General features: G+C 49.9%; 1 non-coding gene and 1 pseudogene across 1 annotated transcript; one reads left to right on the top strand and one right to left on the bottom strand.

Annotated features, from left to right (window-relative positions):
• Positions 1-49,871: 49,871 nt before the first annotated feature.
• On the top strand, positions 49,872-50,009 carry LOC119930261. The gene has a single exon (XR_005451743.1). It is a non-coding gene; the product is annotated as a small nucleolar RNA SNORA7 (small nucleolar RNA).
• Positions 50,010-68,924: 18,915 nt separating this feature from the next.
• LOC119929641 lies at positions 68,925-69,853 on the bottom strand (annotated as a pseudogene).
• Positions 69,854-72,089: the final 2,236 nt, after the last annotated feature.

Below are 72,089 nucleotides of genomic sequence, written 5' to 3'. Positions count from 1 at the left end.
CCCTCTAGAGACTGTAAGGTCATTATGGGCAGGTCTACCAACTCTGTTTATATTGACCTCTCCCCAGTTCTTTGTACAGTGTGCTTGCTGCACACACCAAGTGCTCAATAGAAGCAATGATGGATTTCTCCAGCAGACACTTCCTGGCTCACTAACTCTGAGAGCAGGTGACAGGAACTCTCTGTTGCTGCCAACACTAGCAACTCACCAGGGTTTGTGCTTCTGTTGTCTCAGCAGAGTAGTGAGCACTGGGAATGGGGGTTAATAGGAAGATGAGGAGGAGCAGCAGCGATTTTTTTTAGGTGGTATTTGTTTAGCACTTACTATGTGCAAGGCACCGTACGAAGCACTGGGGCAGATACAAGCTGGTCAGGTTGGACACAGTCTCTGTCCCACATGGGGCTCACAGTCTCAATCCCAATTTTACAGATGAGGGTACCGGGACACAGAGAAGTGGAGTGACTTGCCCGAGGTAACACGGCAGACAAGTGCATGCCAAGCACTGTACTAATGGGTGTGGTGGTCACAAGGTAATCGGGTTGGGTACAGACCCCATTCATAATAGTGCTCTTAAGTCTTAACCCCCATGCTACAGAGGAAGATTAGTCCTCATTCTCTTATTTCTCACTGAAACACTGGTTCCCTACTAGCAAGCTCACCAAAATCACATCATTGGTGAACTTTGCAATTATCAACCGGTGTTTCAATGGGAATGAGGTCATTTCCACCTGTGTAGTCCTTCCTAGCACTCAGAAAAGTGCTTGGCATATTGGAAGTGCTTATTCCTGTCATTGCCTCTCTTAATGTCTTCTCAAGAAAGACCATATCTGTCTTCACAGAAGGACTTTTATACAGTGAGCACTTGTATTTATGAATGTCTCTACAAAGAACCCTTCACTATGAAAAATATGGGGCTCACAGATGAGGGAACCGAGACACAGAAAGGTGAAGTGACATGCCTAAATTAACACAATGGGCAAGCAGCAGCACTGGGATTAGAATCCAGGTCCCTCTAACTCCCAGGCTCTGACTCTATCCATTAGGCCACGCTGCTTCTGTATTTCTTACACTGGCATTTTTCATATATTATAGAATGCCCTGGCTTGACCTATATGGAGTTTGATTCAATCTCTCCTACGGTGCTGGATTCAATCTTTTCTTGTCCCAAAGGTTTCCTGGGTTATCCATATGCGTGGTCTCAACACTCATCTGTTACAACTGTCTTTGATCTGTAATTCTACCTTCAGTCTACTATGAGTCCAAGTAGATTCTTCAGTGGGAGACTGAAATTTACTACTACTCCTTTCACATTTAGGAGGTCTTTGAAACCTTCCAGTTGTCCATTTCAAATTTAAGTGTAACCGGTGTTTCAAACCTATAGATTTATTCTTGCCATATTTTCTGCCAAGGTAACCGTGAGGACGATAGTGATGAGGCTAGTGATAATAATAATAACTGTAGCATCTGTTAAGCGCTTACAGTGTGCCAAGCACTGTTCTAAGCGCTGGGGTAGATACAAGCTAATCGGGTTGGACACGGTCCACATCCCACATGGGGCTCACGGCCCTAATGCCCATTTTACAGATGAGGGAACCGAGTCACAGAGAAGTGAAGCTATTTGCTCAAGGTCCCACAGCAGACATGTGGCAAGAGCTGGGATTAGAACCCATGACCTTCTGACTCCCAGGCCTGGGTTCTATCCACTTGGCCATGCTCTGAAAGTCCAACCCGAACAGCTCCAGGGGAACCAGTGCTCCCCTTGCCCCCAAAACGCAGCTCAGGACCCAGGGGTGGCATGTTCCCTGTGGTCTGTGGGCAGCCTGTGAGCTCTGAGCCCATGGTTGGGCCAACTGACCCAGAGCGGCTTGGCTTAAACCAAGAGGAATTTACATTTCCTCTTATCGGTCGATCACTGAGCGCTTATTACGTGGAGAGCACTGTACTATGGCCCTTCTCAGGGTCACGCCTAAAGAGTTTTCAGAACTTTACCGGTCTCTATTACCAGAGGGAGAGTCAAGCAGAGGCCTACCATTCCATTCCTAGCTTGGGCTGTGGCTAGCGAGTAGCAAGCAATCTGCTACAAGACAAAACTCACCTGTGCCGGGCAGCAGTGTCATGGGAGAGAGTTGAGGGCGGAGACTCAGGTTTACTGTGTGAAAGGCGGCAATGGTAAACCCCTTCCATATTTTTATGAAGAAAACTCTAGGGATATACTACCAGAATGATTGCAGATGGAAGAGGGGCGTTCTGGAAGAGACGTGTCCATGGTGTAGCTATGGGTCGGAGATGATGATGATGATGAAGATATTTATTAAGCCCTAACTATGGGCCAAGCATTGTTCTAGGCACTGAGGTAGATACAAGATAATGAGGCTGTCCCATGTGGGGCCCACAGTCTTCATCCCCATTTTACAGATGAGCTGAGGCAGAGAGAAGTTGAGTGACTTGCCTAAGGTCACACAGCAGACAAGTAACTCGACAGCTTAAGACAACTGTACTTTGGTTTGGGAGAGTACCTGGAGCCCTGCCCTGGTTCGTACCCTCTGCTCTGGGTGGGGCAGGGGCCCTCTGCCTCCCTGAATCACAACCCTGTGGAACACTCTCTCTGTGTCTCTTTCTCTGCCTCCCTCTCTTCTCTCTGTATCTGTATTGATCTCTTCTCTCTGTGTCTGTCTCTCTTCTCTCTCTCCCTTTCTCTCCCCCCCACGCCCCCACCCGCCGCCGCCCCGATCCCAGGGCTCTGCATCCTGGGGAGGGGACTGCTTTTGGTGCCAGCCCCATTGGTCAGGGGCTCTGGCTTGGTGGGACAACGAGACCGTCCCTGCCAATACAACTGCTACCTTCACATACCAGGCCAATGACTTCACCTCCTCCTCCTCCTCGTCCTCCTCCTCGTCCTCCTCCTCGTCCTCCTCCCTTGGCTTTCACGGGCTCCCCTATCCTGCCAGCTCTCTGACCAAGCTCCAGGCAAGGCACAGGTGGATTCCTCATGAACCAACCAGATGGAGCATGGGCTGGGCAACCCACCCTGCCCCCTTCTTACCCCCACCACAGCTTCTGCTCTCCCCAGTTCCCCAAGGTCTTCTGGGGGTCCGGCCAGCCAGAGCCCAGACCTGGGAATGAGAAGGACCTGGGTTTTAATCCCGACTCCACCACATGTCTGCTGTGGGACCTGGGGCAAGTTGCTTCACTTCTCTGGGAAATGGAGATTAAGAGTGTGAACCCCATGTGGGACGGGGACTGGACCCAACTTACTTAACTTGTGTCTACTCCAGCACTTAGAACAATGTTTGGCACATAGTTAAATGCTTAAGAAGTACCATCGTTATTGTTATTATTATTATTATTATCCTGAGAGAAGTTCAGGGTAGGGCACTCGGCTCTCTGGGAATCTCCCCTGATCCTCCCAGAACCCCACAGGGCCTGCATGGAAACCGTCCTTTCCCACATCCTTGAGAGCATGCAATTTCACCCCAGAAAGGTCCACATTTGGCTGGGAAGCTCATCTTGAGCTGGTCACTCCCAGCTAACCGGGCAAGGCACCTACCCCCATCCCTCTCAGGACTGCCAGAAACAGAAACGCCTGATTCATCTGAGTAAGAGAGACTTTGGGTCTGTAGCAGACTGGGAGTCTAAAAGTCATGGGTTCCAAACCTGGCTATGACACGTGTCTGCTGTGTGACCTTGGGCAAATCATTTGACTTCTCTGTGCCTCGGTTACCCCATCTGTAAAATGAGGATTGAGACCGTGAGTCCTACGTGGGACAGGGACTGCGTCCAACCTGATTGCCTTGTATCTACCCCAAGCTTAGTTCAGCACCTGGCACGTAGTAAGTGCTTCACAAATACCATAAAAAAAGCAAACCTGTTCTCCCTCCCTCTTAGACTGTGAGTCCAACATGGGTAGGGACCGTATCTGATCTGGCTGTCCATTATCTATCCCAGCACTTAGCACAGTGCTTGGCACACAGTAGTGGTAGTAATAATCATAGAATTTGTTAAGCGCTTACTGTGTGTAGAGCACTGAACTAAACACTAAACTAAACTAAGAGAAGCAGCGTGGCTCAGTGGAAAGAGTACGGGCTTTGGAGTCAGAGGTCGTGGGTTCAAATCCCAGCTCTGCCAATTGTCAGCTGTGTGACTTTGGGCAAGTCAGTTCACTTCTCTGGGCCTCAATTACCTCATCTGTAAAATGGGGATTAAGACTGTGAGCCCCCCGTGGGACAACCTGATCACCTTGTAACCTCCCCAGTGCTTTGCACATAGTAAGCGCTTAATAAATGCCATTATTATTATTATTATTATTAAACACTGAGAGAGAAGAGAACTAGTGGGTGGGAACTAGTCACAGTTCCTATGCCTTGGGTGGCTCACAATCTATAGTAAGCGCATATGAAATACCTCAGTTACTACAGGGGAAAATTTGAATTTTCCTTCTTCCCCTTAGACTTGGAGCCCTATAAGGACAGAGGCCTTTCCTTTCTAAGCCCTCCTTTCCTCTTCTCCCACTCCCGTCTGCGTCACCCTGACCTGCTTGCTTTATTCATCCTTCCCACCCTCCCCTTCCAGCCCCGGAGCACTTTTGTCCATATCAGTCATTTATTTATTTCTTTTACTGCCCGTCTCCCCTTCTCAACTGTAAGCTCGCTTTGGGCAGGGAATGTGTCTGTTGTTATGCTGTCCTCTCCCAAGCACTTAATACAGTGCGCTGCACACGGTAAGTGCTCAATAAATATGATGGACTGACTGACTGACTGCTGGGGATTGGATTTCCATCTGATTATGCCATGAGTACTACCTACCCCAGTGCCCAGTAGAGCACTTGGTGCTAAGTAAGTGCTTAACAAATATCATAGTGATCATGAACATACTGCACAAACGCAAGATTCCAAAGGGAAAAGGCCGGTGAAGGTGGCATTGGATCGGAGACCGTTTCTTCCCAATAGAGTCAATTAGAGACAGGGACGGTGGGTGGCTGGGGGCAGTTCATGACTCAGCTTTACGGACGAGACAACCCTCATGGCCTAGTGGATGGAGCATGGGCCTGGGAATCATAAGGCCATGGGTTCTAATCCCAGGTCCTCCACTTGCCTGCTGTGTGACCTTGGGCAGGTCACTTCACTTCTCTGGGCCTTAGTTACCTCATCTCTAAAATGGGGATCGAGCCTGTGAGCCCCACGTGGGACAGGAACTGAACCAGATGATCTTGTTTCTACCCCAGTGCCTAGTACAGTGCCTGGCACATAGTAAGCACTTAACAAATACTATTATTATTAGTAGTAGCATGAAGAATAGTAATAACAAACCACGATATTCAGTTTCTCATACAGAGAAACACTGAGCACAAAGGATCCTGCTTCTGTTAAACCCTCAACCCAGAGGCAGTGAGATCTCTGACACTATGGAAGCCCTCAGCCTAGGGTTCTTGAGAATTTCCTCCCGCGGGATGATCGGTCCAGTTGTTCAGGGCCCTTAAGGGGCCGGCCCGGCCCGGGTGTTCCCCAGCCAAACGGTCTTCCGCTGGGACTATCCCACTGCCTCCCTTCCCTTCAGAGGCCAGCGAGCAGCCAAGTAGGGGCTGAGAGCCGCCTGGGCATCCCTTGGGTTGGTTCCCTCGGCCTCGGTGGACTCAGTTGCCCTTACCCAGGAGGGCGAGCAGCAGCAGCCACGGGCATTTCCCCCCAGTCTTTCCACTCTGCTGCTGGTCGAGCATTACTTCCAGCTGCTTCTGGGCCAATAACAGTCCATTGTCTTCTGCTTTTAGAAGACATCTTGTCCTGACCCCGGCGTGGTGGGGGGGGGCGGGGGGGAGAGTGGGGGTAGAGTGTCAACATTTCGGTCTTCCCTTGGAGACAGTGTCCGGCTCACCTGTGATTCTGGGAAGCGAAATGCCTAAGGGCATTCGATGGAATCCGGTGGTTAGCGAGGAGTCAACTGCACACTTAGAGAGGCAGTGCTTTCCCCTGCTGAGAAGCCAGAAACTGGGCTTTGCAGTCACTTTCACCGGTTCTCTGCCCCTTTCCTTTTTATTTTTAGTTTTCACTGGTATTTGTTAGGCGCTTGCTCTGAGCCAGGCACTGAGGTAGATCCAAAGCTGATGGCTTACTATGCCAGGCACTGTACTAAGGTCTGGGGTAGATCCAAGCTAATCCGGTTGGACACAGTCCCCGACCCCCATGGGGCACACAGTCTTCATCCCCATTTTCCAGATGAGGGAAGTGAGGGCCAGAGAAGTGAGGTGACTTGCCCAAGGTCAAACGGCAGCAGACAAGTGGCAGTGCCAGGATTAGAACCCAAGTCCTTCTGACTCCCGGGCCCTTGGCGACTCCATTTGGAATGACACTCTCCGCATCTGGGCATTTCTAAACCAGCGTCACCCTGGCAAGCTGGACTTTTCGATTCCCAGAACCCCATCGGAGGAGGAGGGACAGAGTCATTTGACATTCCCCTGTCTCTGGCTCCTCAAGTTTTGACTCATCAATTGGAGTGCCAAGTTGAAATTTGGGCAAAATTGCGATTCAGAAATCCATGATCCAGCTTACAGTCTAGAGGACTTTATCCGCCCCCAACCTCAGCCCCATAGTACTTTTCTTTTTGAAATTGAATATTAGTAATTATTTCTTTACTTTGATGTCTGCCTCCCCCTTTAGATTGGAGGCACCTTGGGCAGGGAACGTGTCTGCTAATTCTGTCGTATGGTCCGCTCCCGAGGGCTCGGTGTGGTACTCAGCACAGGGTAAGCGCTCAATGAATTCCATTGATGGATCGATTGATTATGTGTATATCTGTAATTTACTTTAATGTCTGTCTCCACCTCTAGTCTGTAAACTCCTTGTGAGCAGGAAATGTGTCTACTAACTCGGTAGTTAGTAGCTACTCGGTAGCTACTACTAACTCGCTATTTGGTAGTTAGGAGCTACTAACTCCTCTCCCAAGAGCTTAGTATAGTGTTCTGCACAGTAAGCACTCAATAAATACAGTTGACTGACTGACTCCCTCTCTAGACTGTAAGGTGGTTGTGGGCAGGGAACGTGTCTACCAACTCTGTTATTGTGTACTCTCCCATGCGCTCAGCACAGTGCTCAGCACTCAATGAATACCATTGACTGTCGGACTGATCCCCTCTCTAGACTGTAAGGTGGTTGGGGGCAGGGAACGTGTTTACCAACTCTGTTGTATTGTACCTCCCCCACCCCAAGCGCTTAGCATAGTGCTCTGCACAGTGGGAGCGTTCAATGAAATTGATTGATGGATCAATTGATCCTTGTTGGATTCTGGAGGAACTGGCTGAGAGTGAGCCTTGTCGGCATTTCCCAAGCCTCGGGCGCCACCTGCCGGTAGGTCCTGGTTCTACCGTGCGAATCTCAACCCGACCTCCGGGGACATGAACTGTTCCCAGTGGTTTGGTCCGACCCAAACCCAACCCAAGCCAGGGGTCTCCTGGATAAGATTATTCTGTGCAGAATCCTCCCCTCCAAGGTCGTGGGAGAGGTGTCTAAATCGTTCTGTCAATGGAATGTATTGAGTACTTTCTATGTGCAGAGCACTGTGCTGAGCACTTGGGAAAGTACAATCCAACAGAATCAGCAGACACGTTCTCTGCCCATAATGAACTCACAGTCTAGTGTATGAGCTTACAATCTAGAATCAGAGGTGGCATTAATAATAACTAATATCTGCTCAACTAGGAATAATAATGATGGTATTTGTTAAGCGCTTACTATGTGCCAAGCACTGCGTAAGCAACTGCCTGGCCTAGTGGATGGAACACGGGCCTGGGAGTCAGACGGACCTGTGTTCTAGTTCCAGCTCTGCCACTGGTCTGTTGCGGGACCTTGGGGAAGTCACTTACCTTCTCTGTGCCTCAGTTACCTCATCTGTAATTTGGGGCCTGTGAACCCCATGTGGGACATGTACTGTGACCAACCTGGAAGTTTGAATCAACCCCAGTGTCAGGTCCTTCCGACTCCCAGGCCTGTGCTCTATCCACTAGACTACGCTGCTTCTGATAGAGAGATTTTTCTGGTGCTCAGGAGCCCAGCGAAAAAGAGCAGTATGCACCGGTGGGACTATTTCCCAAGCGCTTAGTACAGTGCTCTGCACATAGTAAGCGCTCAATAAATACGATTGATGATGATGATGATGATCTCATCTCATGTGACCCTGGGGGCATATTTTTGCCCAAAGAGACGAGCGTTGTTCTCTCTCCTCCTTCTTAACCAACCAATCTTCCCAAAAGTTGCTGCCCAAATACAGTTACCCACTTTCTGATTGCTCCCTGCCAAGCTGACCTGTCTCCCAGCCACACGATGCCCTCCCCTCAAAAGTCTCCATGTCACTGTGGCCCATGAAGCCCCCCCTCACTCCATCATGGGCACCCCCTCCCTTCATCCTCACCCTGTCTCCTGCCCTCTCCTGCCTCCTCCTCATCTCATGTCATCCCCATTTGATAGATGAGGGAACTGAGGCAGAGAAATGTAGTGACTTGCCCTAGGTCGCACAGCAGGCAAGTGGATAGCGCACGGACCTGGGAGTCAGAAGGACCTGGGTTGTAATCCCGGCTCGGCCACCTGTTGGCTGTTTTACCTTGGGCGAGTCACTTCACTACTCTGGGCCTCAGTTCCCTCATCTGTAAAATGGGGATTAAGACCGGGAGCCCCCCGTGGGACAGGGACTGCATTCAAGCCGATTTGCCTGTATCCACGCCAGCGCTTAGTGTGGTGCCTGGCCCATTGTAAGTGCTGAACAAATACCACCATATTTATTATTATTGTTATGGGGATCAAGACGATGAGCCCCTTGTGGGACAGGGAGCATGTCCAACCTTCGAAGGTGAGAAGGAGGTAGCGTAACTGGGAGAGGAGGAGCATGCTGACCTCTCAATTTTCCTGGGAGACGGGGGCAGTAGAAATAGAGGAGGCCCCCTTGGGGGAGGGCAGCAGGGCAGGAAGCGTCATCTGGAGGGTGCCAAACCTTGGTGATAATACTAACGATAACGGTGGTATTTGTTCAATGCTTACTTTGTGCCAGGCGCTGTACTAAGCACTGGGGTAGATACAAGCTAACTGGGGGTTGGACACAGTCCCTGCCCCACATAGGGCTCACTGTCTCAATTCCCGTTTTCCAGATGAGGGAACCGAGGCCCAGATAAGTGAAGTGACTTGCCCAAGGTCACCCAGCAGACAAGTGGAACCCTGGTCCTTCTGATTCCCAGGCCTGCGCTCTAGCCACTAGGCCATGCTGCTTCCCAGTAGAAGCAGTAGTATTGATTAGGCACTTACTGTGTGCCAAGCACTGGGAGGCGGTGTGACCCCATGGATAGAGCACGGGCCTGGGTTCTAATCCCAGTTCCACTGTTTGCCTGCTTTGTGACCTTGGGCCAGTCACTGAGCCTCAGTTTCCTCAACTGCTAAACAATAATAATTATAATAGTCACAATAGCTGTGGCATTTGTTAAGCGTTTACTATGTGCCAGATGCTGTACCTAAGCACTGGAGCAGAGGCAGGCAAATAGGATTGGATGCAGTCCGTGTCCCACACGTGAGGCTCACGGTCTTAATCCCTATTTTACGGGGGAGGGAACTGAGGCCAAGAGAAGTGAAATGACTTGCCCAGGGTCACCCAGCAGACAAGTGGCAGAGCTAGGATTAGGATCCAGTCCTTCTGACTTCCAGGCCCGTGCTGCAAAATGGGGATTCAGTGCTTGTTCGCCCTCCTACTTGCCTGACACATAGAAATCTCTTAACGAATGAGGTCAAAATAGCACCGTGCCAAGCACTGGAAATAAATGCCCGAATGAGATGACAGTCCCTGACCCCCCAGGGGGCGCCGGTGACAGACAGCTTGGGACCCATGAAAAATAAAAACCCAGGGGCCAGAGAAGGGAGGGCAGAGATGACTGCAGCAAGAGTAACAGGGGGCGTGGCTACAGGAGAAGAGTTTCAGGTTCCCCCCAGCTCAGAGTCCACAGTCACTACGCCCACAGCAGCCACCTCGGCAGCCGCCGCAACTGCTGGAGCAACTTCATCCACGGGAGCAACTCCACTTAAAAAGATTACAAGAATTCCTCCCACACTTTACTTCCCTGAAGAAAATGATCTGCTAGAAAATGTCCTGGGATCATCTTCCATATTACTTGCTACTTACCTCCCATCCTACCTTGCCTCGCTGCTCTTCGGCTACAACCCACCCTGCACACTTGGTTGCTCTAATGCCAACCTTCTCAGTGGACCTCGTTCTCACCTACCTCACCACTGACCTTCCTCCACGTCCTGCCTCTGGCCTGGGACGCCCTCCCTCTTTCATATCTGATATGATCAGGGAATCCAATCTGATATTGTAAGAGAATCATAAAACATGTTTTTTTTTTTAGTACTTGGTACTTGTTAGTCAACCGTATTTATTGAGCGCCTACTGTGTGCAGAGCCCTGTGTTAAGCCCTTTGGAGAGTACAACATAACGATAAACAGGCACATTCCCTGTCCCCAACGAGCTTACAGTCTAGTTAAGGACTTCCTATGTGTCAAGCACAGAACTCGGTGCTGAGGTAGATGCAAGCTAGCCAGGTTAGGCGAGGTTCATCCCACAGGGGGTTCACGGTCTTAAATCCCCATTTTACAGATGAGGGAAATGAGGGCCAGAGAAGTAAAGGGACTTGCCCAAGTTCACACTCTGGATGCTTTGTCCCAATGAAGTGTCATCAAAACCTGAGCCTGCAAACCTTCCCAGTTGATGAGGAATCTGGCCAGAGAGAGAACCTTCTGGGTGGGTTGATTCCTACCCAGAAGTCCAGTCCAGATCACGGAAGACCGGTCAGTTAGACCTTTCCTCAGCTGGCCACAGTGAGGGAGGACGACTCACACGGATTCCCCAAATATTGGCAGACTGATCTTCGAACACTGTGAAATTCCCGATGATTTCAAAGAAGCTCGCAGAAAGAACCTGGGCCTTGGAGTCAGAGGGCCTGGATTCTAATTCTGGCCTCTGCCACTTGATTGCTGTGTGACCTTGGGTAAGTCACTTCACTACTCTGGGCCTCCATTTCCTCAACTGCAAAACTGGGATTCGATACCTGTTCTCTCTCCTACTTAGACCGTGAGACCCAAGAGATACAGGGACTTTGCGTCTGCTCCCATTTCCTTCTCAACTTGCAGGAGCACTATCAGACCACTCATGCCACGGAGTGCTTTTAGGGGGAATCCAGGCACTAGGATCACCTCAACTATCTCAGAGCCGGTGAGAAGGAATTACACTTTTCTCTCTCTTCTGCTCAGCGACAATGATTCCCCTGGCTCGTGGACTCCCAAGCCTAGTGCCTTTACCATCTCCTCTGGACTTTTAACTCCTGCCTTAAACTTCCAGTGCCCCCAACTCCCTCCTTATCACCGAGGCAACTGTCAGTGCTTAATACCATGCGGTGCACTTTGAAAGTATGTACTAAATACTCCTCCTACTATCAAAGACTAGTGACCCTGAAGCTACTGGACTTACCCTGACCCCAAATCTTCCCACCCACCCCACATCCACCCTCATCCCTCACGGAGAAACAGCGTGGCGTAGTGGAAAGAGCCCGGGCTTGGGAGTCAGAGTTCGTGGGTTCTAATCCCAGCTCCGCCGCTTGTCTGCTGTGTGATTTTGGGCAAGTCACTTGACTTCCCTGTGCCTCAGTTCCCTCATCTGTAAAATGGGGACTAAGACTGTGAGCCCCACGTGGGACAACCCGATAACCTTGTATCTACCCCAGTGCTTAGAACAATGCCATCACATAGTAAGCACTTAGCAAATGCCATTATTATCATTACCGTTATTATTATTATTATTATCCTTCCCAGCTACCTCACATCTGCCTAATTTAGAAGTCCAACCCCTCAAACTTTGCCTTAGATGGCTCTGCCGACACACCACCCGGACACTTGCATCCACTTTTCTTCTAGTTAAGGACTGGTTGGCATCTTCAACCAGTTCCTCTGTGCCGATTCAATTCCTTCCCCACTGCTTTCAAATATGCCCCAAACTTCCCCTAGTTTTAAACAACAACAAGAAAACCCCCTGCCCTGTACTCCACAGTCCCATCCGCTGCTCACTCCACCCCCTTCTTACTATTCTTGCCCCAAACCCTAGAGTGGGTCATTTATAACAGCTCCCTCTGCTTCCTTTTCCATCACCTCCTCAATCCCTGAAATATCGAGCTCCACTCCTTTGAAAGGACAAATCACCTGCTCCCGCTCAGCCTGCCCCTCCCTCTCCTCCTCCTCCTTCCTCTCCTCCTTGTCCTCCTTCCCCCTTTCCCCTAGTCCTCTTCATAATACTAATAATGGTGATGGTATTTAAACACTTACTAGGTGTAAAGCACTGTTCCAAATGCTGAGATAGAAGCTAATCGGGCTGGACCTAGACCCTGTCCCACATAGGGCATACAGTCTCAATCCCCATTTTAAAGAGAAGTGAAGTGACTTGCCCTAGGTCACACAGAAGACAAGTGGCAGAGCTGGGAGTAGAACCCAGGTCTTGCCGGTTCCCAGGCCTGTGGTCTATTCACTGTCCCACATTGTTTCTTCAAACAGCTAAGTGCCAAGCATTGTGCCAAGCGCTGTGGTAGATATAATCAGATACAATCCCTGTCCCCCATGGGAAATGCAGCCTAACACTTCTCTGTGCCTCAGTTAACCCATCTGTAAAATGGGGATTCAATCCTACTCCCTTTTACTTAGACTGTGAGTCTTACGTGGGACTGTGGGCCACCTGATGACCTTGTATCTACCCCAGTGCTTAGAACAGTGCTTGGCACCGAGTAAATGCTTAATGAGTACCATAATTAAAACCGCATTCATTAATTAACAGGGAAGAAGAAAAAGTATTTAACCCCCATTTTGCAGATGAAAAACTAAGGCAAAGAGAAGACTTGTCCAAGGTCACACAGAGCAGGCCAGTGACTGGGATTAGAGCTCCAGCACGCTGGGGAAGTAACATGACATAGTGGATAGAGCACGGGCTTAGGAGTCAGAAGGTCATGGGTTCTAATCCCAGCTCTACCACTTGTCTGCTGTGTGGCCCTGGTCAAGTCACTTCACTTCTCTGTGCCCCAGCAACCTCACAGGAACTGTGTCCAACTTGGTTTGACCGTAACCATCCCAGCGGTTAATACTGTGCCTGGCACATAGTCAGCGCTTAATGCCATCATCATCATTAGTTTCTCTCTTTTTTATGATATTTGTTTTTAAATGGCATTTATAAGCACTGTATCAGGCATGGTTCTAAATGCTGGGGCAGATGCCAGGTCATCAGCTTGGAACCAGTCCGTGTGTTGAATCCCCATTTTACAGATGAGGGAACTGAGGCCCAGAGAAGTCAAGTGACTTGCTCACGATCACACAGCAGGCAAGTGGCAAAATCAGAATTAGAATCCAGATCCTTCTGACTCCCAGGCCTGTGCTCTGTTGTTCTGTTATCCTCTGCCAAGCACTTACTAAATGCTCTTCCGTACATTTAACCCCTCCTCAGGCCCCCGGTTCCTCCCTCTCCTCCTTCCCTCACCCCCAGCGATCTGGCCTCCTACTTCATTAACAAAATTAAATCCATCAGGTCCGACCTCCCCAAAGTCACTCCCCCGCCTTCTCCAACCCCCCGGCTCTCAACACTCTCTGCTTCTCTTCCATCCATCCCAGCAGTATCCTCAGAGGAGCTCTCCTCCCTCCTCTCAAGTGCTACTCCGGCCACCTGTGCTTCTGACCCCATTCCCTCTCATCTCATGAAATCTCTCGCTCCATCCCTTCTCCCCTCCTTAACTTCCATCTTCAACCGCTCACTCTTCACTGGTTCCTTCCCCTCTGCCTTCAAACATGCCCATGTCTCTCCCATCCTAAAAACACCCTCTCGTAACCCCACCTCACCTTCTAGTTATCGCCCCATATCCCTCCTACCATTCCTTTCCAAACTCCTTGAACAAGTTGTCTACACGCGCTGCCTCGAATTCCTCAACACCTACTCTCTCCTCGACCCCCTCCAGTCTGGATTCCGTCCCCTACATTCCACGGAAACTGCCCTCTCTAAGGTCACCAATGACCTCCTGCTTGCCAAATCCAACGGCTCATACTCTATCCTAATCCTCCTCGACCTCTCAGCTGCCTTCAACACTGTGGACCACCCCCTTCTCCTCAACACGCTATCCGACCTTGGCTTCACAGACTCCATCCTCTCCTGATTCTCCTCTTATCTCTCCGGTCATTCATTCTCAGTCTCTTTTGCAGGCTCCTCCTTCCCCTACCATCCTCTTACTGTGGGGGTTCCCCAAGGTTCAGTGCTTGGTCCCCTTCTGTTCTCGATCTACACTCACTCCCTTGGTGACCTCATTCTCTCCCACGGCTTCAACTATCATTTCTACGCTGATGACACCCAGATCTACATCTCTGTCCCTGCTCTCTCCCCCTCTCTCCAGGCTCGCATCTCCTCCTGCCTTCAGGACATCTCCATATGGATGTCTGCCCGCCACCTAAAACTCAGCATGTCCAAGACTGAACTCTTTGTCTTCCCTCCCAAACCCTGCCCTCTCCCTGACTTTCCCATCTCTGCTGATGGCACTACTATCCTTCCCATCTCACAAGCCCGCAACCTTGGTGTCATCCTCGACTCTGCTCTCTCATTCACCCTTCACATCCAAGCCGTCACCAAAACCTGCCGGTCTCAGCTCCGCAACATCGCCAAGATCCGCCCTTTCCTCTCCATCCAAACCGCTACCCTGCTCATTCAAGCTCTCATCCTATCCCGTCTGGACTACTGCACCAGCCTTCTCTCTGATCTCCCATCCTCGTGTCTCTCCCCACTTCAATCCATACTTCATGCTGCTGCCCGGATTGTCTTTGTCCAGAAACGCTCTGGGCATGTTACTCCCCTCCTCAAAATCAATCAATCAATCAATCAATCAACTTATTGAGCGCTTACTGTGTGCAGAGCACTGTACTAAGAGCTTGGGAAGTACAAGTTGGCGACATATAGAGACAGTCCCTACCCAACAGTGGGCTCACAGTCTAAAAGAGTCCACTTTTGGATAGTGACTGTCTCGATATGTTGCCAACCTGTACTTCCCAAGCGCTTAGTAGAGTGCTCTGCACACAGTAAGCGCAATAAATACGGTTGATTGATTGATTGATTACTAGAGGGCTCTGCGCACAGTAAGCACTCAATAAATACCATTGCAGGCAAAAACTCTACGCATCAGGCAAAACCTCCTCACCCTCGGCTTCAAGGCTCTCCGTCACCTCGCCCCCTCCTACCTCACCTCCCTTCTCTCCTTCTACAGCCCAGCCCGCACCCTCCACTCCTCTGCCGCTAATCTTCTCGCCGTGCCTCGTTCTCGCCTGTTCCGCCGTCGACCCCCGGCCCACGTCCTCACCCTGGCCTGGAATGCCCTCTCTCTGCCCATCCGCCAAGCTAGCTCTCTTCCTCCCTTCAAAGCCCTACTGAGAGCTCACCTCCTCCAGGAGGCCTTCCCAGACTGAGCCCCCTCCTTCCCCTCCTCCTCCTCCCCCTCCATCCCCCCGCCTTACCTCCTTCCCCTCCCCACACCACCTGTATATATGTATATATGTTTGTATGTATTTATTACTCTATTTATTGATTGATTTTATTTGTAAATATTTGTTCTATTTATTTTATTTTGTTAATATGTTTTGTCTTGTTGCCTGTCTCCCCCTTCTACACTGTGAGCCCACTGTTGGGTAGGCACTGTCTCTATATGTTGCCAACTTGTACTTCCCAAGCGCTTAGTACAGTGCTCTGCACACAGTAAGCACTCAATAAATACGATTGAATGAATGAATGAATGGATGAATGAATTATCCCAACATGGGCGGCCATGCCACCAGAGGGTGGCAAGTCACGTAGGGTGGTGTGTGGCCAACCGTGTAGCCAGCACCTGGCATTCTGAGGAGCGGAGGGAGGGGTAGAAGCAGTGTGGCCTAGTGGACAGAGGCCAGGCCTGGGAGTCAGAAGGACCTGGGTTCTAATCCCGGCTCCACCGTTTATCAGCTCTGTGACCTTGGGCAAGTCACTTCTCACATGAGGAAATACAAAGCTTGCAACCCCACTGTCTTGCGAAATTAGGGTTTGAAAATAACCCCAAGAAGATCCCCTGAATGTTTACCACGCTTTGTCCTTTCCGATTCTGGAAACGAAAGTGATCCGAGCAGCTCAGTCCTGCTGCGAGATAGGTGCTCAGCTGGGTCTGGTTTCCAAAGCTTCGTTCAGTGCTTGGCACACGGTAAGCATTTAAAATTCCACAATCATCTCGTTTATAAGACTGGGTTCCATGTTTGTGCATGTGCGGGAGCAACGAATTGTAGAAGGAATTCCTTCTTTCTGGAAGGAAAGAATCTAGTTTACATTTTGCTGGTTCCCATACTGCTGGCAAAATGCTAAAGAGGTGTTTAACACCTCGAGAAGCAGAGTGGCGTGGTGGAAAGAGCATGGGCTTGGGAGTCAGAGGATATGGGTTCGAATCCCTGCTCCACCACTTGTCTGCTGTGTGACCTTGGGCAAGCCACTTAACTTCTTTGTGCACTTCTTTGTGCCTCGGTTCCCTCACTTGGAAAATGGGGCTTAAGTCTCTGAGCCCCTTGTGGGACAACCTGATGACCCCCAAGGGTCATCTACCCCAGTGCATAGCACAGTGCTTGGCACATAGTAAGCGCTTAACAAATACCATCATCATCATTATTATTTAATAGTGGTCAGCAGGGGCAAGGTGCTTATTGGAGTATCGTGAAAGCAGACGAAACCGCACCCCGAGGAAATCACTGGGGTGACTGGTCAAGCACGGCAAGACCACAAGTGTGATCGGGAAGTGCTGCGATTCAAACGCACCTGTTTTGAAAGCACGGCGCTACTGGGGGCACCAGAGTGGGAAGCATTATGCGTAGTAATACTATTGGTATTTGTTAAACGTTTACTATGTGCTAAGCACTGTACTATGCTCTAGGATAGATGCAAGAAAATTGGGATGGACACAGTCCCTGTCCCAGATAGGGCATACAGCCTTAATCTCTATTTTACAGATACAGTAACAGAGGCCAAGAGAAGTGAAGTGACTTGCCCGAGGTCACACAGCAGACAAGTGGAGTGGGCTGGGACTAGAACCCATGTCCAGTGGCTACCAATCAATCTGCACTTCAGGCAGAAACTCCTCACCCTCGGCTGCAAGGCTCTCCATCACCTCGCCCCCTCCTACTTCACCTCCCTTCTCTCCTTCTACAGCCCACCCCGCACCCTCCGCTCCTCCGCCGCTAATCTCCTCACCGTGCCTCGTTCTCGCCTGTCCCGCCATCGACCCCCGGCCCACGTCATCCCCCGGGCCTGGAATGTCCTCCCTCTGCACATCCGCCAAGCTAGCTCTCTTCCTCCCTTCAAGGCCCTACTGAGAGCTCACCTCCTCCAGGAGGCCTTTCCAGACTGAGCCCCTTCCTTCCTCTCCCCCTCGTCCCCCTCTCCATCTCCCCCATCTTTCCTCCTTCCCTTCCCCACAGCACCTGTATATATGTATATGTGTTTGTACATATTTATTACTCTATTTATGTATTTATTTATCTTACTTGTACATATTTATTCTATTTATTTTATTTTGTTAGTATGTTTGGTTTTGTTCTCTTTCTCCCCCTTCTAGACTGTGAACCCGCTGTTGGGTAGGGACTGTCTCTATGTGTTGCCGACTTGTACTTCCCAAGCGCTTAGTATAGTGCTCTGCACATAGTAAGCGCTCAATAAATACGATTGATTGATTGATTGATTGATGTCCTTCTGTCTCCCAGGTCCATGCTCTAGTCACTTTGCCTGCTGCTTCTCTAGCCTCAGGAGCGGGACCTCCCCTGCCATTTAGGAAGGGAGACTGATCCATCCATCATGTCCTTACTCACCCTGCCCCGTCCACTCTTAGCTTCTTGAAAGTAGTCTTCAGACTCTCCTCTTCCACGTCCTTGGCTTCAGATTTCTTGGTGAGATGTATTACTCCACCACAGATATTCATTGTTAATGCCGCTCAGATTGCTTGGCATAAGGCCTGGACCCAAGATTCACCCCCCAGTCCCCGTCACCCCCATTCCCCCACCCTCCAGCCTGTAACTTTTGTCACACTAATCCTAATCTCATTTCCTCTTCCCCCACTCTTTTCTGTGTCGCCTCTGCCCCCCCCCCCGCCCTTTATGGACCCCCTTCAACTCCACAGCACTTATATCCATAACCATAATTTATCTATATTAATGTCTACCCCCTAGACTGTTGGGTCATTACGGGCAGGTAACATGTCTACCGATTCTGTTTAGATTGACCTCTCCCCAGCTCTTTGTACAGTGGTCTGCACACACTCAGTGATCAATAGAAGTGATGATGGACTCCTCCCTCAGACACTCCCTGGCTCACTAACTCTGAGAGCAGGTGCCAAGAACTCCCTGCCAAGGCCAGCAATTCACCAGGGTTTGTGCTTCTGTTGTCTCAGCAGTCATGAGCACTGGGAATGGGGATTAGGAGGAGGAGCAGCAGCAGCAGCAACAGTTATTTCTTTTAATGGTATTTGTTCAGCACTTACCATGTGCAAGGCTCTGTAAGAAGCCCTGGTTGATCAGGTTGAACAAAGCCCCAGTCTCACACGGGACTCACAGCCTTAATCCCCATTTTACAGATGAGGGCACTGAGGCCCAGGGAAGTGAAGTGATCTTCCCAAGGTAACACAGCAGACCAGTACATGCCAAGCACTACTGCTTGGCATGCCAAGCACTACTACTACTTCGCCTCTACCACCCCCTCCAGATTCTTGTAGCGGTCATCTACCGCCCTCCCGGCCCCACTTCCAACTTCTTTAACGACTTTGACCCCTTCCTCACCTTCCTTCTCTCCTTCTCCATGCCCACTCTGATCCTCAGAGACTTCAACATCCACATGGATATCCCTGACGACTCCTCTGCCGCCCGCCTTCATTCTGTCCTTGACGCTGCCAACCTCTTCCTCCACCCCACCTCACCCACTCACCAACTTGGTCATAACCTCGACCTCATCATCTCCTATCGCTGCACGGTGTCCACCCTTACCAACTCTGAAATCCCTCTCTCTGATCATAATCTTCTCACCTGCCTTCTCACTCACACTCCTTTCCCCTGTAAATCCATATTACTCCCTCACAGAGATCTCTGCTCTCTGGACCCCACCCAGCTTTCGGAGCGCCTCACATCCCACCTCGTCTCCCTCTCCTCTCTACCCAGTCTCGATGATCAGATTACTGCTCTCAACTCTACACTTTCTACTCAGCTAGACCCACTCGCTCCCCTTTCCCTTCGCCGCTCTCGTACCACTAACCCACAGCCCTGGATCACTGCCACCGTCCGCCTCCTTCGCTCCTATGCTAGAGCTGCCGAACGCTGCTGACGAAAGTCTAAACACCATGCCAACCTCGTTCACTTCAAGTTTATCCTTTCCTGCCTTAACTCAGCCTTCTCCTCTGTCAGACAAAACTATTTCTCCTCCCTTATTGACACCCATGCCCATCACCCCCGCCAGCTCTTCTGTTCATTCAACTCCCTTCTCAGGACCCCGGTTCCTCCCCCTCCTTCTTCCCTCACCCCCAACGATCTGGCCTCCTACTTCATTAACAAGATCAAATCCATCAGGTCCGACTTCCCCAAAGTCACTCCCCCCCCTTCCCCAACCCCCCGGCTCTCAACACTCTCTACTACTCTCCCATCCTTCCCAGCAGTATTCTCAGAGGAGCTCTCCTCCCTCCTCTCAAGTGCTAATCCGGCCACCTGTGCTTCTGACCCCATTCCCTCTCATCTCATGAAATCTCTCGCTCCTTCCCTTCTCCCCTCCTTAACTTCCATCTTCAACTGCTCACTCTCCACTGGTTCCTTCCCCTCTGCCTTCAAACATGCCCATGTCTCTCCCATCCTAAAAAAACCCTCTCTTGACCCCACCTCACCTTCTAGTTATCGCCCCATAGGAGGGGGAGATAGGAGAAGGGGGATAGGAAGGAGGGGTCTCAGTATGGGAAGGCCTCTTGGAGGAGGTGAGCTCCTAGTAGGGCCTTGAAGGGAGGAAGAGAGATAGCTTGGCGGATGTGCGGAGGGAGGGCATTCCAGGCCAGGGGGATGACGTGGGCCGGGAGTCGACGGCAGGACAGGCGTGAAAGAGGCACGGCGAGGAGATTAGCGGCAGAGAAGCGGAGGGTGTGGGCTGGGCTGTAGAAGGAGAGAAGGGAGGTGAGGTAGGAGGGGGCGAGGTGATGGAGAGCCTTGAAGCCGAGGGTGAAGACTTTCCCCTCTTCACTCTTTCCCCCTTCAAAGCCCTACTGAAGGCTCAACTCCTCCAAAGGCCTTCCCAGACTAAGCCCCCCTTTTCCTCAACTCCCCCTCCCATCCGTATCATCTCAACTCACTCCCTTTGCTCATGCCCCCACCTCTCCCCACCACACAACATTTATGTATTTATATAGGTGTAATTCTTTTTATTTATATTGATGCCTGTATACTTGTTTTGATGTCTGTCTTCCCCCTTCAAGACGGTAAGCCCTGTATGGGCAGGGTTGTCTGTCTTTATTGCTGAATTGTACTTTCCAAGCACTTAATCCTGTGCCCTGCATACACTATGTACTCAATAAATACGATTGAATGAATGAATGAATGAATGAATGAATGAATGAAGTGTCCATCCCATTCCTCGCTGAGAAGTGGAGTTTGTGGTGAGCAAGAGTGAGTCCATCTTTTAACGCAGAATCCATTTCCTTAGAAATTATTCTATGACCCCGACAGAAACCAGGGCAATGGAGGAACTGGAAGGGAAACTGAATTATCCTGCTGAAAAGTTTGAGGGGGTCTTGAATGGCTGAAGAGAAATGGAACTGTTTTGCAGAGGGATTTGAGGAGCTTCTAAATTGCTCTCCTGGACAGAATAAAGACTGCCAGGTGGGTTGGAGCCCGAGGGGTAAGTAAGCATGGGGAGGGTGCGGTTGCCTTCCCCAAAGGCTTCTCCTGGTAATGAGCCGCCTGAGCTGAAGTCAGCAGGGAATCAGAGACACAAAGGAGAAGTCCAGCGGCAATCCTCCCCCTTCCCCCCAACCTCCCAAACAACCGATAAAAGGGGGAATGAACTGGTCCCCGGGGGCCGCGGAACAAAAAAAACAAAAAACTATAAGACCTGCGCTGAGACATCTTACTGGGGTCGAGGCCAAAGCACCTAAGACTTGAACCAGGATGGCATGCTGTGGGGGGCCAGACACCTTGAAACTCTTCTAACGTGGGTCTGTCTTCATGACACCTGGGGAAGCCAGTCGGATTGGTAGCTATTTTTCGTCGTAATTGTGTGTGTATGTGAATGTGTGTAAGAAACCCATTAGTACAGTGCTGTACACACAGTAAGCGCTCAAAAAATATAATTGAATGAATTATAATAATGGCATTTATTAAGCGCTTACTATGTGCAAAGCACTGTTCTAAGCGCTGGGGAGCTTACAAGGTGATCAGGTTGTCCCACAGGGGGCTCACAGTCTTAATCCTCATTTTACAGGTGAGGTAACGGAGGCACAGAGAAGTTAAGTCCAGCGCTTAGAACCGTGGTTTGCACATAGTAAGCGCTTAACAAATCCCATCATTATTATTAAGTTGACTTGCCCAAAGTCACACAGCTGACAATTGGCGGAGGCAGGATTTGAACCCATGAACTCTGACTCCAAAGCCCGGGCTCTTTCCACTGAGCCACACCGCTTCTCTGTGTGGTAGGCATCTACTCCCCTTTTAGTTAGGTTAAGCATGGGATGAAGTATTCTGCTGTATACAGTGGTAATAATAATGACAATGATGCCATTTGTCAAGTGCTTACTACGTGCCAGACATTGTATTAAGTGAAGGGGTGGGTACAAGCAAATTGGTTTGGACACAGTCTCTTTCCCACTTGAACAGGGGACAGTCTCAATCCCCATTTTACTGATGAGGGAACTGAAGCACGGAGAAGTGAACTGACTTGCCCAAGGTCACACAGCAGACAAGTGGCGGAATCAGAATTAGAACCCACGACCTTCTGACTCCCAGGCCCGGGGTCTTTCCACTAAGCCATAATGCTTCTCAAATGGTAGGCTTGGTTTCACTTTAGAACTTGTACTGAGCACCCTGAAACTGAAAGGGAGCCGATTCCCCTGTGACAGTCTCATAAAGTTGAGCACCTGAATTAAAAGGGGAGACAGTCCCCGTGGAAGGGATCGTACACTGAGTACCTGAAACTAAAGGGGGGAGACAATCCCCCCGCCCCCCCAGCCCCGGGACGGAGTTGTGTGGGTTCCTAGCTGAGATCAAGTCAGCAGGAGTGTGGGCTGGGAGGACAGAAAGTATTGTACTACTCAGTGGAAAGAGCAGGGGCTTGGGAGTCAGAGGTCATGGGTTCAAATCCCGGCTCCTCCAATTGTCAGCTGTGTGACTTTGGGCAAGTCACTTAACTTCTCTGTGCCTCAGTTACCTCATCTGTAAAATGGGGATTAAGATTGTGAGCCCCACGTGGATGGCCTGAACACCATGTATCCTCCCCAGTGCTTAGAATGGTGCTTTGCACATAGTAAGCGCTTTACAAATGCCATCATTATTATCATTATTATTATTAACTGCATTCTATCCACTGTGCAGTTCTGCACCTTCAGCCAATAGCTCGGGTTGATGGAGCGCTTATTGTGTGCAGAGCTCTGTATTAAGCATTTGGGAGAGTACCGTACCACAGGCACACTCTCTGCCCCCAATAACCTTACAGTCTAGGAGGGACAGGCGTTCCTGGAGTAACAGAATTGGGGGTGCAGGTGGGAGGACAAAGCAGGTTTGGTTTTTTTTACTAGAAACTGAATTCTATGTGGTGTATAGAATGTCCAGTCTCTGGAGAACAAGCTCCTTCTGAGGTTCTGAGGAAAGGATGGGCAAGTGTTTGCTGGGAAGATTGTGGCAGTGAGCCTCGCTGCAGATGTCTGGGGGTTCACTTAACTCCTCACTATTGGCTTCAAAGCTCTCCATCACCTTGCTCCTACTTACTTCACCTCCCGTCTCTCCTTCTACACCCCAGCCTGAACTTAGCCCCCCTTTTCCTCAACTCCCCTTCCCATCCGCGTCAACTCGCTCCCTTTCCTCTTGCCCCCTCTCCAGAACCCACAGCACTTATGTATATCTATATCTATATCTATATATATAGATATATATCTATATATATCTATATATCTATATAGATATATCTATATAGATTATATATATATCTAGAGTCTCCCCACTTTCTAGGCTGTAAACCCTGTGTGGGCAGGGATTGTCTCCCTCATTGCTGAATTATGCTTACTACAGTGCTGTGCACACAGTAAGCAGTCAATAAATACAATTGAATGAATGAATGAACGAATGAACCATGTTGGGAGGGGAAGGGGCGGAGAGAGTGGTAAAAAGTGTTGGCAAAACTAGATTGTCTGTGCTCCCCCACCCCCCACCAACTTTGCTTCCCCTGCATCCCCCCGCCTCCCCACTCCACACCCAGCTTTGAGCACCGGTTTTCCTTGCAACACAGGTGTCCCGATCGGACTCGTAGGATTGCTAATTCAGGTACCTCAAGACCAGGGTCCAGAGCTCTAAATGTCCATGGGCTGGGACCAGAGGAAAAGCTCCAGTGTCACTTCGCTCCTATGAGACCAAGGTTCTTCTGTCCATCCCCAGAGGAGGCCTGAGTCCTGAGGACCCCCTATCCCACAATTGCATGTCCAGTCTGCTTGAAGCCCTACAGCCACAGCCCCCTGGCATCACTCAAGGCCCTGCTGAGAGCTCACCTCCTCCAGGAGGCCTTCCCAGACTGAGCCCCTTCCTTCCTCTCCTCCTCGTCCCCCTCTCCATCCCCCCCATCTTACCTCCTTCCCTTCCCCACAGCACCTGTATATATGTATATATGTGTGTACATATTTATTACCCTATTTATTTATTTATTTTACTTGTACATATCTATTCTATTTATTTTATTTTGTTAGTATGTTTGGTTTTGTTCTCTGTCTCCCCCTTTTAGACTGTGAGCCCACTGTTGGGTAGGGACTTCTCTATATGTTGCCAATTTGTACTTCCCAAGCGCTTAGTACAGTGCTCTGCACATAGTAAGCGCTCAATAAATACGATTGATGATGATGATGATCACTCAGCTCAGGGCAGTATGGCTGAGGGGAGAATCTAACTACTACTCATTTAAAAAAAAACTGCTCAATGAATCTCTCCAAACTTGAAGCTCATCTTTCTAATATGGACAGAGGACAAGGCCCAGACCTGCCTGCCGTCAAGATGGAGCCATGGGTGGCACAGTCCTCCAACAGGGAGGGATTTTCTTTGTTCAGAAAAGCTCTGGGCATGTTACTCCCCTCCTCAAAAATCTCCAATGGCTGCCAGTCAACCTACGCATCGAGCAAAAACTCTTCACTCTCGGCTTCAAGGCTCTCCATCACCTCGCCCCCTCCTACCTTACCTCCCTTCTCTCCTTCTCCAGCCCAGCCCACACCCTCCACTCCTCTGCCGCTAACTGCCTCACTGTACCTCGTTCTCACCTGTCCCACCGTCGACCCCCGGCCCATGTCCTCCCCCTGGCCTGGAATGCCCTCCTTCCACACATCCGCCAAGCTAGCTCTCCTCCTCCCTTCATAGCCTGAGAGCTCACCTTCTCCAGGAGGCCTTCCCAGACTGAGCCCCCTTTTTCCTCTCCTCCTTCCCATCCCCCCACACTACCTCCTTCCCCTCCCCACAGCTCCTGATATACAGGTTTGTACAGATTTATTACTCTATTGATTTTACTTGTACAGTACATATTTTCTATTCTATTTATTTTGTTAATGCTGTGATCTAGCTTTATTTCTATTTATTCTGATGACTTGACATCTGTCCACATGTTTTGTTTTGTTGCTTGTCTCCCCCTTCTAGACTGTGAGCCCGTTTTTGGATAGGGACTGTCTCTATATGTTACCAGCTTGTACTTCCCAAGCGCTTAGTACAGTGCTGTGCATGCAGTAAGTGCTCAATAACTATGATTGAATGAATGAATGAATGAATAGGGAAGGTGTTCATGCATGTGTGTGCGCTTGTGTGTATGCGTGCATGTGTACAATTATAATAATAATTGTGGTATATGTTAAGTGCTACTATGTGCCAAGCACCGTTCTAAGTGCTGGGGTAGATACTAGGTAATCAGACTCACAGTTTTAGCCCCCATTTTACAGATGAGGGAACTGAGGCCCAGAGAAATTAAGCGGCTTGCCCAAGGTCACACCGCAAACAAGTGGCAGAGGTGGGATTAGAACCTATGTTTTTGGACTCCCAAACCCGTGCTCTTTCCAGTAAGCCATGCTGTGTGTATGTATGTCTGTATGAGAGGTTAAGCTTAAAGGGGAGAATTGTGAGAAAGGGGCTGCCACACCCAGGGGCTGGGGATCAGTGCAGGGTACAGGTTCCGTTTGATTTGACTGCAGTGCTGAGAAACCCAGGACCCTTATATCTGTAGAAAGGTCTACCATCGCTGTGCCCAGTCCTGACTGCCGGGCAACCCTGCATATCTTCATCCCAACAAAGGAGTGAACACTTTTCAGTCAAAGCAGCTTTGCGACGGACAGTGGTGGCTTCTGTGGGTCTATGTCAGGAGAACACGGTGTTGATTAGTGTTTCCACTCCATTTGTCTTTGAGAAGCAGGGTTGTGTGGGTTCCTGTGACCATGTCACCAGGGATGCAGGTGGGAGAGCAGAAGGTAGGTATTGTACCAGAGACAGGACTGTTATAGGGTCTGCAGTTCTGAATTTCCAGGCTCTGTGAAAGAACCTCTCCTGGGGATCGGAGGAAGGCAAAAACTTGAATAAGAACCCCAAACCAAAAGGTCGCACTGCCACTTGCTTGGCTGTGTGACCATCCGACCCACATGTCTCTGCCCACCTCATCCCTGACTCTCCCCTAGTGACCCAGCATCGACCATCCAACACCCCTGCCTCTTCACCTCCCTATTTCTGACTCTCCCCCAGTGACCCAACAGGGATCATCCAACACCCCTGACTTTCCCTTCTCTATTAATCTCTGTGCCTCAGGTTTCCTCATTAGTAAACTGGGGATGAAGACTGTGAGCTCAAAGTGGGACAGGGACTATGTCCAACCCAGTTATCTTGTGTCGTCTATCCCAGTGGTTAGTACAGTGTCTGGCACATAATAAGTGCCTAACAAAGACCACAGTTGTTGTTATTATTATCCGGGAAGTCGGATTTGTCCCTTCTGTGGGGGATTGATCAGTGTAGGTGCTGTTCTCATTTCTCTTTCCACCTGACTTTTTAAAAAAAAAATTATTTCATATTTTAATAACAGTGATGGTATTTGTTAAGCGCTTACTATGTGCTATCCACTGTTCTAAGCGCTGGGGGGGATACAGGGTGATTAGGTTGACCTACGTGGGGCTCGCATTCTTAATCCCCATTTTACAGATGAGGTAACTGAGGCACAGAGAAGTGAAGTGACTTGCCCGAAGTCACACAGCAGACAAGTGGCGGAGCTGGGATTGGAACCCATGACCTCTGACTCTCAAGCCCGTACTCTTTCCACTGAGCCACGCTGCTTCTCTATGGTATTTGTTAGGCTTTAGGTCTTTCTGCCGGGCCACAGTGTTTATTTACTAACTGCCTTCAAGCAGTGGGGTCACTAGCGAAAGCGGATCTGGGCCGGTATGCCAGATCGATCTATCGATCGATCGGTGCTATTTATTGTGTCCTTGCTCTGTACAGAACACTGTACTAACTATTCATAATATAAAAGCACTCACTTTGTGCCAAGCACCCTAATAAGCTCTGATGTAGATCAAAGATGCAGAAAAGCAGCGTGGTCTTGTGGAAAAAGCCCAGGCCTGGGAGTCAGAAGTCTAATCTCAGCCCTGCCACTTGTCTGTTATAAGACCTTGGGCCTTTCACATCACTCTTTTGTGCCTCAGCTACCTCTTCTGTGAAATGGGGATTAAGACTGTGAATCCCATGGGGGCCAGGGCCCGTATCCAGCCCAATTAGCATTTAGTAAAGTACCTGGCATGTAATAAGTGCTTAACAAAAAAAAAGCTTCTGAGTGTTCCCTTCCCTGTCTTCTGCTGATTCTCCCGGGAGACAGATGTGAATATGAATGAATGAATCATTTATATTATGTAGCTTATAGACAGATATGTGCATAACTTCTGTGGGGTTGACAGTGGGGCAGAGATGTTCAGAAAGTCATGGGTTCCAATCCTGACTCTGCCACTTGTCTGCAGTGTGAACTTGAACAAGTCACTTAACTTCTCTGTACCTCAGTTCCCTCATCTGTAAAATGGGGTTCAAGACCGTGAGCCTCATGTAGGACAGGGACTGTGTCCAACTCGATTTGCTTATATCCACCCTAGCGCTTAGTACAGTACCTGGCACATAGTAGGTGCTTTACAAAAACTAATTATTGTTGTTATTATTATTATCATCATCATCATTACATGCTTTCAAGTGCACAGTACCCAGCTCCACAAACGGCAGACACTAGTTGGAGACCTCTGATTGATTGATCGATCTGTCCGTGTCCTTCCCGAAGCCTCCCACTCTCAGACCGACAATGAAAGGGGACAATCAGTCAATCAATCAATCGTATTTATTGAGCGCTTACTGTGTGCAGAGCACTGTACTAAGCGCTTGGGAAGTACAAGCTGGCAACATATAGAGACTGTCCCTACCCAACAGTGGGCTCACAGTCTAGAAGGGGGAGACAGAGAACAAAACCAAACATACTAACAAAATAAAATAAATAGAATAGATAGGTACAAGTAAAATAAATAAATAAATAGAGTAATAAATATGTACAAATATATATACATATATACAGGTGCTGTGGGGAAGGGAAGGAGGTAAGATGCGGGTGATGGAGAGGGGGACGAGAGGGAGAGGAAGGAAGGGGCTCAGTCTGGGAAGGCCTCCTGGAAGAGATGAGCTCTCAGTAGGACCTTGAAGGGAGGAAGAGAGCTAGCTTGGCGGATGGGCAGAGGGAGGGCATTCCGGTCCCGGGGGATGACGTGGGCCGGGGGTCGATGGAGGGACAGGAAGGCTGAGTAGGTGCGAATGAGGTTGTCGTTAATGTAACTTGGTGATAACAAGGGCCTTTTTCCCGGGGTGGGGGTGGGGAGTCAGTCAGGACCGGACCGGGAAGTGGGGTTGGGCGGCAGTATTAGGAAGGTCGCTTACGTCGGTGGGGGTGGAAGCAGGGGGCGTCCATGGCGGCACTCGGAGGAGAGGAGCCTTCCGGGAGCAGCGGGGGCCACGCGGTGTGATGGCGGGCGGGCGGGCCTCTCGGGAACGGAGTCCCGGGCGTCTATGGCGGGCCTCTCTGGCGCTCTGAGGAGAGGATCCTACCGGGAGCAGCGGGGTCCATGCGGTGTGATGGCGGGCGGGCCTCTCGGGAACGGAGTCCCGGGCGTCTGTGGAGGCGCTCTGAGGAGAGGATCATTCCTGGAGCAGCGGGGGCCACGCGGAGTGATAGCGGGCGGGCGGGCGGGCCTCTCAGGAACGGAGTCCCGGGCGTCTATGGCGGTGCGCTCTGAGGAGAGGATCCTTCCAGGAGCAGCAAGGCCGCGCAGTGTGATGGTGGGCGGGCGGGCCTCTAGGGAATGGAGTCCCGGGCGTCTGTGGCGGCGCTCTGAGGAGAGGATCCTTCCGGGAGTAGCGGGTGCCACACGGTGTGATGGCGGGCAGGCCTCTCGGGAATGTAGTCCCGGGCGTCTATGGCGGCGCTCTGAGGAGAGGATCCTTCCGGGAGCAGCGGGGGCCACGCGGTGTGATGGCGAGCGGGTCTCTCGGGAACGGAGTCCCGGGCGTCTATGGCGGGCCTCTCTGTCGCTCTGAGGAGAGGATCATTCCAGGAGCAGCAGGGGCCACGCGGTGCGATGGCGGACGGGCCTCTCGGGAACGGAGTCCCGGGCGTCTATGGGGGCACTCTGAGGAGAGGATCCTTCCGGGAGCAGCGGGGGCCAAGCGGTGTGATGGCGGGCTGGTGGGCCTCTCGGGAACGGAGTCCCTGGCGTCTATGGCGGCGCGCTCTGAGGAGAAGATCCTTCCGGGAGCAGCGGGGGCCACGCGGTGTGATGGCGGACGGACCGTGGCGGGTCCGGGGCCCGGACAGATGCAGACGCTGGCCCCGGATCTCCCAGGAGGCAGGCGGCAGATCCATGGCTGGCTACTGATGTACTCTCCCCTCTGGCCACTGCCCCCTGTGTGGCAACTACGGGTCATTTTGAGGGGAGCCGCGTGGACCGCTCCCCAGATCCAACCCCGCCGTGTCAGGCCGGGGTAGATGAGGGACGTTGTCTGATCCGATTATTTGATGAAGATCTTCATCTTCTAGGGGATGCAGCGTGGCTCAGTGGAAAGAGCACGGGCTTGGGCGTCAGAGGTCATGGGTTCAAATCCCGACTCCACCACTAGTGAGCTGTGTGACTTTGGGCAAGTCACTTAACTTCCCTGGGCCTCAGTTCCCTCATCTACAAAATGGGGATGAAGACTGTGAGCCCCACGTGGGACAACCTGATTACCTTGTTTCTACCCCAGCGCTTAGAACAGTGCTTGGCATATAGTAAGCACATGACAAATACCAACATTATTATTATTGTTGTTGTTGTTATGATGATGATGATGATTATCTAATGCCACAGCAACCAGCCACAGCGACATAGATGAGACAGAGGCCCAGGGAGTAAGCAGGTGCTGGAGGATGAAAGTAATGCCACAGCAACCAGCCACAGCGACATAGATGAGAAAGAGGCCCAGGGAGTAAGCAGGTGCTGGAGGATGAAAGTGAGAGAGGCACAGCTTCCCTGAACACCGTTTAGGAGAGAAGCAGTGCCACCTAGTGGATAGAGCGGGGGCCTGGGGGTCAGAAGGACCTGGCTTCTAATCTATGGCCTGCAACTTGTTTGCTGAGTGACCTTGGGCAAGTCACTTCACTTCTCCGAGCCTCAGTTACCTCATCTCTAAAATAAGAGATGAGGTAACTTCCCCTTCCCCTCTCCCACCCAGCTTTTTCCCTCCCTCTCCCCCACCAAGACCGCTCCCCCTCACCCCCTACCAAGGATCCCTCTGTATCAGCGCCTGTCCTCCACTCCTCCCTCCCAGCCCCCTCCCTCCCCTTCTCCCCGCCCCACCCCATCCCAGTTCTCCTTTCCCATCGCCACCCCTCTTCCCACTATCCCCGCCTAGGCCCCCGCCAACTCATCCCAATCCAAACCCTCCCCACCCCTCGCACCCTTCCCCCTCCCTCCCCTCCCTCGACAGATGCTGTCAAATGTGGCCTCTGGAACCCCCGCTCCGTTTTAAGTAAGATCCCTTTCATCCTGGACCTATTCCTTTCCAGCTCTCTACTCCTCCTTGCCCTAACTGAAACATGGTTGTCTCCAGACGACACGGTCTCTTCTGCTGCTCTCTCCAGTGGTGGTCTCTACTTCTTCCACTCCCCCAGACTCACCGGAAAAGGACGAGGTGTCGGTTTCCTTCTCGCCCCCCAATGTCGCTTTCGCACTATCCCTCCTCCCCCTTCCCTTTCCTTCCCTTCCTTTGAAGCCCACATTATTCGCCTCTATCACCCCCTCCAGATTCTTGTAGCCGGCATCTACCGCCCTCCCGGCCGCACCTCCAACTTCTTTAACGATTCTGACCCCTTCCTCACCTTCCTTCTCTCCTTCTCCATGCCCATTCTGATCCTCGGAGACTTCAACATCCACATGAACATCCCTGATGACTCCTCTGCCGCCCGTCTTCTATCTTTCCTCGATGCTGCCAACCTCTTGCTCCACCCCACCTCACCCACTCACCAACTTGGTCATACCCTCGACCTCATCATCTCCTATCGCTGCACTGTGTCCACCCTTACCAACTCTGAAATCCCTCTCTCTGATCATAATCTTCTCACCTGCCTCCTCACTCACACTCCTTTCCCCTGTAAATCCATATTACTCCCTCACAGAGATCTCTGCTCTCTTGACCCCACCCAGCTTTCAGAGCGCCTCACATCCCACCTCGTCTCCCTCTCCTCTCTACCCAGTCTTGATGATCAGATTACTGCTCTCAACTCTACACTTTCTACTCAGCTAAACCCACTCGCTCCCCTTTCCCTTCGCCGCTCTCGTACCACTAACCCACAGCCCTGGATCACTGCCACCGTCCGCCTCCTTCGCTCCTATGCTAGAGCTGCCGAACGCTGCTGACGAAAGTCTAAACACCATGCCAACCTCGTTCACTTCAAGTTTATCCTTTCCTGCCTTAACTCAGCCTTCTCCTCTGTCAGACAAAACTATTTCTCCTCCCTTATTGACACCCATGCCCATCAACCCCGCCAGCTCTTCCGTTCATTCAACTCCCTTCTCAGGACCCCGGTTCCTCCCCCTCCTTCTTCCCTCACCCCCAACGATCTGGCCTCCTACTTCATTAACAAGATCAAATCCATCAGGTCCGACTTCCCCAAAGTCACTCTCCGCCCTTCCCCAACCCCCCGGCTCTCAACACTCTCTGCTACTCTCCCATCCTTCCCAGCAGTATCCTCAGAGGAGCTCTCCTCCCTCCTCTCAAGTGCTAATCCGGCCACCTGTGCTTCTGACCCCATTCCCTCTCATCTCATGAAATCTCTCGCTCCTTCCCTTCTCCCCTCCTTAACTTCCATCTTCAACTGCTCACTCTCCACTGGTTCCTTCCCCTCTGCCTTCAAACATGCTCATGTCTCTCCCATCCTAAAAAACCCTCTCTTGACCCCACCTCACGTTCTAGTTATCGCCCCATATCCCTCCTACCATTCCTTTCAAACTTCCTTGACCGAGTTGTCTACACGCGCTGCCTCGAATTCCTCAACACCAACTCTCTCCTCGACCCCCTCCAGTCTGGCTTCCGTCCCCTACATTCCACGGAAACCGCCTTCTCAAAGGTCACCAATAACGTCCTGCTTGCCAAATCCAACGGCTCATACTCTATCCTAATCCTCCTCGACCTCTCAGCTGCCTTCAACACTGTGTACCACCCCCTTTTTCTCAATACACTATCTGACCTTGGCTTCACAGACTCCATCCTCTCCTGGTTCTCCTCATCTCTCCGGTCATTCATTCTCAGTCTCTTTTGCAGGCTCCTCCTCACCCTCCCATCCCCTTACTGTGGTGGTTCCCCAAGGTTCAGTGCTTGGTCCCCTTCTGTTCTCTATCTACACGCACTCCCTTGGTGACCTCATTCACTCCCACGACTTCAACTATCATCCTACGCTGATGACACCCAGATCTACATCTCTGCCCCTTCTCTCTCCCCCCTCTCCAGGGTCGCATCTCCTCCTGCCTTCAGGACATCTCCATCTGGATGTCTGCCCGCCACCTAAAACTCAACATGTCCAAGACTGAACTCTTTGTCTTCCCTCCCAAACCCTGCCCTCTCCCTGACTTTCCCATCTCTGTTGACGGCACTACCATCCTTCCAGTCTCACAAGCCCGCAACCTTGGTGTCATCCTCGACTCCGCTCTCTCATTCACCCTTCACATCCAAGCCGTCACCAAAACCTGCCGGTCTCAGCTCCGCAACATTGCCAAGATCCACCCATTCCTCTCCATCCAATCTGCTACCCTGCTCGTTCAAGCTCTCATCCTATCCCGTCTGGACTACTACATCAGCCTTCTCTTTGATCTCCCATCCTAGTGTCTCTCCCCACTTCAATCCATACTTCATGCTACTGCCTGGATTGTCTTTGTCCAGAAACGCTCTGGGCATGTTACTCCCCTCCTCAAAAATCTCCAGTGGATACCAATCAATCTGCGCATCAGGCAGAAACTCCTCACCCTGGGCTTCAAGGCTCTCCATCACCTCGCCCCCTCCTACCTCACCTCCCTTCTCTCCTTCTACAGCCCAGCCCGCACCCTCCACTCCTCCACCGCTAATCTCCTCACCGTGCCTCGTTCTCGCCTGTCCCGCCATCGACCCCCGACCCACGTCATCCCCCGGGCCTGGAATGCCCTCCCTCTGCCCATCAGCCAAGCTAGCTCTCTTCCTCCCTTCAAGGCCCTATTGAGAGCTCACCTCCTCCAGGAGGCCTTCCCAGACTGAGCCCCTTCCTTCCTCTCCCCCTCCTCCCCCTCTCCATCCTCCCCATCTTACCTCCTTCCCTTCTCCACAGCACCTGTATATATGTATATATGTTTGTACATATTTATTACTCTATTTATTTATTTATTTATTTTATTTGTGCATATCTATTCTATTTCTTTTATTTTGTTAGTATGTTTGGTTTTGTTCTCTGTCTCCCCCTTTTAGACTGTGAGCCCACTGTTGGGTAGGGACTGTCTCTATATGTTGCCAACTTGTACTTCCCAAGCGCTTTGTACAGTGCTCTGCACACAGTAAGCGCTCAATAAATACGATTGTTTGATTGATTGATTGATAAGAATAATAATAATGATGATAATTGAGGTATTTGTTAAGCGCTTACTATGTGCCAATCACTGCTACAAGCACTGGGGTAGAAACGAGGTAATCAGATCAGACACAGTCCCCATCCCACACGGGGCTCACACGGGAAATCAGCATGGCGCAGTGGAAAGAGCCCGGGCTTGGGAGTCAGAGGTCATGGGTTCAAATCCCAGCCCCACCACCTGTCAGCTGTGTGACCTTGGGCAACCCACTTAAATATCCTTGCCTCAGTTACCTCATTTGTAAAATGGGGGTTAAGACCATGAACCCCACGTTGGACAACCTGATCACCTTGTATCCCCCGAGCGCTTAGAACAGTGCTTGGCACATAGTAAGCACTTAATAAATGTCATCATTATTATTATTAATCCCCATTTTACAGATGAGGTAACTGAGACGCAGGGAAGTGAAGTGACGTGGCAGAGCCAGAATTAAAACCCGCATCCTCTGACTTCCAGGTCTGTGCTCTTTCCACTAGGCCTTGCTGCAACTCCCCTTTAAACTTAAAATGGGGATTAAGATCGTGAGCCCCATGTGGGGCCTGGGCTGGGTCCACCCTGATGAGCTTATCTCCATCCCAGGGCTTAGTTCATTGACTGGCACATAGTAAGCGCTTCAAAAATACTGAGGAGAAAAAAAAAGATCATGCCCCCGGAGGGTGATAGAGAGTCGCAGCCTCACAGAACCATGTCCAACTGCCACAGATTTCAGGGTTTGCCTGAATCCAGGGGTCAACTAGTGTTCTGGCCCATACCACCTTGGAGCGGTAGAGAGGAGCAGCCTCCCAGAACAAGCGTCCTGCTGTACTTTACTATTCTATACCGCACTGCCACCAGGTGCAGCTGTCACCAGGGGGCAATAGAGAGGCACGGCCTCTCAGAATAATGATTAGTGCCACCAGGGGGCAGGCTGCCGCTCTCAAACCAGAGGATGGTTCTGGTTCCAGGAGCCAGGGGAATCTCTCTGGGCTTCTCTGAGGAGAAGCCCAGGAGGGAAGAAGCAACGTGGCTCAATGGAAAGAGCACGGCTTTTGACTCAGAGGTCATGGGTTCAAATCCGGGTCTGCCAATTGTCAGCTGTGTGATGTTGGGCAAGTCACTTAACTTCTTTGTGCCTCAGTTACCTCATCTGTAAAATGGGGATTAAGACTGTGAGCCCCACGTGGGACAACCTGATCACCTTGTATTCTCCCAAGCGCTTAGAACAGTGCTTTGCACATAGTAAGCGCTTAACAAATGCCATTATTATTATTATTGTTATTATTATTCTCCTCGACCTTGAGGATCATTCCTCTTACACTGTGGGCACATTCACCTCCCAGATTTCTCCATTACTGAGTGGGCTGTATTACTACCCCAAAGAGAAGCCTGTGGTAGTGTGTGTGTGTGTGTGTGTGTGTGTGTGTGTGTGTGTGTGTGTGTTTGTGTGTGTTTGTGTGTATATGTGTGTACGTGTGTGTGTGTATGTGTGTATGTGAGAATAATGGGGGGAACAAGAGTCATGAGGTGACTGCCACTCATGGGAGAACAGGGGCTGGGGCTCTGTGCAGGAAGCTAGTTCTGTCTGATTTGACTGGGACTGAGAAGATCCAGGGCCCTTAATTCTATCGACGGGTCAAGCTTCCCTGTGACTATACTCCTAGTTGCAGCATCACTGCACAGCCTCAGTCCCCCAAGAAGGGACCTTTCTGGACTCAACATAGAAGCATGTGGGATAGAATGTCAGGAAGAGGACAGAGTGTCTATCAGTGTTTATGCTATTTTTCCCTGAGAAGCAGAGTGTACGGACTCCTGCCTGAAATCAATAATAATAATAATAATGGTAATTGTTAAGCACTTGCTAAGTGCGAAGCACTGTTCTGTGCGCTGGGGGGGATACAAGGTGATTAGGTTGTCCCACGTGGGGCTCAAAGTCTTAATCCCCATTTTCCAGATGAGGTAACTGAGGCACAGAGACGCTAAGTGACTTGACCAAAGTCACACAGCAGACAAGTGGCGGATTTGAAATTAGAACCCATGACGTCTGGCTCCCACACCCGTACTCTTTCCACTGAGCTACGCTGCTTCTCGAGTCAAATCAGGTCAACGGGGATGTGGGCTGGGAGGACAGGAGGCAGGTATTGTACTAGCAACTGCATTCTATCCACAGTGCAATTGTAGGCTTTCAATCAGTCAGGTTGATGGAGCGCTTGCTGTGTACAGAGTGCTGTACTAAACCCTTGGGAGAGTACAATATGACAGACACATTCCTGCCCACAACAAGCTTACAGTGTAGGGGGACTGGAGCTCCTGGAGTAACAAAATTGGGGGTGCAAGTGGGAGGACAAAGCAGATTTTCTGTGCTAGACACTGAATTTTATACAGCGTGTAGTTCTGGACCTCCAGTCTCTTGAGAACAAGCCCCTTCTGGGGGTCTGAGGAGGGGATGGGCCAATGTTTGTAGGGCAGAGTGTGGCAGTGAGCTTAGTAGCAGATATCTGGGTGTCCACTTAACCATGCTGGGCAGGGCAGAGGCGGGGAGTATGGTAAAATATGTGGCAAAACTAGGTTGTCTGCTCTTCTTCCCCGACTTTCCCTGTTTCCCTGCCTCCCCCTTCCACACCCTACTTTGAGCACTGGTTTTCCTTGCAACAGATGTGGACCCTATCAGACTCTCAAGATTGCTGATTCAGGTGCCTCAAAACCAGGGTCGAGAGCTCTGCATGTCCGTGGGCTGGGACCGCGGGAGAGGCTCCAGTGCCACGTCACTCCCGTGAGACCAAGGTTCTTCTGCCCATCCCAGATCCGCCCCGGCCCGCTCTCTCCGTAGCCGTCTCGGCCCGCTCTCTCCGTAGCCGCCCCGGCCCGCTCTCTCCAGACCCGCCTCCGCCCGCTTCCTCTGGACTTGCCCCCGCTCGCTCCCATCTGAAGTGCCTGCCTACCCTGCTCTCTCAGGACAGCCCACCCCCCCCCCACTATTTCTGGAAGTATCCCCCCCACCCCCGTTCGGTCTAGAAGTATTCCCGCCTTGCTCGGTCTGGAACTATTCCCACCTTGCTCCGTCTGGAACTATTCCCCCACTTTGCTCTGTCTGGACCGAACCCCTCTGCTCCCTCTAGTCCTATTGGCCTTCTCTGTAAGGTCCTATCTCTCCTTCTTTATCTGGTCCTATCACGCCTTCTCTGTCTGGTTCTGCTCCCCTTCTCTGTCTGGCTCTGCAGCCCGGATCTCTCAGACTTGACCCCGCCTGCTCTCTCCAGACTGCCCCCCCCGGCTCTCTCAGGACCGCCCCCCCCCACGCTGTCAATGGACAGGTCCCAGCCCCCCGCTCTTGTGGGAAGTTTCCCCCCACCCTGTTCTGTCTGGAACTATTCCCGTCTTGCTCCATCTGGAAGTATTCCCCCCTCTTTGCTCTGTCTGGGTCTATCCCCCCTCCACACCCGCTCCCTCTAGTCCTATTGTGCTTCTCTGCAAGGTCCTATCTCTCCTCTCTATCTGGTCCTATCACCCCTTCTCTGTCTGGTTCTGCCACCCTTCTCTATCTGGCTCTGTAGCCCGGCTCTCTCGGGACGCGCCCCCCCCCGCCCCCCGCGGTGTCTCCAGACCTGCCCCCACCCCTGCTCTCACGTGACCGGGCCCCACCGCTCTCTCCAGACCACACCAAACCCACTCTCACTGGACTGCCCCCCTCTGCTTTCTCTGAACCGGTACCCCCCCCTACTCTTTCAGGAAGTAACCCCCCTCATTCTGTCTGGAAGTATTCCCGCCTTGCTCCATCTGGAAGTATTCCCCCCTACCCCCTTTGCTCTGTCTGGACCTATCCCCGCTGCTCCCTCTAGTCCTATTTTCCTTCTCTTTAAGGTCCTATCTCTCCTTCTCTATCTGGTCCTATCACCCCTTCTCTGTCTGGCTCTGCAGTCCGCTCTCTCCGGACTTGACCCCGCCTGCTCTCTACAGACCGCCCCCCCCCGGCTCTCTCAGGACCGCCCCCCCCCCCCCCGCTGTCTCTGGACCAGCCTCACTCTGTCTGGGCTATCCTCACCTCTTCTGTATGGACCTATCCCCTCTGCTCCCTCTAGTCCTATTGGCCTTCTCTGTAAGGTCCTATCTCTCCTTCTCTATCTGGTCCTATCACCCCTTCTCTGTCTGGTTCTGCCTCCCTTCTCTGTCTGGCTCTGCAACCCGGATCTCTCAGACTTGACCCGCCTGCTCTCTCCAGACTGGCCCCGCCCCCGGCTCTCTCAGGACCGCCCCCCCCCACGCTGTCTATGGACCGGCCCCAGCCCCCCGCTCTTGTGGGAAGTTTCCCCCCACCCTGTTCTGTCTGGAACTATTCCCGCCTTGCTCCATCTGGAAGTATTCCCCCGCCTTTGCTCTGTCTGGACCTATCCCCACTCTTCTGTATGGACCTATCCCCCCTGCTCCCTCTAGTCCTATTGGCCTTCTCTGTAAGGTCCTATCTCTCCTTCTCTATCTGTTCCTATCACCCCTTCTCTGTCTGGTTCTGCCCCCCTTCTCTGTCTGGCTCTGCAGCCTGCTCTCTCCGGACTTGACCCCGCCTGCTTTCTCCAGACCGGCCCCCACCCGGCTCTCTCAGGACCGCCCCTTCCCCCCCCACCGCTGCAGTCTCTGGACCATCCCCAGCCCTCTGCTCTTTTGGTAAGTTTTCCCCCACCCCGTTCTGTCTGGAACTATTCCCGCCTTGCTCCATCTGGAACTATTCCTCCCCTTTTTCTCTGTCTGGACCTATCCCCCCTGTTCTGTATGGACCTATCCCCCCCAACACCCGCTCCCTCTAGTCCTATTGTGCTTCTCTGTAAGGTCCTATCTCTCCTTCTCTATCTGGTCCTATCACCCCTTCTCGGTCTGGTTCTGCTACCCTTCTCTGTCCGACTCTGTAGCCCGGCCCTCTCGGGACCCACCCAGCCCGCGCTCTCTCCAGACCTGCCTCCACCCCTGCTCTCACGGGACCGGGCCCCTCTGCTCTCTCTGGACCACACCTCACCCACTCTCACTGGACCGCCTCCCTCTACTTTCTCTAAACCGACACCCCCCACTGCTCTTTTTGGAAGTACCCCCCCCGCCCACCGTTCTGTCTGGAACTATTCCTGCCTTACTCCATCTGGAAGCATTCCTGCCTTGCTCTGTCTGGAACTATTCCCCCCCCCCACCCTTTGCTCTGTCTGGGCCTATCCCCACTGTTCTGTATGGACCTATCCCCCCTGTTCCCTCCAGTCCTATTGTCCTTCTCTGTAAGGTCCTATCTCTCCTTCTCTATCTGGTCCTATCACCCCTTCTCTGTCTGGTTCTGCCCCCCTTCTCTGTCTGGCTCTGCTGCCCGGCTCTCTCCGGACCCCCCCACCACTGCCCGCTCTCTCCGGACCCCCACCAGCCCGCTCTCTCCGGACCTGCCCCCGCCCGCTCTCTCCGGGCCTGCCCCCGCCCGCTCTCTCCGGACCCGCCCCCACCCACTCTCTCCGGACCCGCTCCCGCCCGCTCCCTCTGGACTTGCCCCCGCCCGCTCCCTCCTGATTTGCCCGCCCACCCTGCTCTGTCAGGACAGCCCCCCCCCACCCCGCTATTTCTGGAAGTATTCCCCCAACCCCCGTTCTGCCTGGAACTATTCCCGCCTTGCTCGGTCTGGAACTATTCCCGCCTTGTTCCATCTGGAACTATTCCCCCCACTTTGCTCTGTCTGGACCTATTCCCACTCTTCTGTATGGACCTATCCCCCCTGCTCCCTCTAGTCCTATTGGCCTTCTCTGTAAGGTCCTATCTCTCCTTCTCTATCTGGTCCTATCACCCCTTCCCTGTCTGGTTCTGCACCCCTTCTCTCTCTGGCTCTGCAGCCCGCTCTCTCTGGCCCTGCAACCCGCTCTCTCCGGACCTGACCACGCCTGCTCTCTCCAGACCGGCCCCGTAGCGGGGGGGCGAGAACCGTAGTCGGGGCGGAGGGTGACAACCCTAGGCCGAGTGGGGGGATAGCACTAGACGGAACGGGGGGAAAGCACTAGGTGGAGCGGGGGGATAGCACTAGGCAGAGCAGGGAGGACAGCCCTAGGCGGGGCAGGGGGGTGACAGCCCTAGGAGGGGCAGGGGGCGACAGCACTAGGCAGGGCGGGGGGCGACAGCCCTAGACGGGGCGGGAGCCAACAGCCCTAGGAGGAACGAGGGGATGGCACTAGACAGAGCGGGGGGATAGCGCTAGACGGAGCAGGGGGATAGCACTAGACGGAGTTGGGGGATAACACTAGACGCAGCGCGGGGGACAGCACTAGGCAGGGGGGATAGCAGTAGGCAGAGCAGGGGGGGATAGCACTAGGCGGAGCAGGGGGATAGCACTAGACGGAGCATAGGGGTAACAACCGTAGTCGGGGCAGGGGGCGAGAGCCCTAGGCGGGGCGGGGGGGCAGCCCTACGCAAGCCGGTGGGGGCGACCGCCCTATGCGTGGCAGTGGGGCGACAGCCCTATGCGGGGCAGGGGGCAACAGCACTAGGCAGAGCGGGGGGATAGCACTAGACAAAGCGGGGGAGACACCACTAAGCGGGGGGACAGCACTAGGGAGATCAGGGGGCTACAGCACTAGGCGGAGCAGGGGGACAGCACTAGGCGGAGCAGGGGAATAGCACTAGACGAAGGGGGAGGGCAACAACCCTAGTCGGGTCAGGGGGCGACAGCCCTAGGTGGAGCGGGGGGATAGCACTAGGTGGAATGGGGTGGGGACATCACTAGACAGAGAAGGAGGGAATAGCAATAGGCGGAGCTGGGGGGCGACAACCGTAGTCGGGGTGGGGGGTGACAGCCCTAGGAGAGTGGGGGGATAGCACTAGACAGAGGGGGGGATAGCACTAGGTGGAGCGGGGAGATAGCACAAGGCGGAGCAGGGGGATAGCACTAGGCAGAGCAGGGGGGATAGCCCTAGGCGGGGCAGGGGGGCGACAGCACTAGGCAGGGTGGGAGGCAACAGCCCTTGGAGGAGCGGAGGGATAGCACTAGACAGAGCAGGGAGATAGTACTAGACGGAGCGGGGAGATAGCACTAGACGGAGTGGGGGGACAGCACTAGACGGAGCAGGGGGACAGCACTAGGCGGGGGGGATAGCACTAGACAGAGCAGGGGGGATAGCGCTAGGCGGAGCAGGGGGGATAGCACTAGGCAGAGCAGGGGGGGATAGCACTAGACGGAGCGTGGGGGCAATAACCCTAATCGGGGCAGGGGGCGACAGCCCTAGACGGGGCAGGGGGATAGCACTAGACGGAGCAGGGGGATAGTACTAGACGGGGCAGGGGGGACAGCACTAGGTGGGGGGGATAGCAATAGGCAGAGCAGGGGGATAGTACTAGACGGAGCAGGGGTGACAGCACTAGGTGGGGGGGATAGCAATAGGCAGAGCAGGGGGGAATAGCACTAGGTGGAGCGGGGGGATAGCATTAGACGGAGCGGGGGGCAACAACCCTAGTCGGGGCAGGGGGCGACAGCCCTAGGTGGAGCGGGGGGATAGCACTAGATGGAGCGGGGGGGATAGCACTAGGCGGAGCGGAGATGGGGCGACAACCGTAGTCGGGATCGGGGGTGACAGCCCTAGGCAGAGTCGGGGAATAGCACTAGGCAGAGCGGGGGGATAGCACTACGCGGAGTGGGGGATACCACTAGACGGAGCAGGGGACTAGAACTAGACGGAGCTGGGGGGGACAGCACTAGGTGGTGGGGATAGCACTAGGCAGGGTGGGGGGATAGCACTAGGCAGGGCGGGGGCGACAGCCCTAGGCGGGGCGGGGGGGCGACAGTCCTAGGCGGGGCGGGGGGCGACAGCCACTTGCAGGGTGGGGGGGGTGACAGCCATTTGCAGGGTGGGGGGGTGACAGCACTAGGTAGAGCAGGGGGATAACACTAGAAGGAGCCGGGGGGGCGACAGACCTAGGTGGGACGAGGGGACAGCACTAGACAGAGCAGGGGGATAGCAGTAGACGGAGCGGGCGGGGCGACAGCCCTAGGCGGGGCGGGGGGAAACAGCCCAAGGTGGGGCGGGGGGATAGCAGTAGATAAAAAAGGGGGATATCACTAGGCGGAGCAGGGGGGATAGCCCTAGGCACAGCATGGGGGATAGCCCTAGGCGGAGCTGGGGGGCGACAACCGTAGTCCGGGTGGGGGGTGACAGCTCTAGGAAGAGCGAGGGGATAGCACTAGACGGAGCGGGGGAATAGCACTAGGCGGAGCGGGGGGATAGCACTAGACGGAGCGGGGGTATAGCAATAGACGGAGCGGGGGGATAGCACAAGACGGAGTGGGGGGATAGCACTAGATAGAGCTGGGGGGGACATCACTAGGTGGGGGGGATAGCACAAGGCAGAACAGGAGGGATAGCACTAGGCAGAGTTGGGAGACAGCACTAGGAGGAGTTGGGAGATAGCACTAGGTGGAGCGGGGGGATAGTACTAGGAGGAGCGGGGGGATTGCACTAGGCAGGGTGGGGGGATAGCACTAGGCAGAGCGGGGGCGACAGCCCTAGGCCGGGTGGGGGGGCGACAGCACTAGGCGGGGCGGGGGGGCAACATCCACTTGCAGGGAGGGGGGGTGAGAGCACTAGGCGGAGCAGGGGGGTAACACTAGACGGAGCGGGAGGATAACACTAGTAGGAGAGGGGGGGCGACAGCCCTAGGCCGGGCAGGGGGGCGACAGCCCTAGGTTGGGCGAGGGGACAGCACTAGACAGAGCCGGGGGGTAGCAGTAGACGGAGCGGGCAGGGCGACAGCCCAAGGCGGGACGGGGGAATAGCAGTAGACGGAACGGGGGATATCACTAGGCACAGCGGTGGGGATAGCACTAGGCAGAGCGGAGGGGATAGCACTAGGAAAAGCCGGGGGATAGCACTAGGCGGAGCAGGGGGCGGGGGTCGACAGCCCTAGACGGGTCAGGGGGATATCAGTAGACGGAGGGGGGGTTGGGGGATAACACTAGGCGGGGCGGGGGGCGGGGAGACAGCCCTAGGCGGGGCGGAGGGCGACAGCCCCATGCGGGGTGGGGTGGTGACATCACTAGGCGGAACGTGGGGATAGCACTAGGAGGAGCGGGGGGGGGCGGCAGCCCTGGATGGGTGGGGGGGAACAGCCCAAGGCGGGGCGGGAGGATAGCACTAGGCGGAGCGGGGGGGTAGCACTAGGCAGGGTGGGGTGATAGCACTAGGCAGAGCGGGGGCGACAGCCCTAGGCGGGGTGGGGGGGCGACAGTCCTAGGCGGGGCGGGGGCCGCAACATCCACTTGCAGGGTGGGGGGGGGTGAGAGCACTAGGCGGAGCAGGGGGATAACACTAGACGGAGGGGGAGGATAACACTAGTAGGAGCGGGGGGGGCGACAGCCCTAGGCCGGGCAGGGGGGCGACAGCCCTAGGTTGGGCGAGGGGACAGCACTAGACAGAGCGGGAGGGGTAGCAGTAGACGGAGCGGGCGGGGCGACAGCCCAAGGCGGGACGGGGGGATAGCAGTAGACGGAACGGGGGATATCACTAGGCACAGCAGAGGGGATAGCACTAGGAAAAGCCGGGGGATAGCACTAGGCGGGGCGGGGGGGGGGCGACAGCCCTGGACGGGTCAGGGGGATATCAGTAGACGAGGGGGGGTGGGGGGATAGCACTAGGCGGAGCGGGGGTAAGACAGCCCTAGGCGGGGTGGGGTGGTGACATCACTAGGCAGAACGTGGGGATAGCACTAGACGGAGCGGGAGGGGATAGCACTAGGAGGAGCGGGGGGGCGACAGCCCTGGGTGGGTGGGTGGGAACAGCCCAAGGCGGGGCGGGAGGATAGCACTAGGAGGAGCGGGGGGGTAGCACTAGGCAGATTGGGGGAATAGCACTAGGCAGAGTGGGGGAATAGCACTAGGCAGAGTGGGGGGATAGCACTAGGCAGAGTTGGGGGGATAGTACTAGGCGAGGCGGGGGGGGCGCGACAGCACTAGGCGAGGCAGGGGGCGACAGCCCTAAGCGGAGCAGGGGGATAGCACTAGGCGTAGCTGGGGAAATAGCACTAGACGGAGCCGGGCGATAGCACTGGGAGGAGCGGGGGGATAGCACTAGGCAGGGCGGGGCGGGGGGGCGACAGTACTGGGCGACATCACTAGGCAGACCGGGGGTGGGGGGATTGCACTAGGTGGAGCAGGGGGGACAGCACTAGGCCGGGGGGGGATAGCACTAGGTGGCGGGGGAATAGCACTAGGCGGAGCAGGGCAATAGCACTAGGCGGAGCTCAGGATAGCACAAGTTGGAGCGGGGGGCGACAGCACTAGGCAGAGCAGGGGACATAGCACTAGATGGAGTGGGGCGGGGCGACAACCCTAGGTGGGGAGGGGGGTGACAGCCCTAGACGGAGCTGGGGGATAACACTAGGCGGAGCGGGGGGATAGCACTAGGCGGAGTGGGAGAGATAGCACTGATAAACTTGTATCTACACCAGCATTTAGTACAGTGTCTGCTGTATAGTCAGCACATAACAAATATGATTGAATGAATGAAGGAATGAATGAATGAATGAACACATAGGGCATTGCCTGCTCTTGGGTAACTATTCAGTGGAAAACCGGGGAAGGAGTCATATGCACCCTGGCTAGTAAAACGCCCTGAATATTAATAATAATAATAATAATAATGCTATTTATTAGGTGCTTACTATGTGTCAAGCACTGTTCTAAGCACTGGAGTAGATACAAGCTAATCAGGTTGCATGAAATCCCTGTCCCACATGGGGCTCACAGTCTTAATCCCCATTCTACAGATGAGGAAACTGAGGCCCAGAGAAGTGAAGTGACTTCCCCAAGGTAACACAGACAACATGTCAGAGAAGCAGCGTGGCTCATTGGAAAGAGCCCGGGCTTTGGAGTCAGCGGTCATGGGTTCAAATCCCAGCTCTGCCATTGTCACCTGTGTGACTTTGGGCAAGTCACTTAACTTCTCTGTGCCTCAGTTCCCTCATCTATAAGATGGGGATTAAGACTGTGAGACCCCATGGGACAACCTGATCACCTTGTAACTTCCCCAGCGCTTAGAACAGTGCTTTGCACATACTAAGTGCTTAATAAATACTATTATTATTATTATTATTATTATTATTATTATTATCATTATGTGGCAGAGCTGGGATTAGAACCCAGGTCCTTCTGACTCCCAGGCTTGGGATCGAGCCTCTAGGACATTCTGCTTCCAGTTTGATATTCACCCCACAAAACTTATGTACATTCCCTCTAGACTGTAAACTCGCTGTGAGCAGGGAACTCGTCTACCAACTCCGTTGCACTGTACTCTCCCAAGAGTTTAGTACAGTCCTCTGCACACAGTAAGTGCTTAGCAAATACCGTTGATTAAGCAGTGTGGCTTAGTGGCAAAATCACAGGATTGGGAGTGAGAGGATATGGGTCTAATCCCGGCTCCGCCACTTGTCTGCTGTGTGACCTTGGGCAGACCACTTCACGCCTCTGTGCCTCAGTTACCTCATCTGTAAAATGGGGAGTAAGGCTGTGAGCCCCATGTGGTACAACCTGATTACGTTTTATCTACCCCAGCACTTAGAACAGTGCTTGGACATAGTAAGAGCATAACAAATACTATTATTATTATTATTATTATTAATGTCTATCTCCCCCTCTAGACTAAAATTCATTATGGGCTATGAGCATGTCTGCTAATTCCGTTGTGTTGTACTCTCCCAAGCATTTAGTAAACGTTCTGCATGTGGTAAGTGCTCAATAAATAACTGTGACTGATTGACTGTCTGTCTCCTCCTTAAAACCATAAGCTCACTGTGAGCAGGTAACATGTCTCCCAAGTTCTTAGTACAGGGCTTTTACCCAGTAAGTGCTAAATAAATACCATCAATTGATTGATTAATGTCTGTCTCCCACTGTAGAGTGTAAGCTCATTGCAGGCAGGGAACATCTCTACCTACTCTGTTGTACTCTCCCAAGTGCTTAGTACAATGCTCGGCACATAGCAAGCACTCAATAAATACCATTGATTGATTGATCCTGTATTTGCTGTTCTTGGAGGCAATCTTCAGCTTCTCTTTACTTAGGAATTGCAATCCTATTGGTTGGAGAAAACTTGTCATCTCCAGCTACTTCTCCTTTCATGTTTGCATTGTCCCCATCCTGCTTTCTAGAGGAGAAACCTCTAGACTGAAAGCACCTTGTACACTGGGAACCCTTCTACCAACTCTGTGATGCTATACTCTCCAAAGTGATTAGTCAAATGCCATGCACACAGTAAGCGCTCAATAAGTACAATTGATTAATTGATTAAGAATTGACCACAGAGTGTTAGTTTCCATAGTGATGCATCCTACAGAGATCTGCACCACTGAATTTAAGGCCAATCCTGTTGAACAAAATGGCTGCCACAATACAGATGATGGAATCCCCTTTATCAATCAATCAATCAATCGTATTTATTGAGCAGTTACTGTGTGCAGAGCACTGTACTAAGCGCTTGGGAAGTACAAGTTGGCAACATATAGAGACAGTCCCTTTACAGGATGGAAAGGGGATTTTGTTTTATTTCTAACATCAGACTTTATTCTGAGTAATGCCACAGAGCTGAAGCAGTTCCTTTGAAATGAGAAAGCCCGCCCAGGCATAGATAATCATTAACTGTCATTTCAACTTAAACCAAATTAATCAGATAGGTTGGATGGAAAGGGGATATTGGTTTTTTTTTCTGACATAGGACTTGATTCTGAGTAACACTACAAAGTTGAAGCAGTTCCTTTGAACTGAGAAATCCCACCCAGGGACAGATAATCATTAATTGTCATTTCAACTTAATCCAAAGAGGAATTGACTTCCTCATGAGAAATAAACTAGGAGAGGCTACAGATGAGATGCTGGGGGAGTGATTAAGAAAGATGGAACTTATATCACTGGGGACAGAAAGTAGAAGAGCTTATCTACATAACAGCTCCCTCAGGCACCTGGAAAGTTTCAATGCATCCTAAGCCCTAAGCCCTAATTAATATTTACTGTCGGGTACAAGAAAGAGAAGAGTTCATGAAATTGGCGTTCCTCTGGGTGGATCAAGCTCTACTAAGCGAAACTTGATCTAGTCATCTCTATGTCTCAGTTCCTAAGAGGGAAAATATTAGGGCTTTTGTAGAGTTTCAAAGTTCATCAGAGATAAATTGGGTTCATTCTCCTGATAGTTTTTCTCAGCAGCTTGGCCCAGTGGAAAGAACACAGACCTGGGTTCTAATCCCTGCTCTGCCAGTTGTCTGCTGGGTGACCTTGGGTAAGGCATGTTACCCAACTATGCCTGTTTCCTCAACTGTAAAATGGAGATAAAATACCTGTTCTTCCTCCAATTTAGATTGTAAGCCCCATGTTGGGCAGAGACTGTGTTCGTTGTGATTAATTTGTATCTACTCCGGAACTAAGAATGGTGCTAGATACATAGTAAGTGCTTAATGAATACCATAAAAGAGGCAGTGTGGCTTAGTGTTAAAACCACGGGCTAGGGAGTCAGGGGACATGGGTTCTAATCCCAGCTCCACCACCTGTCTGCTGTGTGACTTTGGGCAAGTCACTTCACTTCTCTGTGCCTCAGTTACCTCATCTGTACAATGGGGATTAAGACTGTGAGCCCTACGTGGGACAACCTGATTACCTTGGATTTACCCCAAAGCCTAGAACAATGCATGGCAAATAGTAAGCACTTATCAATTACCATCATCACTATTATTATTATCATTGAGAAGGAGCGTGGTTTAGTGGAAACATCCTGGGTTTGGGAGTCAGTGGTCATGGATTGTAATCCTGGCTCCACCATTTATCAGCCCTGTGACTTTGGGCAAGTCACTTAATTTCTCTGTGCCTTAGTTACCTCATCTGTAAAATGGGGATTAAGACTGTGAGCCCCATGTGGGACAACCTGATTACCTTGTACCTCCCCCAGCAATTAGAACAGTGCTTGGCACATAGTAAGCACTTAACAAACACCATTATTATTATTATTATTTGGGTGGGAATAATCACTGTGCCCTCTCTGTGTTCTTTATGAGGCTTAGGGTTCCTCTGATTTAACCTCTCAACTGGCTTGAGCTTTGCCAGTTTCGAAGAAGTTTGATTTTCATTATCTATGGCATAAACAAAGCAGGCAGAGTTAGGGCTATAGAAACCAGGTGTTCTGATTCTCAGAGCCATGTTCTTTCCAGTAGCCTGCAGAAAAACTTTTCTGTACACCAGTTCTGATTATATTCACAAACTCCATTTCTGGATCTCCCATTTCCAAACCAGAATAATGTTATGTAAATAAACTTTGCACATGCTCTCTTCAACACCTTTATCATCCCATTACACAGTGTAAATATAAAACGTTTTCTGTCATGAATGTTTGCTTCAGGATCTACCTCCTCAATCAAGACGACTTTTTTCTGTGTTCTACGTGGGTTTCTCAACTTTCCAATGCAAGTGGAAATGATGGTGATCAACTAGTCAGAGTTGATTTTTTTCATAAAAGTGGAAATACAAATAAATTAATTATCTGAACTTTCTCATTCATCAAATATCAGGAAATTGCATCTCTTAAGAGTGAGAGAAACCTTCTTGCCTATCTAGAGAAGACGGTTTTCTCTTCACCTCTGTTACCAAAATTTACTGAAAATTTACCTTTCCAATCAATGGTGTTTATTCATTGAATCATATTTATTGAGTGCTTACTGTGTGCAGAGCACCGTACTAACTGCTTCTTACTGCTTACTGTGTGGAGAGCACTGTTTTAAGCACTTGGGAGAGTACAACGCAACAGAGTTGGTAGACTTGCTTCCTGTCCACAACAAGCTTACAGTCCAGGCGAGTGTGGAAATCCAATATATTGATCAATCAACGGTATTTATTGAGAGCTTACTGGGTGTAGAGCACAGTACTAAGCATTTGAGAGGGTACAACAGAATTGGTAGACATGATCCTGCCCTCAAGGGGTCTACAATTAGGCATGGGAGGCAGTCATTAAATGAATTAGTTAGTGGGGGCAATAGCATATAAGGATATGTAATTAAGTGCTTTGTTGGTGGTATGGGTAGGTATCAAAGTTCTTAAGGGATGAGGGCACAAGTGTTTAAGGGATGCAGAAGGGAGTGAGGACAGGGTGGAGAGATGAGAATTTCTTTAATGGTATTTATTAAGTGCTTAAAATGTGCCAGGTACTGTACTAAGCATGCGGTAGATACAAGACAATCAGGTTAGATTGGACAAAGTCCGTGTCCCAAATGGGTCTCACAGAGTTAATCTCTATTTAATAGATGAGGTAACTGAGACACAGAGAAGTTAAGTGATTTTCCCAAGGTCACACAGCAGACAAGTGCTACAGTTGGGGTTATAACCTGGGCTCTCTGACTCCCTGGCCGAAACTCTTTCCACTAGGCCAGATTCCTTCTCCAAAAGACAGGTGAGATCCAGGAGACTCAAAGCCCACATACAAGAAGCCCCCAGAATATAAGACATTGGCCTGGTCCCACTTACTTTCCCAATGTTAGATCATGACCTATTTACCCGTGAGAAGCCACATGGGCAAGTAGAAAGATCACAGCCTGTTCTGCCACTTGCCTGCCGTGTGACCTTGGGCAAATCACGTAAATTTTCTGTGCCTCTGTATCCTCAACAGTAAAATGGGTATTCAGACTATGAGACATAGTCTCCTACTAAGATTATGAGCGCCCCCCCCACCGCTCTGCCCTACCTCCTTCTCCTCCCCACAGCACTTGTATGCATTTGTGCTTATTTATTACTCTATTTTACTTGTGCATATTTACTACTCTATTTTATTAATGATATGCATATAGATATAATTCTATTTATTCTGATGGTTTTGACACCTGTCTACGTGTTTTGTTTTATTGTCTGTCTCCCCCTTCTAGGCTGTGAACACGTTGTCGTGTAGGGACCGTCTCTATAAGTTACCAACTTGTACTTCCCAAGCGCTTAGTACAGTGCTCTGCACACAATAAGCGCTCAATAAATACGATTGAATGAATGAATACAAGGTTGGACACAGTCTCCATCCCATATGGGGCTCACATTCTTAATCCTCGTTTTACAGATGAGGGAACTGAGGCCCGGGGAAGTGAAGTCATTTGCTCAAGGTCACACAGAGGACAAGTGGCAGAGTCAGGATTAGAACCCAGGTCCTTCTGACTCCCAGGCCAGGGCTCTGTCTACTAGGCAACACTGCTTCTAGTGATTAAGAGGGTGTGGAAATAAACGGGTCTCCTCGGCTTGGCCTGGAGCAGGGCCATAATAGGGAGATCATATTCCCTTGCAATCCTTAAATGTATTGGTAAAAGTGGTTTATGATGCCTACAGAGCAATTTGTCCCTCCTATCTTTCAGACTGTGAATGCTGGCTGGGCCAGGAAATGAGCCTCATTTATTGTCTCGTATCTACCCTAGTCCCATCTCAGGGTCACACCTGGAGAGTTCCCAGTACTCTACCAGTCTCAACTGCAGGAGGGAGAGTCAAGCAGAGGCATATTCATTCCATTCCTAGCTTGGCCAGTGGTTAGTGAGTGGAAGGTAATCTGCTGCAAGTCAAAACTCACCTGTTCTGGGCATCAGCGGCATTGAAGAGAATCAAGGGTAAAAACTCAAGTTTATTGCATGGCGGGAGGCAATGGTAAGGCACGTCTGTATTTTTACCTAGAAACCTCTATGGCTACACTTACCAGAACAATTGCAGATGGAGGTGGGTCATTCTGGAAGAGATGTGTCCATAGAGTTGCTATGGGTTGAAGATGACTCAGCAGCATAAGACAAAACAATCTACCCCAGATCTTAGCACTGTTCTTGGCACACAGAAAGTGCTTAATACTCTCTAGTAACAGTTATAGTAACAGTAGTAACAGTAGTAGTAATAGTAACAGTAGTAGTAGTAGCATTAGTAACAGATCCGCCCTTTCCTCTCCATCCATACCGCTACCCTGCTCTTACAAGCTCTCATCCTATCCCGTCTCGACTACTGCATCAGCCTTCTCTCTGATCTCCCATCCTCGTGTCTCTCCCCACTTCAATCAATACTTCATGCTGCTGCCCGGATTGTCTTTGTCCAGAAACGCTCTGGGCATGTTACTCCCCTCCTCAAAAATCTCCAGTGGCTACCAATCAATCTGCGCATCAGGCAGAAACTCCTCACCCTGGGCTTCAAGGCTCTCCATCACCTCGCCCCCTCCTACCTCACCTCCCTTCTCTCCTTCTACAGCCCACCCCACACCCTCCGCTCCTCTGCCGCTAATCTCCTCACCGTACCTCTTTCTCGCCTGTCCCGCCATCGACCCCCGACCCACGTCATCCCCCGGGCCTGGAATGCCCTCCCTCTGCCCATCCCCCAAGCTAGCTGTCTTCCTCCCTTCAAGGCCCTACTGAGAGCTCACCTCCCCCAGGTGGCCTTCCCAGACTGAGCTCCTTCCTTCCTCTCCCCCTCGTTCCCCTCTCCATCCCCCCATCTTACCTCCTTCCCTTCCCCACAGCACCTGTATATATGTATATATGTTTGTACATATTTATTACTCTATTTATTTATTTATTTATTTTACTTGTACATATCTATTCTATTTATTTTATTTTGTTAGTATGTTTGGTTTTGTTCTCTGTCTCCCCCTTCTAGACTGTGAGCCTACTGTTGGGTAGGGACTGTCTCTATATGTTGCCAACTTGTACTTCCCAAGCTCTTAGTACAGTGCTCTGCACACAGTAAGCGCTCAATAAATACGATTGATTGATTGATTGATTGATTGATTACTAACAAGGAGAAGCAGTGTTAACCTAGTGGACAGAACACAGATCTGGGACTCAGAGGACCTATGTTCTCTGAATTAGGGTATTTATTAAGTCACTTACAGTGTGCCAATCACTGTTCTAAGCTCTGGGGTAGAAACTGCAAAAGCAGCGTGGCTCAGTGGAAAGAGCATGGGCTTGGGAGTAAGAGGTCAGGGGTTCAAATCCTGGATCCACCAATTGTCAGCTGTGTGACTTTGGGCAAGTCACTTAACTTCTCTGTACCTCAGTTACTTCATCTGTAAAATGGCGATTAAGACTGTGAGCCCCCCGTCGGACAACCTGATCACTCTGTAACCTCCCCAGCACTTAGAACAGTGCTTTGCACATAGTACGCGCTTAATAAATGCCATTATTATTATTATTGTACAAAGAAGCAGTGGACAGAGCACAGATCTGGGACTCCGAGGACCTAGGTTCTCTGAATTAGGGTATTTATTGAGTAACTTGCAGTGTGCCAAGCACTGTTCTAAACTCTGGGGTAGATACCGCAGAAGCAGCGTGGCTCAGTGGAAAGAGCCCTACCTTGGGAGTCAGAGGTCGTAGGTTCTAATTCTGGCTCCGCTACTTGTCTGTTATGTGTCTTTGGGCAAGTCACTTCACTTCTCTGGGCCTCAGTTACCTCATCTGTAAAATAGGGATTAAGACTGTGAGCCCCACGTGGGACACCCCTATCACCTTGTATCCTCCCTAACACTTATAACAGTGCTTTGCGCATAGTAAGCACTCAGCAAATACTATTACTATTATTATTTTTATTATTATACAAGTTAATCAGGTCGAACACAGCCCCGTCCCACATGGGACTCCCTGTCTAAGTAGGAGGGAGAATCTCCATTTTACAGATGAGGCAACCGAGGCACCGACATATTAAGTGACTTGCCCAAAGTCATACAGCAAACAAGTGGTGAAGAACTCAGGTCCTCTAACTCCCAGGTCTGGGCTCTTTCCACATTTGGGCGGAAAATCCATCCCTTTGGCCTGGTCTCCATGTCCCCTCAGTAATCTTCTATTACAACCCAGCCAGCACACTTCTTTCTTCTAATGCTAACTCTGTCATTGTACCTGGATCTCATATGTCTCCCTGCCGACATCTCGTCCACATCCTGCCTCTGGCCTGGAACTCTCTCCCTCTTTGCATCCGACAGACAATGACACTCCCCCTTTACAAAGCCTTATTGAAGTCACATCTCCTCTGAGAGGCCTTCCTTGACTAAGCCCTCCTTTCCTCTTCTCTCACTCCCTTCTGTGCCACCCTGACTTGCTCCCTTCATTCATCCACCTCCCAGCCCCACAACATTTACATACATATCTGTCTCCCCCTCTAGACTGTAAGCTCGTTGAGTTCAGGGAACGTGTCTTTTATATTGTTATATCATCCACTCCCAAGCATTGAGTACAGTGCTTTGCACGCAGTAAGCGCTCAGTGAATATGATTGACTGACTGATTGACTGACTGACTCAGGTTTGGGAGCACTGATGCCCATCTTCCCGAGCATCATGATTCAATTTACCATATCTACTTTTTCTCACTTGTGGTTCCCCCATGATCTTCCCTTGCAGTTCAAGACCCGAATCAAGTCGGCACTGAGAAACTGAACCCCTGTGACAGGATTCATCCTCCTGGGTCTGACAGATGATGCCTCCTTGTAGGTTTGCCTATTCTCCTTTTTTCTCCTTGTCTACCCGCTCAGCATCACCGGCAAACTGACCATCATCACCCTCGCCTTCCTGGTGCCCCACCTTCACACGCCTATGTATTTCTTCTTGTGTAATTTCTCCCTCCTGGAAATCTTTGTCTACATTGCTGTCTGCATTTTGTCTGAATGCAGTAATTTCTGTTTGCATTCCCAACTCGTTTGTGAGCATGTCGACATGGAACAAAATCATCTCCAAGAATTGTTGTACAACCCAGATATTCTTCTACATCCTACTGGGTGTGTCAGAGTTCTGGTCTGCATGTTCTATGACCATTATGTGGCCATCTGCAGACCTTTACACTACACAACCAACATGACCCACAGAGTCTGTACTCTGCTCATCCTCTGCTGCTACTTGGCAGGCTTACTGGCCCCCCCTTTCCCTGAAGCTGGATTTCTGTACCACAAATAACATCAATCATTTCAGGTATGACATTGTCCCCTTGCTGCAGATCTCTTGCTTGGACACATGATCCCTGGAGGTGCTGACATTTTATTCTTCCATGATCAGGCTGCTATCACTCTATCACTATTGATCCTGTACTACGTATACACCATTTAGACCATTTTGAAAATTCCCTCCACCTAGCAGAGGAAAAAGGCCTTTTCCACCTGAGCTTCCCACATAGTGGTTGTCTCCTTGTCCTATGGCAGTTGTATCTTCATGTACAACAATCCTTCCAATAGGGAGGAGATAACGACCCAGAAGGTGGCTGTTCTCATTACACGTGTGGCCCCCCATGCTAAATCCCTTCATTACACACTCAGTCCTGAAAAGTCTTTTCGTCCCAGAAACAAAAGGCCCCGTTGACCCTCAAGTGAACCGCTAATGGGCAATCCTAATGAACTAATCCATCCACCGATCAACCACTCAATCGGTGGTATTTATTAAGCTCTTCCTGGGTGTGGAGCACTGTACTAAGTGCTTAGGAGAGTACATACAACAAGGTTGTTAAATAGGTTCCCTACCCACAGTGAGGTTACAGTCTAAAGGGGGGAGACAGAGTTTGATGTGATTAAATGCATTATGGATGTATCCATAAGTGCTGAGGGACTGAGGGAGGGGTGAATAAAGGATACAAATCCCAGGGCAAGGGAGCGGGAGAAGAGAAAGTGAGGACTTAATTGGGGAAGGTCTCTCAACAATCAATGATAATTTGTAGGGGGGCCTGCTATGTTCAGCACTTAGTAAAAAGTAAGCGCTCAATAAATACCATTGATTGATTGATTGATTGAATCAGAGCACCATAATGAAAGCCTAGGAGGAGTATACCAAAATGTAGTTTACAATCTGCAGGGCAGGGACAGGCAGGAAAATAAATTACAGGTCTCGGAATCACCCAACTATAAGGATATTTACATAAATGCTGTGGGTGTGGATGGTAAATACCGAAGTTCTTAGAGGGTAGAAGTGATGCAGAAAGGAGGGAAAATAGGTTGGGTAGATGGGAGATTCATCAGGGAAGGCTTCTTGGAGGAAATGTGATCATAGTGGGGTTTCGGAGAAGGGGAGAAAAGCAGATTGTTAGACTCTCCCTTCTAGACTGCAAGCTCGTTGTGAGCAGGGAACGTTTTTACCAAATCTGCACAAAGTAAGTGCTCAATAAATACCATCGATTGATTGATTGATTGGTTGATTCATTCATTCAATATTATTGATTGAGCGCTTACTGTGTGCAGAGCACTGTACTAAGCACTTGGGAATTACAAATCGGCAACATAGAGAGATGATCCCAACCCAATAATGGGTTCACAGTATAGGAGGATATTTTGATATGTCTAGTCTATCACAGTCTATCATAGTCTAGTTGATATGAAGAAGGAGGGAGTTCCAGGCAGTTGGGAGGGAGGGAGTGAGCAAGGGGGTCAACTTTATGAGAAATGAGATCCAGGCACAGTAAGTAGGTGGATATTGGAGGAGTGGTGTGTTCAGGTTGTAGTGGGAGAGGAGTGAACATAGGAAACGGGAGAGAGTGGACTGAGTGCCTTCAAATATGTCCATGATTTGCCTTTAATTGTACTAAACCACCATGATTCCTTATTCTCTTCTCTCTGGTCATTAATTATATATGCTTTCTGTATGTATTTCCTACCTTATAGACTTTAAATTATTTATTTCTATCAATATCTGTCCCCCCCTCCAAACTATAAGCTCACTGTGAGTAGAGAATGTGTCGGCCAACTCTGCTATGTTATCCTATGCCAAGCACTTAGTTCTAGTTCGAAGTGCTTAGAACAGTGCTTGGCACATAGTAAGCACTTAACAAATGCCATCATTATTATTATCATTACAGGACTCTGCACACAGTAAGCATCCAATAAATATGATTGATTGATTGATTCATAAACTTCCTTCTGTTTGATAACACTCTGACCCGATTCTCCTCCTTCACATAACAATAATGATAATAATGATAATAACGATGGTATTTGTTAAGCACTTACTGTGTGACAAGCACTTTTACAAGCGCTCAGGTAGATACAAGGTTATCAGGTTGTCCCACATGATGATGATGATGATGGCATTTATTAAGCATGTACTATGTACAAAGCACTTTTCTAAGCGCTGGGGAGGTTACAAAGTGATCAGGTTGTCCCACATGGGTCTCACAGTCTTAATCCCCATTTTCCAGATGAGGTAACTGAGGCATAGATAGAGAAATTAGGTGACTTGCCCAAAGTCACACAGCTGACATGTGGTGGAGTCGGGATTAGAACCTACGACCTCTGACTCCCAAATTTAGGCTCTTTCCATTAAGCCACGCTGCTACACATTCCATCTCAAGCCCCCTCACCTTCCATCTTCCCAAATCGAATCACTTTTACCCTTTTCTCCCATTAACTGATAACAACTTGTTTGCATTTGGATCTAGAAGCCTGGAACCGTTCTCTGTGTTCCCCAGACCCTCTGAAAACAGTGTGGATGGTGAAGCCTAGTACATAGTAAACACTCAATAAATGCAATTGAATGAATGAATGAAAGATGACAATAATAATACACACACCAAAGTATTACGTGATTGATTCCATTAGTGGAAGGAATTTTGTGAGCAGCATTGCATGTGGCCATATGCTAAGGACAAATTTCTTCCACCGTTTATGTGTAATTTAGCGAATTTGCAAAGGGTTTTTTTTTTTTTTGCTGCCACATTGTGGCTCAACTGAGGTCTTACCTGGATTGCAGGTCTGAGCAATTCTAAAGTACATCCACAGATTTCTTAATAATGATAATAATGGTATTTGTTAGGTGCTTACTATGTGTAAAGCACTATTCTAAGCACTGGGGAGGATACAAGGTGATCAGGTTGACCCACGTGGGGCTCACAGTCTTAATCCCCATTTTACAGGTGAGGTAACTGAGGCACAGAGAAATTAAGTGACTTTCCCAAAGTCACACAGCTGACAAGAGGTGGAGCTAGGATTCGAACCCATGACTTCTGACTCCCAAACCGTTGCTCCCCGCGGTTTCGGGGGCAACTCTCGGGTTCTTACCCTCTCCGGGTCTTCGGACGTCTCCGGACGCGGGCCGCGTGTTCACACCAGAAAGAGTCAGCCAGAGGTCCAAAGCTTGGTTGCCGTTTATTTTCTATCAGCGATTACATAGTTAAAAAAGAGAGAGAGAGCGAGAGAGGGGGGGGGAGGGAGAGAGAGCGCCTGTGCCCCCCCTTGTCTTGTTCGTCTCTTATACCCCCCGTTGCCCGGGGGCAGGGTTTTCTCAGGCCATTTAGCACACTCACTCGCCGCCCTCCAGCCATTAGCCTAGCAACAGCTCTGTCCATCACGAAGCGTTTGCTCTGGCTCGCCCCCAGCCACCCGTTGCCAACCATCGCTGGCTGCGGATATGGCCTTGAGGTTGCCTCCGAGCCTTGCAGGTGCAAGCTTGTTTTTCTTGCCCTGGTCCCTATATCTCCTGTTGTTGAATCTGTTTGGCTTTGAGCCGTTGGGTACGGTTTGTGTGCACATACTCCCTGTCTCAGCGCCTTCCCACACTCCCCACGCCAAACCAGTGTTCTTTCCACTGAGCCACGCTGCTTCTACAATGGAACTGTTAAGCGCTTAATATGTGTCAAGCACTGCTCTAAATGCTGTTGTAGATAGAAGCTAGTCATGTTGGACACAGTCTCTGTCCCTTATGGGGCTCACAGTCTTAATCCCCATTCGACAGATGGGGTAACTGAGGCCTGAGAAGTGACGTGAGTTGCCCAAGGTCACATAGCAGACAAGTGGGGAAGCCAGGATTAGAACCCAGGTCCTTCTGATTCCCAGGCCCGTGCTGCACTCAGTAGGTTATGCTTCTTCCACAGGGCCATTTGCATAGCAATATCTGGATCATTAGAGTGAGGATCACAGAACTTCATCATGGGCCTAGTATGTAGTGAACCTGAGAAGGGCATGCTGAGAAAGGAAGTCACTCCAGATGAACTGCAACTGGACAAATCATAACAAATTGTGGTAAGCATTTGCTATGTACCTAACGCTGTAGAAGCACTGGGCCAGATACAATATAATCACATCCCACATGGAGCTCACAGTCTAAGTGGGAGGGAGAATGGGTATTGAATTCTGCTCTTAAAATGAGGAAACGGAGGCACGGAGAAGTGAAGTGACATGCCCAAGATTACACAGCAGGCAAGTGGCAGATCTGGGATTGAAACAATAATAATGATAATAACTATAGTATTTGTTAAGCACTTACTATGTGCCAAGCACTGTTCTAAACAATGGTGTAAATACAAGGTAATCGGGTTATCACACGTGGGTTCACAGTCTTAATCCCCATTTTACAGATGAGGGAACTGAGGCACAAAGAAATTAAGTGGCTTGCCCAAGGTCACACAGCACACAAGTGGTGGAGCCGGGATTAGAACCCATGTCCTCTAACTCCCAAGCCCGTGCACTTTCCACCTGTATATATATATATATATATAGAGAGAGAGAGAGAGAGAGAGTATATATATACATATAAATAGAGTAATAAATATGTACAAACACACATATATATATGTGCATATATATATGTTTGTACATATTTATTACTCTATTTATTTATTTATTTTACTTGTACATATCTATTCTATTTATTTTATTTTGTTAATATGTTTGGTTTTGTTCTCTGTCTCCCCCTTCTAGACTGTGAGCCCACTGTTGGGTAGGGACTGTCTCTATATGTTGCCAACTTGTACTTCCCAAGCGCTTAGTACAGTGCTCTGCACACAGTAAGCGCTCAATAAATACGATTGATTGATTGACTGATTGATTTCCACTGAGCCATGCTGCTTCTCCAGGTTGAAAAAACAATCCTTGTTTTCAAGGAATTTATACTCAAATAGTTTTAAAGGTAGTGTTACATTCTTCAGTGGACACTGAAGGAGAATGGGTATATTTTTCTTTTAATTGCATTTATTAAGCACTTACTGTATTCCATGCACTTTATTAAGCACTGGGTAGATACAAGCTAAAGAAGTTGGACACAGTCCATGGCCTACATGGGGCTCACAATATTAATCCCCATTGTATAGATGAGGTAACGGAGACTCAGAGAATTGAAGTAACTTGCCCAAGGTCACACAGCAGAGAAGTTACAGTGGGTGAATTAGAACCCAGGTTCTCCTGACTCCCAGAGCCGGGCTCCTTCCACTAGGCCAAGCTGTTTCTCAGTTAATCAGTTAATCAGATCCAGCAGACTGGATTTTAGTTTTGCATAGCCTGATGAGTTTTCTGTGATCTTATCATAATTATGGTACTTAATAATTAATAATAATAATTATGTCATTTGTTAAGCACTTACTATGTGCCAAACATTGTTCTAAACTCTGGGGTTTACAAGGTAATCAGGTTGGACACAGTCCTTGTACCACGTGGGGCTCACAGTTTTACTCCCCATTTTGCAGATTAGGTAACTGAGGCACAGAGAAGTGAAGTGACTTGTGCAAGGTCACTCAGCATATAAGTGGCAAAGTCGGGATTAGAACCGATGACCTTCTGACTCCCAAGTCTGTGCTCTATCCACTGTGCCAGGCACTGTACTAAACACTGGGGTAGATACAAGTTAATTATATTGGACACAGTCCATGTTGCACACGGGGCTTATCTTAAACCCGATTTTACAGACAAGGTAAAAGACTTCAAGCATATAGTGGGAACAATGATTATGGTAGAACAGTGTCACTTCTTGGAGAAGCAGCATGACATAGTGGATAGAGCATGGGCCTGGGGGACAGAAGGACCCAGGTTTTAATGTCGGCGCTGCACAATGTTTGCTATGTGACCTTGGGAATGTCACTTAACCTCTCTGTGCCTCAGTTCCCTCATCTGTAAAATGGGGATTAAGACTGTGAGCCCTGTGTGGGCCAGGGACTATGTCCAACCAGATTATCTTGTATCTACTCCAGTGCTTAGAACAGTGACTGCCACATATTAAGCACTTAACAAATGCCACAATTATTATTAGTATTATCATTATTATTACTGGCTCTCCCATCATCCAACTAAGTGCTCAACTGAAGATGGGTTGAAAGGGAGAAAAGGTTGAAAGAATGAAAGTGTTCACTTGATGTGAAAACAAATATTGTATGTCTTTGTGATACAAGGAGAAATGGCTTTCAGAACCAAAAGGCCTGGAGAAGCAACATGACCTAGTGGAAAGAGCACAGGCCTGGAAATCAAAAGACCTGGGACCTTACCCCAGCTCCACCACTTGTCTGCTGTGTGACCTTGGGCACATCACTTCAATTCTCTGGGCCTCAATCACGTCATCTGTAAAATGGGGATTAAGTCTCTGAGCCCATGTGGGACAGATCACTATTGGATATCTATTGGATATCTAGAGAAGCAGCGTGGCTCAGTGGAAAGAGTATGGGCTTGGGAGTCACAGGTCATAGGTTCAAATTCCGATCCGACAACTGTGAGCTTTGCGACTTTGGGCAAGTCACTTCACTTCTCTGAGCCTCAGTTACCTCATCTTTAAAATGGGGATGAAGACTGTGACCCCTCCCCCGGGACAATCTGATTATCTTGTAACCCGCCCAACGCTTAGAACAGTGCTTTGCACACAGCAAGCGCTTAATAAATGCCATTAGTATTATTATCTGAGCACTTAGTATTCACTCATTCATTCATTCCTGCAATCATATTTATTGAGTGATTACTGTGTGAAGACCACTGTACTGAGCACTTGGGAGAGTACAACAATAAATAGTCACATTCCCTGCCCTCAATGACCGTATGGTTGAGAGTGGGGGACAGACATCATTACAAATAAATGAAATTACAGATGTGTAAGTGCTGTGGGGCTGGGAGGGGGATCGAGCAAAGGGAGCAAGTCAGGGCAACGCAGAAGGGAGTGGGAGATGAAGAAAAGTGGGGCTTAGTCTGGGAGGCTTCTTGGAGGAGATGTGCTTTCCATAAATCTTTGAAGTGTGGGAGAGTAAATGTCTCAGATTTAAGAAGGGAGAACATTCCAAGTCAGTGGCTGGATGTGGACTAGCAGTTGGCAGAGACATAGGCGAGATCGAGACACAGTGAGAAGGTTAGCATTAAAGGAGTGAAGTGTGTGGTTGTAGAAGGAGAGAAGAGAGGTGAGGTAGGAGGGGGCAAGGTGATGGAGCGTTTTAAAGCCAATGCTGAAGAGTTTTTGTTTGATGCAGAGGTGGATGGGCAGCCACTGAAGTTTTTTGAGGAATAGGGTGACATGTCCTGAACATTTTTGTTGAAAAATAATCTGGGCAGCAGAGTGAACTATGGACTGGAATGGGGAGAGACAGGAGGTTGGGAGGTCAACAAGGAGGCTGATGCAGTATTCTAGGTGGGATATGATAAACGATTTTATTAACGTGGTAGTAGTATGGATGGATAAGAAAGGGTGCATTTTAAGGATGTTGTCAAGGTTGGACTGACAGGATTTAGTGATGGATTGAATATGTGGGTTGAATGAGACAAAGAAGTCAAGGATAACCCCAAAGCTTTGAGCTTGTGAGACAGAAAGAATGGTGGTGCCATCTACAGTGATGGGAAAGTCAGTTGGAGGACAGAGTTTGGGTGGAAGATAAGGAACTATGTTTTGAACGTATTAAGTTTGAGGTGATAGTAGGACATCCAAGTAGAGATGTCTTGAAGGCAGGAAGAGATGCAAGACTGGAGAGAGGGAGAGAGATCAGAGCTGGAGATGTAGATTCGGGTATCATCTGCATAGAGGTGAAAATTGAAGCAATGGAAGTGAATGAGTTCTCCAAGGGAGTGGGTGTAGATGGAGAATAGAAGGGGACCCAGAACTGAACCTTGAGGGACCCCCACAGTTAGGGGGTGGAAGGCCGAGGAGGAGCCCACAGGGGAAACTGGGAATGAATGGCCAGAGACATAAGAGGAGAACCAGGAGAAGACAGAGTCAGTGAAGCCACCAAGGTGGAAAAACATTTCCAGTAGAAAGGGGCGGTCCACAGTGGCGAAAACAGCTAAGAGGTCGAGGAGGAGTAGGTTGCATTAGAGGTCATTGGATTTGGCAAGAAGGAGATCATTAGTGTCCTTTGAGAGGGTGGTTTTTTTCATTCATTCATTCAATCGTATTAATTGAACGCTTACTGTGTGCAGAGCATTGTACTGAGCGCTTGGAAAGTACAATTCAGCAACATATAAGTTTTCTGTGGAGTGAAGGAGATGGAGGCCAGATTGGAGCCAGTCCAGCAAGGGCGCCACTGAGCCAGGAGGTGGTCGCCATCTTCCCACAGGCCCCTTTGCTCATGACGACATCATAGAGCAGGGGGCGGCAGATGGCAGCGTAGCGGTCGTAGGACATCGCAGTGAGGACGCCCATCTCGGCAGACGCCAGGGAGATGAAGAACACTTGAAGAATGCAGTCAGGGAAACAAATACCACACCTGTGGGCCAGGAAATTGAAGATGGATGGATGGTGACGGAGATGTAGCAGACATCTATGAAGGAGAGGTTTCTGAGGAACAAGTATTCACGGGCGTTTGGAGGCGCCGGTTGAGGATGGTGATGTGCGACGATGAGGAGATTCCCCGTCAGGGCCACCAGGTAGACCAGGAGGAAGAGCATGGCGTGGACCAGCTGCGGCTCCCGGTCCTCTGAGAAACCCAGGAGCAGGAATCTGGTCACACATGTACAATTGGCCATTCCTGTCCTGTGATGCCCTGAGCTTCTTGAAGTGGGGGTAGAGAACGGAGATTTTGAAGAAAGGATAATGCTACTTGGTCTCCAAATCACTGAAGCTTCCTGTGGACAGGGAACGTGTCTACCAACTCTGTTACAGTGTATTCTCTCAAGGGCTTAGTACAGTGCTCCGCACACAATAAGTGCTCAATAAATACCATTTATTAATGGGTTAATTGATTAATGCCTGTCTCACTCTGTAGACTGAAAACTCATTATGGGCAGGAAACATGTCTATCAACTCTGCTTTGTAGTACTTCGCCAAATGCTTAGAACATTGCTCTGCACATAGTAAGTACTCAATAAATGCAATTAATTGAGAGCTGACATAGTGATTCACATCCGACACAGTAATCTCTGCTATATTGTATTTTCCTAAGCACTTAGTACAGTGCTTTGCCCAAAGTAAATGCTCAATAAATAAAATTGATTGATTGATAATAAGAGTAAAGGTAACTTAGTGCCTTCTTGGTGCAATTGCCCTTAGAGAAGTAGCCTGACATAGTGGAACAAGCCCGGACCTGGGAATCAGAAAGACCTGGGTTCTAATCCCAGCTCCACCACTTGTCTGCTGTGTGACCTTGGGTGAGTCACTTCACTTCTCTGTGCCACAGCTCTCATCTGTAAAGTGTGGATCGTGACCATGAGACCCATGTGGGACAGGGACTCTGTAATAATAATAATAACAATGGTATTTGTTAAGCGTTTACGATGTGTCAAACACTGTTCTAAGTGCTGGGGTATATATAAGGTAATCGGGTTGTCTCACGTGTGGCTCACAGCCTTCATCCCCATTTTACAGATGAGGTAACTGAGGCACAGAGAAGTTCAGTGACTTGCAGACAAGTGGCAGAGGTGGAATTAGGACACATGACCTCTGACTCCCAAGCCCGGGCTCCTTCCACTAAGCCATTACCTAGCACATTTAACATTTACCATAGCACTTATAACATTGCTTTTATTTCTGGCTCTCCCAATGTCCAGCCTGAATAGGGATGGCTAGGTGTTCTGATTCTGACAGTAGGGCTGACAGGTCAGTTAAACATTACTTCCCACTCCAGGAAAGCAATCCCTAGCCAAGGTCCTTGGACCAGGCTACATGGTACCAAGAGACATTGGTTGAATCATTCAGAAGCTTAGGGTGGCCATTTGTCCAGTTTTACACTAGACAGTCTGACTACTTGCTGTTCTGTCTTCCTGTTTGTAGGTGGCATCATGCCTGGGATTTTATTTTTGGTTCCGAATTTCCTTTCAATCAATCAATCAATCGTATTTATTGAGCGCTTACTGTGTGCAGAGCACTGTACTAAGCGCTTGGGAAGTACAAGTTGGCAACATATAGAGACAGTCCCTACCCAACAGTAGGCTCACAGTCTAGAAGGGGGAGACAGAGAACAAAACCAAACATATTAACAAAATAAAATAAATAGAATAGATATGTACAAGTAAAATAAATAAATAGAGTAATAAATATGTACAAACATATATACATATATACAGATGCTGTGGGGAAGGGAAGGAGGTAAGATGGGGGGATGGAGAGGGGGAGGAGGGGGGAAGGAAGGAGGGGGCTCAGTTTGGGAAGGCCTCCTGGAGGAGATGAGCTCTCAGTAGGGCCTTGAAAGGAGGAAGAGAGCTAGCTTGGCGGATGGGCAGAGGGAGGGCATTCCAGGCCCGGGGGATGACGTGGGCCGGGGGTCGACGACGGGACAGGCGAAAATGAGGCATGGTGAGGAGATTAGCGGCAGAGGAGTGGAGGGTGCGGGGTGGGCTGTAGAAGGAGAAAAGGGAGGTGAGGTAGTTGGGGGCGAGGTGATGGAGAGCCTTGAAGCCCAGGGTGAGGAGTTTCTGCCTGATGCGCAGATTAATTGGTAGCCACTGGAGATTTTTGAGGAGGGGAGTAACATGCCCAGGTTTCTGGACAAAGACAATCCGGGCAGCAGCATGAAGTATGGATTGAAGTGGGGAGAGACACGAGGATGGGAGATCAGAGAGAAGGCTGATGCAGTAGTCGAGACGGGATAGGATGAGAGCTTGAACGAGCAGGGTAGTGGTTTGGATGGAGAGGAAAGGGCGGATCTTGGCAATGTTGCAGAGCTGAGACCGGCAGGTTTTGGTCACGGCTTGGATGTGAAGGGTGAAGGAGAGAGCAGAGTCGAGGATGACACCAAGGTTGCAGGCTTGTGAGACGGGAAGGATGGTAGTGCCGTCAACAGTGATGGGAAAGTCAGGGAGAGGGCAGGGTTTGGGAGGGAAGACAAGGAGTTCAGTCTTGGACATGTTGAGTTTTAGGTGGCGGGCAGACATCCAGATGGAGATGTCCTGAAGGCAGGAGGAGATGCGAGCCTGGAGGGAGGGGGAGAGAGCAGGGGCAGAGATGTAGATTTGGGTGTCATCAGCGTAGAGATGATAGTTGAAGCCATGGGAGCGAATGAGGTCACCAAGGGAGTGAGTGTAGATCGAGAACAGAAGGGGACCAAGAACTGAACCTTGGGGAACCCCCACAGTAATGGGATGGGAGGGTGAGGAGGAGCCTGCAAAAGAGACTGAGAATGAACGACCGGAGAGATAAGAGGAGAACCAGGAGAGGATGGAGTCTGTGAAGCCAAGGTTGGATAGCGTGTTGAGGAGAAGGGGGAGTTCCACAGTGTTGAATGTTTCTCCCCAGCTGCTCTTCCGTGGCTGAAACGAAAATTGTTCCTGGGTTTAGAGGGGCCTGGAAAGCGAAGGCAAAGATCAAGCTCGTCTGCTCTGTGACCTTAGGCAAGTCACTTCACTGCTCTGTGCCTCAATTACCTCATCTGCAAAATGGGGAATAAAAGTTTGAGCCTTAATGTGGGACAGGAACTGTGTCCTACCCGATTATCTCATGTCTACCCCAGCGCTTACTACAGTGTCTGGCACTAAACAAATACCACAATTATTAATCGAAAGGGTTCTGAGCCCTTCAAGGGACCTGCCCTAGGTTTGGACAGATGCGGGGGAACCTTTGCAAAATGTTACTTATGACTGTAAGCTTGCTGTGGTCAGGGAATGTGTCCGTTATATTGTTATATTTTATTCTCCCAAAAACTTAGTACAGTGCTCTGCACACAGTAAGTGCTCAGTAAATACGATTAATGGAATTATGCCACGTTCCCGTTGAAATGCAGGCTATGTCATGGGTGCCTTGGTGGCCAGAATCTGCAAGCACTGGCCAAACCACCATACTGGGACAGGACTCTCAAGACTGAGCTGGAATTCCAGAATTTGTGGGACATATTGGACCACTAAAGTAGAGCTCGGGCGTTGGAGTCAGAAGGACCCGGATTCTAATCTTGTCTCTGCCACTCGTCTGCTGTGTGACCTTGGGTATGTCACTTCACTTCTCTGTGTCTCACTTACCTCACCTGTAAAATGGGGATAAGAGTGTGAGCCCCCTGTGGGACAGGAACTGTATCCAACACGATTAACCTGTATATACTCCAGCACTTAGAACAGGGTGTGGCACATAATAAGAGCTTAACAAGAACCATATGTATTATTATTATTATTATTATTATTATTACTGCTACTTTTCCAGAAATGTTTCATCATTTCTTTTGTGGTATTTGTTAAGGACTTACTATGTGTCAAGCATTGTTCTAAGTGCTGGGTAGATACAAGTGAATCAGGTCATACACAGTCTCTGTCCCACGTGGAGCTCACAGTCTAAGTAGGAGAGAGAATGGATATTGAATCCTCTTTTGGCAGATGAAGAAACAGAGGCACAGGGAAGTTCAGTGACTTGCCCAAAGTCGCCCAGCAGACAAGTGCAGCGCTGGTATTAGAACCATTGTCCTCTGACTCCCAGGCACGTGCTCTTTCCAAACTATCAATCAATGGTATCTATTGTGTGCTTACTATTTGGAGAGCTCTGTACTCAACGCTTGGGAGAGTACAACAGAATGTAACAGTCTTGGGTTCTAATCCTGACTTCGCCAATTGCTTCCTTTGTGACCTTGGCTAAGCCACTTCACTTCTCCGTGTCTCAGTTACCTCACCTGTAAAAGGGGGATTATGATGGTGAGCCCCATGTGGGACAGGGACTGTGTCCAACCCAATTTGCTTGTATCCACCCCAGATATTAGCACAGTGCCTGGCACATACTAAGCACTTCAAAATATCATAATCATTATTATCATTATGATTATTAACATTATTAATAATAATTAGCAGCCATGTTCTCTGCCCATAGTGAGATTACAGTCTAGAGTCAAGCTAACAGTCTACAGCACTCCACTAGTTCATTCACTCATTCAATCATATTTATTGAGCGCTTACTGTGTGCAGAGCACTGTACTAAGCGCTTGGGAAGTACAAGTTGGCAACATATAGAGACGGTTCCTACCCAACAACGGGCTCACTGTCTAGAACGGGGAGACAGACAAGACAAAAACATGTAGACAGGTGTCAAAACCGTCAGAATAAATAGAATTATAGCTATATTCACCACATTAATAAAATAGAGTAGTAAATATGTACAAGTAAAATGAATAGAGTAATAAATATGTACAAATATATACAAGTGCTCTGGGTGGGGAAAGGAGGTAGGGCGGGGGGGCGGGGGCGATGGGGAGGAGGAGAGCAAAAAGGGGGCTCAGTCTGGGACTGCCTCCTGGAGGAGGTGGGCTCCTCCATATCCATAGAGAAGCAGCGCGGCTCAGTGGAAAGAGCCCGGTCTTTGGAGTCAGAGGTCATGGGTTCAAACCCCGGCTCTACCAATTGTCAGCTGTGTGACTTTGGGCAAGTCACTTAACTTCTCTGTGCCTCAGTACCTCATCTGTAAAATGAGAATTAAGACTGTCAGCCCCCCCGATCATCTTGTAACCTCTCCAGCGCTTAGAACATTGCTTTTCACATACTAAGCGCTTAATAAATGCCATTATTTGTTATTATTATTATTATTATTCCCCATATCCAGCAGATACGGAGGGGCAGATAGGCATCAAAACAGCAGCAAGCAGTGGAAATGGAGGGGGCAAGTGGACATCCGAAAAGCAGCAAGCAGTTAAAATGTAGGGGCAAATGGACATCCAGCAGCAGGAAGTAGAGAAAATGGAGGAGTAAATGTGCAACCAAGCAGCAGGAAGTAGAATAAATGGAGGGGCAAGTGGGCATCCAAAATGTGGCAGCCGTTTTTCCTGTGGGCTGGGAGGAGTTGTGCTCTGGGCACTTTGCTGCCCTTGCTAATTCCTTAGGGACCACAGACCAGATCTTTCCCATCCTGGATCTCCATGGTCCGGGACCACTTCTCAAGCCAGAGTCTTTAAGGGAGAGGCTGTAAACCAGGGTCATCAAAAAATGACCTGAGTTGCTAGCTTCCTCCTGACTCTCAGGTGGGACCCTTCCCAGGATTCAGGACTGGCCTCGGAAGTCTTCCCTAGATATTAAGCTCTAAACTCATTGTGCAGGCCAACTCAGTTATATTGTGCGTTCATTCATTTCATTCAATTGTATTTAATGAGTGCTTACTGTTTGCAGGCCGCTGTACTAAGCACTTGGGAGAGTACAATATGACCCTGTATCTACCCCAGCTCTTAGAACACTGCCTGGCATATAGTAAGCACTTAACAAATACCATCCATCATCATCATCTTTACAATATAACAATAAACAGACTTACTCCCTGCCCACAACGAGCTTAGTACAGAACAGGGAGAGCAGAGCACACAGTAAGCACTCAATAAATATAATAGATTGATACTATCAATCAGTGTTTTCAATCATTTATCCTTTGTCAATGGTATTTGTTAACGGTGACTACAACTCAGCATGGCCTACTGGAAAGAGCACGGGTTTGGGAGTCAAAGGTAGTGCGTTCTAATCCCAGCTCTGCTGCTTATCAGATGTGTGACTTGGGCAAGTCACTCAACTTCTCTGTGTCTCAGTTACCTCATTTGTAAAATAGGGATTAAGACTGTGAGCCCCATGTGAGACAACCTGATGACCTTGTATCTACCCCAGTACTTAGCTCACTGCCTGGCACATAGTAAGTGCTTAACAAATGTCGTCATCATCATCATCACAATATAATAATAAGCAGGCATATTCCCTGCCCATAACGAGATTAGCACAGTACTCTGCACACAATAAACACTCAGTAAATATAATTGATTGATAGTATCAATAAGTATTTTCAATCAGTCCTTTTTAATGGTATTTGTTAACTGTGACTAATACTAATCATAATGATAATTATGGCTATTTTTAATCATTTACTATGTTTCAGGCACCGTACTAAGAGCTGCAGTAGATGCAAAATAATTGGATTGGACACAGTCCCTGTCCCACATGGAGCTCAAAGTCTTAATCCACATTTTACAGATGAGGCAACTGAGGCAAAGAGAAGTTAAGTGACTTGCACAAGGTCACACACAGTAGACAAGTGGCAGAGCCAGGATTAAAACCCAGATCTTCTCAGTCCTAGGCCCGTGCTCTTTCCACTAGGCCACACTCCTCCTCAAACATTTTCAGTCAATCATTTAATGATATTTATTGAGTGTCTGCTGTTTGCAGAGCACTGTACTAAGCATTTGGGAAAGTACAATTCAACAGATTTGGTAGCCACAATCCCTAGGCTCAAGAATCTTACAGGCAAGAGGGACTTTTCTGTGTATTCCTGTCCAATTTTGGGGTCTTCAAGGAATCACCACAATCCATCTTGTCATGCATATGATCCCAAGGACTGATCAAGGACAATCCACACAGTCAACTCCATTGGACACCATCCACAAGGGCTTAGAAAAAGGGGGATGTGGTTTGGCAAAGCTGAGGAGGAGACTGTCTCAGATCATTTTCGATCTGAAGATAAGTTTTCTCACTGCTGCATTCACGTCCTGGTTCCTCAGGCTGTAATTGAGGGGGTCCAGGGTGGGAGGCACCACAGTGTAGAAGAGGGACCCTACCAGGTCCAGAATGGATGCAGGCATGGCGATGGAGGTGGAATATTATAACAGGGCTGGGAAGACAAATAAAGTCACGACTGTGAGGTGGGGCAGGTAGGTGGAGAAGGTTTTGGCTCAGCTGCTGTGGACCGCATCCTCAGCACAGCTGAGAACATGTGCATGCAAGATAGATTTATGGAGGCAAAGCATCCCGACCCTAGAAGCATGTTGAAAGCAATGATACCTAGTTCACTGTGGAAACCCCTAGAGCAGGAGAGTCTCAGGAGCGGATGGATGTCAAAGAAGAATTGATTAATCACTTTGGACCCACAGAAGGGTGTGGATAAGGACGCAGCTGTGCGCAGGGGTCCATTGAGAGCCCCTCTGAGCCAGGAGGCAACCGCCATCTTCCCATAAGCCCTTGGATGCATAATAATGTCATAGCTCAGGGGGCAGCAATTGGTCCTGTAGCGGTCGTGGGACACTGCCATGAGGAAGGCCATTTCAGAACTGCCAGCAAATTCGAAGAGAAACACTTGGGGGATGCATCCCGTGAAAGAAATATATCTGGTGTTGGTCAGGGAGTTAAGGATGGACTTGAGGACAACGGTGGAGATGAGGCAGAGGTCGAGGACGGACAGGTTCCTGAGAAAAAAGTACATGGGGGTGTGGAGGCGCCGGTCAAGGGCGGTGACAGCGACAATGAGGAGATTCCCTGTCAGGGCCTCAAGGTAGAGTAGGAGGAACAGAGCGGCGTGGAACACCTGCAGCTCCCAGACCTCTGAGAATCCCAGGAGGAGGAATTCTGTAACCCCCGTGCCATTGCCCATGCTTTTAAGGTGATGTTGTGTTTTCCTGGAGGAGGGAGGAGAATCTAGACATCAGTAGGAAAGAGCACAGACATGGGAGGCGGAGGACGTGGGTTCTATTCCTGTAGCTGCCCGTTCCTTGAAGCCTCTGGGCCTCTGTTTCCTCATCTTTAAAATGGGGATCTGATAGTTCTTCTCCTTCACCCTTAGGCTGTGAACCCCATGTGGGATGGAGACTGTGTCTGACCTAATTATCTTGTATCTCTCCCAAGGCTTACTGTAGTCCTTGACCCATTATAAAAACTTAACAAATACCACAATTATTATTTATTACCATTAGAAGGTAAGTATAATCATATGAAACAGATGTTCCTGATGACCCTTCTGCTGACCACCTCTTATTACTCCTCAACTCCGCTGACCTCCTGCTCCACCCCACCTCTCCCACTCACCAACCTGGACAGACACTCGATTTCATCATCGCTAACGACTGTACAATCTCTGCCCTCACCAACTCTCAAATCCCTCTATGTGACCACAACCTCTTCACTTGCCTCCTCTCCCACACTCCTCCTCCCCATAAATCTGTGATATTCCCCCACAGAGACATCTGATATTTTGACCCCATCCAATGTTCTCAACTCATTATGCCCCACCTAGCCTTCATACCCCAACTACCCTCCCTCGATGACCAGAGAAGCAGCGTGACTCAATGGAAAGAGCCTGTGGTTGGGATTCAAAGGTTATGGGTTCTAATCCTGGCTCAGCCGCTTGTCAGCTGTGTGACTGTGGGCAAGTCACTTAACTTCTCTGTGCCTCAGTTACCTCATCTGTAAAATGGGGATGAAGACAGTGAGTCCAACGTGGGACAATCTTATCACCTTACATCCTCCCCAGCGCTTAGAAAAGTGCTTTGCACATAGTAAGCGCTCAATAAATGCCATCATTATTATTATTACCATTATTATTAAATAGACACTTTCAATACCACCCTCTCTGTGGAACTCAGCTCATTTGCTCACATCCCTCTGTTGTTCTAACCCACAGCCCTGGATCACCTGTGCAACACACCTCATTCGCTCTTGTGCTCAAACTGCTGCTGGTAGAAATCTAAATATCAGGTCAGCTTGGTCCATTTTAAGTTTTCCTTTCATGCTTTAACTCTGCCCTCTCCTCTGCCCAGCAGAATCATTTCTCCACGCTTATTGGCACTCCTGCCCATCATCCTTTCCAGTTGTTCCAGACATTTAACGCCCTCCTCAAGCTCCCTGTCCCTCCTCCTCACCCATTCCTTTCCTCTAAAGACCTGGCCACCTACTTTAGTTATAAAATTGACACTGTCAGAAGTGAGCTCCCTAAAATATCCCCTGACCCTCTTCACTCCCTCCTCCTTCCGGCCCTCTCTTCAACTTTCCCGTCCTTTCAGGCAGTATCTCTAGAGGAGATCTCCTACTTCCTCTCAGAATCCACCCCTTCCACCTGCACATCCAACCACATTCCTTCATACCTTATCAAAACTCTTGCCTTCTCCCTTCTTCCCTAACAACCATCTTCAACAGTTTGCTCTCCATTGGCTTCTTCCCCACTGCTTTCAAACATGCCCATGTCTCCCCAATCCTAAAAAAACCCTCCCTTGACCCCACGGCTCCCTCCAGGTATTTCCCCATCTCCCTCATACCATTTCTCGCCAAACCTCTTGAGTGAGTAATCTACAACTGCTGTCTCAAATTCCTCTCCTCCAGTTCTCTCCTTGACCCTCGCCAATTTCCTCTCTACCATTCACTACACAGGAATCACCCTCTCAAAGGTCAAGAATGATCTCCTTATTTCCAAACCCAACAGCTTCTACTCATCCTATTCATCCTAGACCTCTCATACATCTTCGACAGAGTGGACTACTCCCTTCTCCTGGAAACGGTATCCAACCTTGACATCACCGAGTCTGTCCTCTCCTGGTTCTCCTCATCTCTCTGCTCTTTCATTCTCAATCTCCTTCGTGGACTCCTCCTCTGCGTCCCACCCCCTTAACTGTGGGGGTCCCTCAAGGTTCAGTTCTAGGTCCCCTTCTATTTTCCATCCACACCCTCTCCCTTGAAGAACTCATTCACTCCCATGGCTTCAACTACCACCTCTATGTGGATGTTACCCAAATCTACATCTCCAGTCCTGATCTCACTCCCTCTCTGCAGTCTCACATTTCATCTTGCCTTCAAGACATCTGTACTTGGATGACCTCCCATTACTTCAGGTTTAACAT

The sequence above is a fragment of the Tachyglossus aculeatus genome, chromosome 6 (genome assembly GCF_015852505.1).
Source record: "Tachyglossus aculeatus isolate mTacAcu1 chromosome 6, mTacAcu1.pri, whole genome shotgun sequence".
NCBI classification, from domain to species: Eukaryota; Metazoa; Chordata; class Mammalia; order Monotremata; family Tachyglossidae; genus Tachyglossus; species Tachyglossus aculeatus.
Note: the sequence above shows the minus strand (reverse complement) of the source record. Positions and strands in the feature narration are given on the sequence as shown.